Source organism: Cherax quadricarinatus, chromosome 72, assembly GCF_038502225.1.
Source record: "Cherax quadricarinatus isolate ZL_2023a chromosome 72, ASM3850222v1, whole genome shotgun sequence".
Taxonomy (NCBI): Eukaryota; Metazoa; Arthropoda; class Malacostraca; order Decapoda; family Parastacidae; genus Cherax; species Cherax quadricarinatus.
Window position 1 is genome coordinate 2181966 of NC_091363.1, and position 62816 is coordinate 2244781.

Genomic DNA, 62816 nt, shown 5'->3' on the forward strand with positions numbered 1-62816 from the left:
GTGGAAGAACAGAGGTCAAATCATTTATAGCAAGGAGAAAAAGTGTTGTGCTTAGAACACATCCCTGAGGGACACCTTCAGCTTGGACGAAGTCCGGGGAAAGAACATTATTGACTCGAACACGGAAATGTCTGTCAGTTAAAAAGTTCTTAAGGAAGGATGGTAGATTGCCTCGGAGGCCTAAGGAATGGGCCTGGGCCAAAATATTATACCTCCAAGTTGTGTCATATGCCTTCTCAAGGTCAAAAAATATGGCAATAACTGAGTGATTATTTGCAAAGGCATTACGAACATACGTATCCAAGCGTTGAAATTAACACAAAGTTCCACTAGATTGATGAAATCTAGAAGAGGTAAAGGGAGGTCGTGGTTTTCAGTGAGCCTCTGTCTCAGAATGTTGATTGCAGCGTCAGTAGGAACGTTGGTAAAGAGGGCTGTGACATCGAAGGAAGCCATGCTTTTGTTTTTGACATTCTGGTTGGAAATTCGGGAGAGGTCACCTGAGTGTTTGAGGTGGGCTTGACTGATGGTGCCCAGAAGCGCTGAAAGGTATTTGGCAAGGTGGCCGGCTAGTCTGTGTGGTGCACTCCCGAATTTCCAACCAGAATGTCAAAAACAAAAGCATGGCTTCCTTCGATGTCACAGCCCTCTTTACCAACGTTCCTACTGACGCTGCAATCAACATTCTGAGACAGAGGCTCACTGAAAACCACGACCTCCCTTTACCTCTTCTAGATTTCATCAATCTAGTGGAACTTTGTGTTAATTTCAACTTCTTCAAGTATCAGGACAACTGTTACAAACAATGCTTTGGGATGGCAATGGGCAGCCCGCTCAGTGCTGTGCTTGCCAACCTCTTCATGGAAAACCTGGAGACAGAGAAATTCAGCACCCTCATTCCCAACACCGTTACCTGGCTAAGATACGTTGATGATATATTGGTTTTCTATCCGAGACGTCTCAATATCCAGGCCCTTCTCAACAAGATCAATGCAGTTGAACCATCAATAAAGTTTACACTTGAACTCGAAAATGATGGCAAACTTCCTTTCCTGGACGTTCTACTGTGCAGATCTCCCGACAGTGACAAACTTCTCTTCAAAGTGTATAGAAAACCTACCAACAAGGACGATCTTGTACACTTTTATTCACACCAAGACACCCGCACTAAGAGAGGAGTCCTCATTGGCTTCTTCTTGAGAGCTCTTCGCATCTCCAGCCCTTGTTTTCTAGAAGAAGAATGCACTTACATAACACAAGCCTTTACACGTCTTCAGTTCCCATCTTTCTTCATCCGAGATTGCAGACTCAAGGCACAAGCTATCCTCAACAAACCGCCCATGGAACAGCCCCCTAAACAGTTCATAGTACTCCCATGTGGCGATGTTGCCACGAATACTCGCAGGGCACTTGCAATGAGTAACATCAACGTTTCCACCATAAACACATCATCTATCAAAGACCTCACTACGAAACGCAGCCCCACACCTCTAACTTCTACAGCAGGCGTCTACACTATCCCCTGTGGGTTCTGTCACAAGAAATATGTAGGCAAGACAGGCAGAGATCTTGCAGTCCGCCTGAATGAGCATCGAAATGCCTCTAACAGAGACGATGTAAGGTACGCATGTGTCCTCCACAGAGACTCCACGGGGCATTTGATGAACTGGAATGAGGCACAACTCGTTCTCACCGAACCAGACCTCAGACGCCGACGGTGCCTAGAAGCCTCACTAATCGCCGTCACCGACACTATAGAACGCAACACTGGAAACTACAAAATTTCAAAAACATTGGCATACATGATACTTAAGCAGCACCAACCCAACAACACAGGAGTCACATGATTTCATCGTCTACCCGTCCTCATCATAGGCAGAGGTTGTTTTTGATAAGGACCTGCCTCGCATGGGCCAGTAGGCCTTATACAGTGTTCCTCCATTCTTATGTTCTTGTGACATTCCTCAGGTCACATCTCACTCTCCGCCTATATATAATGTCTTTCTACCTCTGTATGTTAGAAGTGATCAAGGTCCCAGGACCGAAACGTTTTCTAATAAATATGTTATAATGTTTGCTTACGTGTCTTTCTAAACCAACTTGTCGGTATTTATTACCAAGGTTTATACCAGATCCATCAGTGTATATAACTTATTACTACCAGCTAGGTGAGAAATTTCTTCTTGAGCAGTTGCTCTAACAAGAGATTTAAGGAAGGGATTACTAGCAATGAGCTTCTTGGGAGGGACTTGTAGCTATGTGATATTAAATGAACACATCTTCCATTGAGGGGTGAAATGCTCTTGTTGCCTACAGTGATACAGTTCATGCAGGTTATAAAACTTAATACAATTGCACGTTTTCACAATCATTCTTCTGGCAAAGTTTACATTTAGTTCGATCTACATCATCTGGTGGTGGTGATTTAACCTCCATAGATACATGGATGCATTTGAGTGCGAGGAATATAGCAAACAATTCAGTTTGAAGAGTAGTAGCAGCGCGGTATGATTCTGGTTTAGCGCTTAGTTTTAATTATATGACCCTTATAGGTTTAGCGTTTCTTTTTTATTATAATAATTTGACTATAATAATAATGAAGGGTAGAGGCCCAGTTGTTGATGCTCTAATTTCGTTTTGAGATCCAATACTTAGCATGAGAGCAGCAGCACTAACAGCTGCATCAGTGGACTGGTAAACACAACCATCAACATACACAATTTGTGAAAGTGTGCTGTGTGGAGACAAAAGTGTAAGCGAGAAATTAAGCTTTGTGTTGCTATGTAAGGTCGTAACACCGGAAAAACTTGCATGTGGCAACATTGAGCTCCCCCCCCCCCGTCAGGGAGGGTAGAAGGTGCCTTGATTCCTGAGGGGGCTCTTGATCCAAGGAATTGAACCTGTCTTCCTTGAATCAATTATTATTATAATCAAAAGGAAGCCCTAAATCAAACCTGAATGCCTTCCCTAGGAATTTGGTGCTTCCCTATATATAGTAAAAATGTGTGCGTGTGCGTGGAGCGCCACTCTGTTGAATTACGAAATTCTCCCCCTTTCCTCAGTGATGAGACAACGTGAGAAAGTATACAATTGTTCCCGTGTTGTATGACTCCCTACACGTATAATTCCATCCCCTCCGTGAATGTTACAATGCCACACGACTTCCAAACCACACCTCTCCCCTTCCTGTGTGTGTTACACGGGAAGAAAAGTTAGCTATGAGGGAGCTGGGTGATGGTGAATGTTAAGCATGATGGGAAATAAGTCACTTTCCTGGGAAATGAGGAGCAAGGTTCTGTGGAATGATAAACAAGGTGATAGGGAATAATTCCGACAAACATCTTACTGGAAATATTTTACTCGGAGGGTCCTTGATGCTGGTGAGGGGCTCTTAATCTAGGGAATTGCATCTGTGCTCCACTTCCGAACTGAATTAAGCCTGAATGCCTTCCATGAGTACGCTAAGAGATAACACAGTAAATGTCAGGGGTCCAAGACTGTTCAACTGCCTCCCAGCATACATAAGGGGGATTACCAATACACTCCTGGCTGTCTTCAAGAGGGGGCTGGATAGGCACCTAAAGTCGGTACCTGACCAGCCGGGCTGTGGTTCGTACACATTATTATTATAATAAAAGAGAAGCGCTAAACCACATGGTCTATACAGCGGTTCGTACACAGGCCAGCAGTAACAGCCTGGTTGATAATGCCCTGATCCACCACGAAGCCTGGTTATGAACCGGGCTGCGGGGGCGTTGACCCTCGGAATGCCCTCCAGGTATCCCCCGACAGGCGCTGTATAATCCCTACGGGTTTAGCGCTCCCCCACGATTATTATAATCATCAAAGCGCTAAACTCATGAGGGTCGTACAACGCTGAAGAAATGATAAGTAATTTCCTGGTGAATAATAGGTAAAGATGTACTATTTTGCAAAGACATAAATAAATAAATAAAATAAATAAACGGGGATTGATCCCAAGTCCTGCGGTTTACCGCTTAGTTTTGATAATAATATTCCAAGTCCTGGGCAATGATAGGTATTTTCCCTGGTGAATAAGTCATGGAGAATGATAGATAAGGTCCTGAGGAATGACTGGTAAATCCCTGGGAAATAATAGGTAAGTTGCTAGGAAATAATAGGTAAGGTCTTGAGAATGTTAGGTGATTTCCTGTGTAGGATAGGTAAGTTCCCGGAACAGGTTATTTCCTGGTGGATGATAGGGATTAAGTTCCCAGGACTTAATCCCTGGAGATTAAGTCCTGGGAATAAGTGATTTCTTTGAGAATGGTAAGGCCCTGCAAATAGGTAATTACCTATTATTCCTGAGGATAGGTAAGGTTCAGGGAATTATTACTAAGATCATATGGATTTATGGGTAATTTCCTGGGAATGATATGTAATTTCCCGAGGAACGATAGGTAATTTCCTGAGAAATGATAGGCAAGATCTTGAGGAATAATGATAGGTAAGGTCGAGGGGATTGATAGGTGATTCCCTAGAGAATTATGAACAAGGTTCTGGGGAGTCGTTTTGGTCGTGAGGAATGGCAGAAAGTTGAGGATAACAGTGGAATGAGGCTTAATAACGGAGTGTTATGACCCCCTCAAAGGGCAAATGGGGTTGCCTTGATGCCAGGCCCAGGCCCAGGCCCAGGCCCAGTCCCTGGACCAATTATGTACCTCTGTAATCTTTTGACTACCGCCCACAGGATGGGTATGGGGTGCATAATAAACATATTAAACTAAAAATTAAACTAATTTGATGCCAGTGACAAGTTCCTGATCCATAAAAAGCGAGCCATCTCCCCATTGATGAAGCCTGATCCCCCCTTCCTCCCCTAATACAATATCTCAGGCATATATTATGTAACCCTTACAGATTAAAGTTTCTCTATGAATACAGTTAAGTAATTTGAGCTACTCATCCCTTTGATCAAACCTTATATCCCCATATGCTGTATGATCCCTATGGGTTTAGCATGTTCACATTAATAGTAATGTAATAATACGTAATAGCACCTACCTGTCAGTCAAGTGAGAAGAGCGAGGAAATTAACTCTGTCAGCACAAAACAAGCACTGTCGTGCTTCTGGGTGGCAGCGACCTTATATAGGTAGGGTGAGGGTAGACAGCCATGCTGTGGCTCTCTTGTGTAGTCTTGCTTTCTTGGATAATTGAGCTTTAAGGCTGTCGAATACACAAGGGCGGGGGAGTGACAGGGAAAGAGCACAACCACAATCATTAACGATACGTGTTATATTTACAATTTACATGTTTTCAACTGTGTAATTATGTGAAATGGAAGCCTGATTCTCCGCCTGGGGATTGAACCTAATGACCTCCCAGACGGGAGCTGCAAGTATGACCATTTACCACTCAAAATACATACAGTATTCCAACAATGCAGGGAAAACAACAATGGGGTAAAAACACTGAAAAGTGAACAGCAGGCAAGCGGGAACAATGGAATGTTAAATGCGACTAATACGGTCATTTTAAGTACAAGGCTCAACCTGAAAATGACCCTTGTAAACATTAATAACTAAGCTTCGTCAGTGCAAGATCCAAGACAAATATATCATGTGCAATGTAACCACAGCCCCCTGTATCACAGGTAACGCTACATGATTAATTGTACCCCAGAACCTCCAAGAGGCACAGGACCTGCACCTTAATTCACCTAAGAGTTACAACGGCAATTTAATTGAAATCTCCCTCTCTCTCGCCCATATATACATATATATATATATATATATATATATATATATATATATATATATATATATATATATATATATATATATATATATATATATATATATATATATATATATATATATATATATATATATATATATATATATATATATATATATATATATATATATATATATATATATATATATATATATATATATATATATATATATATATATATATATATATATATATATATATATATATATATATATATATATATATATATATATATATATATATATATATATATATATATATATATATATATATATATATATATATACACAGGAAGGAATACATATAAATGACCACATAGGGGATAGGAGCCATAGTAGGGAAACAAGTGTAGTCAAAGATAAGATAAAACCAATATTGCAAACTAGAAATACCGCAGGAAATAGCAAACAAGAGGACTCCAATAGCAATAGTGAGGATAAATTACCAAAAACAACTGGTGGGAGCTCCATTGTTGGTGCTAGGGAGGATAGAAGTAAGACAGGGAAACATGCACCAACAGGGAATACAGTCACAGAAACCCTAGGCAAGCGGAAACCAAGCCTGTGCACATACTATGCACTTGGTATCTGCTGGCATGGGAAATCTGGAAAAACAGATGGGACGTGCAACTATGACCACCCTAGAAAATGCCATGCCCATATGACAACAGGAAAATGCAAACTCCCTTCCTGTAAGCTTTTTCACCCTGAAATGTGTACCTCTTCAGTACAGGAAAGACTGTGCTATAACTTAAATTGCCAGGCATACCATCTAAAGGGGACAAAAAGATACAAAACATCCAGGCCATGGGAAAACCTGGGTAGCCACAGCCACTCAAGAGGGAGAGGTTTTTTAGTGCCAGGAAGGAAAAAAAACTGGCAGGAAATGGCAGAAATCGTACGCCAAATCCAGTCATTCCTGGAGTGGAACCACAGTCGATGGCCTCCACTCCAAACCAACAGATACAGATACTAATGCCGGAAAAAAAATCCCCCCCCAGTACCAACAATACCACCAGTCCGATAACATTCTTCTTTGCAAATATACAGGGTCTAAAGCCAGCAACAAACAACAAAATACCTTTCATCCGTGGACTGCTTGCAGAGGCAAAGGCAATGTTCGCGGCTTTCACTGAGACCCACATAAAGGATCACTTGGACAATGAAATATGGATCCCAGGTTACAACCTATACAGATGTGACAGAGTGAACAGGCAAAAGGGGGGGGTTGGCCTGTACATTGCAGAGTCACTTGTTTGCACAGAACTGCTTAATGCCTCAAATGACGTAGTGGAAGTTTTAGCAGTAAAGGTCGAGAACCAAAACCTAGTCATTGTGGTAGTCTACAAGCCTCCGGATGCAACATCCCAGCAATTCCAGGAACAGCTGTTAAAAATTGACCACTGTCTGGAAAATCTTCCAGCTCCTGCACCCAACATCTTGCTCCTGGGGGATTTCAACTTAAGGCACCTAAAATGGAGGAATATAGCAAATAATATTGTTGCAGTAATAACACCAGGAGGCAGCTCTGATGAAAACTCACACTCACACGAGCTTTTAAATCTCTGCACAAAATTCAATTTAAACCAGCAAATAATAGAGCCTACTAGACTGGAGAATACACTAGACCTCATATTCACTAACAATGATGATCTGATAAGAAATGTCACCATATCAAAAACAATATACTCAGATCACAACATAATTGAGGTTCAGACATGTATGCGAGGAGCCCCAGACCGACAAAATGAGACTAGTCACGAGGGAGCATTCACCAAATTCAACTTCAATAACAAAAACATAAAGTGGGACCAAGTAAACCAAGTCCTAACCGATATAAGCTGGGAAGATATACTAAGCAACACAGACCCAAACTTATGCCTAGAACAGATTAACTCGGTGGCACTCGATGTATGCACAAGGCTTATTCCTCTAAGAAAAAGGAGGAGTAGATGTAAAATAGAAAGAGACAGGCGCTCCCTTTACAGGCGACGGAAAAGAATAACAGAGCGGCTAAAAGAGGTCAATATATCTGAAATGCGCAGGGAGACACTGGTCAGAGAAATAGCAAGCATCGAACTTAAGCTAAAAGAATCCTTTAGGAGTCAGGAATCGCGGGAAGAACTAAAAGCTATAAATGAAATCGAAAGAAACCCAAAGTATTTCTTCTCCTATGCCAAATCAAAATCGAGAACAACGCCCAGTATTGGGCTCCTACTTAAACAAGATGGGTCCTACACAGATGACAGCAAGGAAATGAGTGAGCTACTCAAGTCCCAATATGACTCAGTTTTTAGCAAGCCGCTAACCAGACTTAGAGTCGAAGATCAAAATGAATTTTTTATGAGAGAGCCACAAAATTTGATTAACACAAGCCTATCCGATGTTATCCTGACGCCAAATGACTTCGAACAGGCGATAAATGACATGCCCATGCACTCTGCCCCAGGGCCAGACTCATGGAACTCTGTGTTCATCAAGAACTGCAAGAAGCCCCTATCACGAGCCTTTTCCATCCTATGGAGAGGGAGCATGGACACGGGGGTCGTCCCTCAGTTACTAAAAACAACAGACATAGCCCCACTCCACAAAGGGGGCAGTAAAGCAACAGCAAAGAACTACAGACCAATAGCACTAACATCCCATATCATAAAAATCTTTGAAAGGGTCCTAAGAAGCAAGATCACCACCCATCTAGAAACCCATCAGTTACACAACCCAGGGCAACATGGGTTTAGAACAGGTCGCTCCTGTCTGTCTCAGCTACTGGATCACTACGACAAGGTCCTAAATGCACTAGAAGACAAAAAGAATGCAGATGTAATATATACAGACTTTGCAAAAGCCTTCGACAAGTGTGACCATGGCGTAATAGCGCACAAAATGCGCGCTAAAGGAATAACAGGAAAAGTCGGTCGATGGATCTATAATTTCCTCACTAACAGAACACAGAGAGTAGTCGTCAACAGAGTAAAGTCCGAGGCAGCTACGGTGAAAAGCTCTGTTCCACAAGGCACAGTACTAGCTCCCATCTTGTTCCTCATCCTCATATCCGACATAGACAAGGATGTCAGCCACAGCACCGTGTCTTCCTTTGCGGATGACACCCGAATCTGCATGACAGTGTCTTCCATTGCAGACACTGCAAGGCTCCAGGCGGACATCAACCAAATCTTTCAGTGGGCTGCAGAAAACAATATGAAGTTCAACGATGAGAAATTTCAATTACTCAGATATGGTAAACATGAGGAAATTAAATCTTCATCAGAGTACAAAACAAATTCTGGCCACAAAATAGAGCGAAACACCAACGTCAAAGACCTGGGAGTGATTATGTCGGAGGATCTCACCTTCAAGGACCATAACATTGTATCAATCGCATCTGCTAGAAAAATGACAGGATGGATAATGAGAACCTTCAAAACTAGGGAGGCCAAGCCCATGATGACACTCTTCAGGTCACTTGTTCTATCTAGGCTGGAATATTGCTGCACTCTAACAGCACCTTTCAAGGCAGGTGAAATTGCCGACCTAGAAAATGTACAGAGAACTTTCACGGCGCGCATAACGGAGATAAAACACCTCAATTACTGGGAGCGCTTGAGGTTTCTAAACCTGTATTCCCTGGAACGCAGGAGGGAGAGATACATGATTATATACACCTGGAAAATCCTAGAGGGACTAGTACCGAACTTGCACACGAAAATCACTCACTACGAAAGCAAAAGACTTGGCAGACGATGCACCATTTCCCCAATGAAAAGCAGGGGTGTCACTAGCACGTTAAGAGACCATACAATAAGTGTCAGGGGCCCGAGACTGTTCAACTGCCTCCCAGCACACATAAGGGGGATTACCAACAGACCCCTGGCAGTCTTCAAGCTGGCACTGGACAAGCACCTAAAGTCAGTTCCTGATCAGCCGGGCTGTGGCTCGTACGTTGGTTTGCGTGCAGCCAGCAGCAACAGCCTGGTTGATCAGGCGCTGATCCACCAGGAGGCCTGGTCACAGACCGGGCCGCGGGGGTGTTGACCCCCGAAACTCTCTCCAGGTAAACTCCAGGTATATATTTTATTATCACACTGGCCGATTCCCACCAAGGCAGGGTGGCCCGAAAAAGAAAAACTTTCACCATCATTCACTCCATCACTGTCTTGCCAGAAGGGTGCTTTACACTACAGTTTTTAAACTGCAACATTAACACCCCTCCTTCAGAGTGCAGGCACTGTACTTCCCATCTCCAGGACTCAAGTCCGGCCTGCCGGTTTCCCTGAATCCCTTCATAAATGTTACTTTGCTCACACTCCAACAGCACGTCAAGTATTAAAAACCATTTGTCTCCATTCACTCCTATCAAACACGCTCACGCATGCCTGCTGGAAGTCCAAGCCCCTCGCACACAAAACCTCCTTTACCCCCTCCCTCCAACCTTTCCTAGGCCGACCCCTACCCCGCCTTCCTTCCACTACAGACTGATACACTCTTGAAGTCATTCTGTTTCGCTCCATTCTCTCTACATGTCCGAACCACCTCAACAACCCTTCCTCAGCCCTGTGGACAACAGTTTTGGTAATCCCGCACCTCCTCCTAACTTCCAAACTACGAATTCTCTGCATTATATTCACACCACACATTGCCCTCAGACATGACATCTCCACTGCCTCCAGCCTTCTCCTCGCTGCAACATTCATCACCCATGCTTCACACCCATATAAGAGCGTTGGTAAAACTATACTCTCATACATTCCCCTCTTTGCCTCCAAGGACAAAGTTCTTTGTCTCCACAGACTCCTAAGTGCACCACTCACTCTTTTTCCCTCATCAATTCTATGATTCACCTCATCTTTCATAGACCCATCTGCTGACACGTCCACTCCCAAATATCTGAATACGTTCACCTCCTCCATACTCTCTCCCTCCAATCTGATATTCAATCTTTCATCACCTAATCTTTTTGTTATCCTCATAACCTTACTCTTTCCTGTATTCACCTTTAATTTTCTTCTTTTGCACACCCTACCAAATTCATCCACCAATCTCTGCAACTTCTCTTCAGAATCTCCCAAGAGCACAGTGTCATCAGCAAAGAGCAGCTGTGACAACTCCCACTTTGTGTGTGATTCTTTATCTTTTAACTCCACGCCTCTTGCCAAGACCCTCGCATTTACTTCTCTTACAACCCCATCTATAAATATATTAAACAACCACGGTGACATCACACATCCTTGTCTAAGGCCTACTTTTACTGGGAAAAAATTTCCCTCTTTCCTACATACTCTAACTTGAGCCTCACTATCCTCGTAAAAACTCTTCACTGCTTTCAGTAACCTACCTCCTACACCATACACTTGCAACATCTGCCACATTGCCCCCCTATCCACCCTGTCATACGCCTTTTCCAAATCCATAAATGCCACAAAGACCTCTTTAGCCTTATCTAAATACTGTTCACTTATATGTTTCACTGAAATGTTGAGTGAATGCGTGGGGAGTTTTGAATCAAGTGTGAGAGTAATGGTGGTTGGGGATTTCAATGCTAAAGTGGGTAAAAATGTTATGGAGGGAGTAGTAGGTAAATTTGGGGTGCCAGGGGTAAATGTAAATGGGGAGCCTTTAATTGAGCTATGTGTAGAAAGAGATTTGGTAATAAGTAATACATATTTTATGAAAAAGAGGATAAATAAATATACAAGGAATGATGTAGCACATAATGAAAGTAGTTTGTTAGATTATCGGATCATTATTTAGTTGTAGCTACAGTTAGAGTAAGAGGTAGATGGGAAAAGAGGAAGGTGGCAACAACAAGTAAGAGGGAGGTGAAAGTGTATAAACTAAGGGAGGAGGAAGTTCGGGGGAGATATAAGCGACTGTTGGCAGAAAGGTGGGCTAGTGCAAAGATGAGTAGTGGGGGGGTTGAAGAGGGTTGGAATAGTTTTAAAAATGCAGTATTAGAATGTGGGGCAGAAGTTTGTGGTTATAGGAGGGTGGGGGCAGGTGGAAAGAGAAGTGATTGGTGGAATGATGAAGTAAAGGGTGTGATAAAAGAGAAAAAGTTAGCTTATGAGAGGTTTTTACAAAGCAGAAGTGTTATAAGAAAAGCAGAGTATATGGACAGTAAAAGAAAGGTGAAGAGAGTGGTGAGAGAGTGCAAAAGGAGAGCAGATGATAGAGTAGGAGAGGCACTGTCAAGAAATTTTAATGAAAATAAGAAAAAATTTTGGAGTGAGTTAAACAAGTTAAGAAAGCCTAGGGAAAGTATGGATTTGTCAGTTAAAAATAGAGTAGGGGAGTTAGTAGATGGGGAGAGGGAGGTATTAGGTAGATGGCGAGAATATTTTGAGGAACTTTTAAATGTTGAGGAAGAAAGGGAGGTGGTAATTTCATGCACTGGTCAGTGAGGTATACCATCTTTTAGGAGTGAAGAAGAGCAGAATGTAAGTGTGGGGGAGGTACATGAGGCATTATGTAAAATGAAAGGGGGTAAAGCAGCTGGAACTGATGGGATCATGACAGAAATGTTAAAAGCAGGGGGGGGATATAGTGTTAGAGTGGTTGGTACTTTTGTTTAATAAATGTATGAAAGAGGGGAAGGTACCTAGGGATTGGCGGAGAGCATGTATAATCCCTTTATATAAAGGGAAAGGGGAGTTGACGTGTCGGCGAATGGATTTATGAAGGATGAGGTTAATCATAGAATTGATGAGGGAAAAAAGGTAAGTGGTGCGTTGAGGTATATGTGGAGTCAAAAAACGTTATCTATGGAGGCAAAGAAGGGAATGTATGAAAGTATAGTAGTACCAACACTCTTATATGGGTGTGAAGTTGGGTGGTAACTGCAGCAGCGAGGAGACGGTTGGAGGCAGTGGAGATGTCCTGTTTAAGGGCAATGTGTGGTGTAAATATTATGCAGAAAATTCGGAGTGTGGAAATTAGGAAAAGGTGTGGAGTTAATAAAAGTATTAGTCAGAGGGCAGAAGAGGGGTTGTTGAGGTGGTTTGGTCATTTAGAGAGAATGGATCAAAGTAGAATGACATGGAAATCATATAAATCTATAGGGGAAGGAAGGCGGGGTAGGGGTCGTCCTCGAAAGGGTTGGAGAGAGGGGGTAAAGGAGGTTTTGTGGGCAAGGGGCTTGGACTTCCAGCAAGCGTGCGTGAGTGTGTTAGATAGGAGTGAATGGAGACTAATGGTACTTGGGACCTGACGATCTGTTGGAGTGTGAGCAGGGTAATATTTAGTGAAGGGATTCAGGGAAACCGGTTATTTTCATATAGTCGGACTTGAGTCCTGGAAATGGGAAGTACAATGCCTGCACTTTAAAGGAGGGGTTTGGGATATTGGCAGTTTGGAGGGATATGTTGTGTATCTTTATACGTATATGCTTCTAAACTGTTGTATTCTGAGCACCTCTGCAAAAACAGTGATAATGTGTGAGTGTGGCGAGTGTTGAATGATGATGAAAGTATTTTCTTTTTGGGGATTTTCTTTCTTTTTTGGGTCACCCTGCCTCGGTGGGAGACGGCTGACTTGTTGAAAAAAAAACAAAAAAAACAAAAACATGAAATACCAAAATAAAACAATGAAATAAAGTCTTTACAAAAATGTTTTGTTGATATTCAGTAGTAAAGTTCAACTTACGACCGGTTTCTCGGAACCGAACTCGGTCGTAAGTTGGATGGTAGGTGTATATGTAAACAATTGCAGACGGGCGATTCTAACTATGTATGCAAGACAGCCACCGGGGTGGGGGGGGATCTGTAGCTCAAGTACTTTCACACTTCTCAGTGCATCTTCAGGAGCTGTGCAACATTGCAAGAGAGCAACTAAAGCAGGGAGAGATCTTACAGGGTAGCATAGTGCAGCTGTGTCACCGTCCACGGTTTCCCTTATATTATATATCTTCATTATCTAGGTACCTGTTTACTGCTAGATGAAGAGAAGCAACAGTTGTGAATAGACTTACTCAGTCTCCCTCTATCTATTCATGACTGAACTTGAGTTCTACAGATGTGAGCTGAAGAAACTACTACTCTTCCACTATGAGGATAAAAATAAGCCCTATGCAATATTTTTTTATTTAAAAAATTAAATATACTAATGTATGTTAACTGTCATATCTTTCACAACCAAGTTGTAAAATCAAACTACATTCAGTATTCAAAATTCTGATGCACAATTTGACATGCAGTCCTTGGCTCAAAAATAAAAGTATTTGATTCAGTACTCCACAACAATGTTACAAAATTTTTAATATATCTATAATTTAAACATTCTTCTTATATACCAAACCCCTCATGGGGAGATGCCAGTGAGGAGCCCTTGATCCAAAAAAATGGAATCCTCCCCTTCCTTGGATCAAACCCAAATGTCTATCAGTCTCCATGCACTCTATGCCCATTATGGGTTTAGCAATTCCCGATTAAATCAAATCAAATCAAGTTTATTCTCAATAAAGATTACGATTTTTTTTTTGTGTTGATATACAGTACAAACTCGACACAGTAATGTATTTCTTTACATCCATACAAGAAAAATACAGTTAGGCTTCCAAAACATTGATAATATTGTGTAGGTCGATTCGTACAGTTTAAAAGACAGTGCATGAACGCTAATCTACAGTGCAGAACTGACCAAGTATTATTATTATTATAACAATCGGAACTAGAGAATTAACTAATATACAGTGGATAAATACATTTTGTTGTCACCCCTCAAAGTCACATTATTACATGAATAAAATATTGACAACACAGTAAAGTATAAAGACTGACCTAAAGAAGCTGTCAGTCTACTTATCCATTTTGATAAATACAGTTTAGTGCTTCTTTTGATCATAATAATAATAATAAATAATAACAACAATAGTAATAACAGTAGGCCATCACCTTCCCCGAGGCTTATATTCCAGAACAGCTGAACTATAGGTGAAAATGCGATGGGATGAGTGAACACCTTTTTTTGGAAAATTAGGTTGTTTCATGGCACCTAGAAAAAGCCAAATAACTTTTCTTTTAAATTCATAACTCATCTAAAATAATTATTGTACAATGATCTTGAAGGCACACAGATGTCATAGGCATATTAAAGCATGATATTACAGTATAATATAACCTAGCATTACCTAATAAAGTAAATGTGACTATTCCTTACCTTAAATTCTGGTTGTTGTTGCTTAGTTGGTTTGATGTTCGTGGAGATATGCATCAATATTCACTATGCTTATAAAGAAATCCATTATGGGAAAAGGTTCCAAGAAACAAAGGGCAATACGTATATAAAAAAAAAAAGACTTGGAAAACACTTTCTTAAATAATAGGCTCCTGAAAAATTGCTAAGCCCAAAGAAATTGCATTGACCAAACCTAATGAACCCCCATTCATATTACTGATACCATAAATAAGCTTAATGGCTTCTCAAATAAAGGGACAAACCTTCCCAGCAAAACTGCAAACTCTATTACTCAGGTTAGTGATTACTTCAGTGGCAGTTATCAAGACTCTACCTGCCCCCAATGACCCTTGCAGGTTTAGCACTTCTTTTTTCATTATAATAATAATAAAATAATACCTGCCCCCAACAAAATTTACTGAAGTAACATCAACAATAAATGCACTAATAACAGAGGAGGTAATAAAGCAAATATACTATCATTCATATATAGCCTTGTTTAATAAATTTCTTGAAACTAAAACTTTCCCCAAGATCCTTAAGTTACCTTGTGTTAGCCGGTGTGATAATAAAAAAAAAAAATAATAATAATAAAATAATACCTGCCCCCAACAAAATTTACTGAAGTAACATCAACAATAAATGCACTAATAACAGAGGAGGTAATAAAGCAAATATACTATCATTCATATATAGCCTTGTTTAATAAATTTCTTGAAACTAAAACTTTCCCCAAGATCCTTAAGTTACCTTGTGTTAGCCCAGTCCATAAAAAAAGGATACCTTACTGAAATTAACAGTTATTACCTGGAGTTTACCTGGAGTTTACCTGGAGAGAGTTCCGGGGGTCAACGCCCCCGCAGCCAGGTCTGTGACCAGGCCTCCTGGTGGATCAGAGCCTGATCAGCCAGGCTGTTACTGCTGGCTGCATGCAATCCAACGTACGAGCCACAACCCGGCTGGTCAGGTACCGACTTTAGGTGCTTGTCCAGTGCCAGCTTGAAGACTGCCAGGGGTCTATTGGTAATCCCCTTTATGTATGCTGGGAGGCAGTTGAACAGTCTCAGGCCCGACACTTATTGTATTGTCTCTTAACGTGCTAGTGACACCCCTGCTTTTCATTGGGGGGATGTTGCATCGTCTGCCAATATTTTCGTTGGGGGGATGTTGCATCGTCTGCCAATATCTAATTTACTATTACTGTCTAAAATTTTTGAAAGTTAATACATAAACGAATATATGCAGTGATTTCTACACAGAATATTCTCAACCCTGCCAGTTCAGTTTCAGGCCAGACGATGCAACATCCCCCAATGAAAAGCAGGGGCGCCACTAGAATGAGAAAAGACAACACAATAAGTGTCAGGGGTCCAAGACTGTTCAACTGCCTCCCAGCATACATAAGGGGGACTACCAATAGACCCCTGGCTGTCTTCAAGCAGGCACTGAACAGGCACCTAAAGTCGGTACCTGACCAGCCGGGCTGTGGCTTGTACATTGGATTGCGTGCAGCCAGCAGTAACAGCCTGGTTGATCAGGCCCTGTTCCACCATGAGGCCTGGTCACAGACCGGGCTGCAGGGGCGTTGACCCCTGGAACTCTCTCCAGGTAAGCTCCAGGTAAACAGCAAATATCTCAGACTCCTTCTTTAAAGTGCAGGCATTGTACTTCCTACCTCCAGGTTTCAAGTCCAGCTAACCAGTTTCCCTGAATCCCTTCACAAAATATTACCCTGCTCACACTCCAACAGCTCATCAAATCCCAAAACAATTTGTCTCCATTCTTATCTAACACACTCAAATATGTTTGCTGTATGTCCAAGCCTCTTGCACACAAAACCTTTTACCCCCTCCCTCCATCCCTTACTAGGATGACCCCTATGCCTCCTCCACTCACTAGATTTATACACTCTCCAAGTCATCCTAGTTTGCTCTATCTTCCCTAAATGACCAAACCACCTCGACAACCCCTCCTCAGCCCTCTAAAATACTTTTAGTAACTCCACACCTCCTAATTTCTGTACTACGAATTCTCTGCATAATATTTATGCCACACATTGCCCATTGACATGATATCTCCACTGCCTCTAGCCTCCTTCTCACTGTTACATTCACAACCCATGCTTTACATCCATTTAAAAGTGTTGGTACCACTATCCTCTCATAAATTCCCTTCTGTCTCCATGGATAACATTCTTTGTCTCCACAGATACCTAAATGCACCACCCACTTTCTTTTCCTTCATCAATTCTATGGTTTACCTAGTCCTTCATAAACTCATCTGCCGACAAGTCTACTCCTAAATTCTGAACATATTCACTTTTTCCATATTGTGTGTGTGTGTGTGTGTGTGTGTATAGATATAAAACTGTGTGTAAACACGAATAATCTTCTGATTGAAGAATTAAGACACTTATGCAACACATGGGAATCTTTATTGAAGAAACATTTCGCCACACAGTGGCTTCATTAGTCCAATACAAAGTAGAAATGGGTAAGGAGAAGTTTGAGGTAATCAGTTCCTCAACCTTACCCATTTCTACTTTGTATTGGGCTGATGAAGCCACTGTGTGGCAAAACGTTTCTTCAATAAAGATTCCCATGTGCTGCATAAGTGTCTCAATTCTTCAACTTGTCGGTTTTCAAAACCATTCATCAAATCTTCTGATTGAAGCACTTTAATATATTAACATTAACATCATTTTTATTAAGATTTATAACCACAGAAAGCATTAAAGCCTTAAATAGGAAGACCTCTGGAAGTATTCAGATGCTGAGTTAAAGATATTCATGTAATGCCATGTATCAAATGATACAAATAATAATATTAAAACCCATTAACTCTGGGGTTTTGAGAAAAAAATATTAACTACCTATGCTTTAATGAAAAATTTCCAAGTTAACCTATTATGTTATAAGAGAATCCCAAAACAACTTCCAGTTCTGTACATTCTTGGAGAGTGCATTGTGCTGCTCATTGTTTCCTATGAGTGAAGGACCTGCCCTTAGATCTTTTAATGTGGTGCTGTATTTATATTTTACCAGGTGGCTAAAATCTCTATTGGGTTATTATATGGCTAAGATCATTGTCAAAATAAATTTTCATATTTATAGTGACAGGAAATACAACCATCACCACCAGTTTTGTAGATTTACAAACCCTAGCAACATTTATAGATACAACTGAATGCACAAGCAGAAATGAAGATGACCTTCCCCACCAAGATAAAAGCTAATATACACCCTACCACCTGGAAGACCAGAGTTTCACTCTGTTGCTACTCTACTGGTATATAATGAAGTCAAAAAGTCCCATATAAGAACTTTAACAGCGTGAAAAATGAACCAAACGTACTATCAGTCAGATAAAGAAAGCTTACCAGCAAAATTAATTGTATAACTGGTGACTGCAAGCATTTTAATATAAATGATATATCACATTACATTAATGTTTTGCTTATTTGCTCAAAACAGAATTATTTTCAAAAGTATTTGGGTAAACTGCAAATATAAAGCTATTTTTCCCCCTTCAATATGAATTCTGAATTTCTTTTGATAACCTGTATCTGTTTTGGTTATTTTAATGATCTATTTTATAATAATCACAAAGGACCTTTTCCATATCTGTCATATCCCTGTCATATCTCCTTAACTTTACCTCAAAAGGTAAATTAACTATCTAATTTACCATTACCTGTACTTCCTAAGTTGTTTTTATTTACCTTTTATGTACACTTTTGACCTGAATAAACATAAAGCATAATGTGAAAATATGACATTTATACAGTATATATGAAATGTAGGCTGACATAAAAAATTATTTTCCCTCAAATATAGGGCAAAAAACTCCATACAAATCTATCATTACCCTAGCATTCTGAAAGTATATTTATTTATTTAGAATTAATTTTCCTAATGCACCCAATATTTAACTTGTTAGACAATATGGTATGATAATTTGATAGGTTAATTATGAGGATGCCTCATGTACTCTCCATTTTGACCTTGTATTCAGTTGTAACTAAAACTATACTATCACAGGCTCTTATAAGTTATAAATGAGCCAAGTTTACTAAAAGTAATTCTTCAATTTTCAAATATCAATTAAAACATTCATATACCAAATACATTCCAAAAGCACTCATCATCAACGTTACAAACAGTATTCATTTTAAGATTTGCAGATTCGTAAAAATATACAGTATTTTAAAAATAAAAATATGTTCTATATTTACTGGCATTTATAATGCCTTAAAAATGAGAGCTGTAAAAATATTTAGACTTATGATTAATATAATAAAATAACATATACATACTGTATTCCTATGGCTTTTTGCTTGGCCTTTGTAAGTTAATTTTTATTGACATTAATCATACAACTCCATAAACAGTTGAACCTTAATTAACACAGTAGTTGTTCCTGGAGGTATTAGCAGGAATTAAAAAAATAGTGATTGGATTAAAAAAAAGTGACTAAACTGATAAAGACTGAAAAATATAGGTTACGCTCCTAGATGGTAAAATGTAAGATATATTTTTTAACAGTGTATTAATTAGTGTGTTTCCTTTGAATCATCAAACAATTTGCCTTCTCCTGAATTACCATATAATTGTAGTAATGACAAGGTAAAAAAAAAAAAGAGAATAATTAATTATTACAATCATAGTGAAGCAACAAACTCTACATAGGGGTCATACAGCACCTAGGGAATTGGAAAGAAACCAGAACATAAATGTGAGAGTGCTCTCACATTTCTAAGGCTCTACGATAATTATTGCTTATGATGTTGGATATATTAATCGGTAGGATGAGAAAAGTTAAATCTAACATTTTACAAAGGTTCCCACAGGATTTTGCAAGGAAAAAATTAAGAATTTCTGCCGTGAGGCAGAGAGACAAGGAGTCGACAAGGGTGGTGGTGTATTGATGCTTGTGTATTGATGCTGGGGAAGAGTTCTTGAGCCAAGGATTTGGCACTAGCCTACCTTTTTATCAAATCACACCATGATTTAGTTGATAGCTCACTCAGGTCCCATACCAAGTGTCCGTGGTTCGACCCTCAGCACGGTTGGAAATGTTGGCAATGTTTCCTTACACCTGCTATCCCTGTTCACCTAACAATAAGCAGGTACCTGGGTGTTAGTCAACTGTTGTGAGTTGCATCCTGAGGAACAAGATTAAAGGGCCCCAATAGAAATAAGAAGTCCCCGATGACAATGACGCACTGAATTAACTGGGTTATCCTGGAGGGCTAATCTTCCGAGTTAAAAATCCAAACAAATCTTATTTTATCTTAAATCTTACCTACCATTCTCCTGACAGTGAATTTGTTTCCTTTCTTGAGTTACCCTACCTTGATGAGGAACTGGCGTTAAAATGTGACAGCACTGTACAACTTACGGGTTTAATGTTTATTTTGTAATACATTATACTGTAATAGTAATAATATTACATTTGAGGAAGCACTAAAGCCATAGGGATAATACATTATCCAGGGAATGGCAAGTAATCATATTTTATCCAATGCAAGAGAGGGAAGCTCCAGTTCCTCGGGTCAAGAACCTATGACCGGGATATTGTGGAAAAAATAATTAGTCAGTGTTCAATAGGACTATTCTAGGTTAAGTGAATATATCGCCTACCCCCAAACAAAATTCAGTATATACTGGTATGCATCAAGGCATTTTTTAGGCTTTCAAACATTGTGCAATGTCAGGATAGACATTGTTCACCAGGCAATAATGTAAATCATGGGTTTATCTCACAGCTTAACAATATAAGCTTGAAGAGTCACATCCAATATGGCTGACAAATGTTTATCAGCCGACTCGAGTCATTTAACTGCAAAACTTCAACAGGTCCCTACACTGTTTACAATGGAAATATTTACCTACAAATCTAAGCCAGGAGCCTATAACTATTAGTGTCCAGGGCCTACAAAGATTATTCCTGGTCTGCCTTGAACTAAAAAGTGAGAAACTCACGTTAACTCATTTCATCTCCTCTAGAGATTATAATGCAAGCTAACAGTCCAGTAGATATACAAAACAATCGTGCACTTTATGATAACAACATGATACTGAGTGGATGTATTTTTTAGTTTGTAAGATTTGAATAAGTGAAACCAATTTCTCAACCCATTCAGCTGTGACAGCAATTTTTGAAGATGGCTGTCATATGCCATTTGGTCGAAGAAAACATGCCAAATAAGCCAGGGATTATACATATTTTGGTAACACTGATGTACAACAGTGCTCCAGGAGAGCTTACCTAAGTGGGGTTACCAACAGACCTCCTGGCTGTCTTCAAGACAGAGCTGGACAGGCACCTAAAGTCAGTACCTGATAGTATGTTGGTTTACGTGTGGCCAGCAGTAACAGCCTGGTTGATTAGGCCCTGATCCACCACGTGGCCTGGTCATGGGCCGGGCTGCAGGGGCACTGACCCCTCCCCCTCCCGGAACACTCTCCAGGTAGCTGTTTACTTGTTGCCTACCATGTGTCAAGCAAAATACTGTATGTATATTGCATTTTTTTATATACATATTTTTCTCCTGTTAACTTCATATGTGATATCAGTGGAATTATCAATAAAACAGAAATAATAAAAGTGAAATAAGAGTAACCTGAAGTCAAAAGTAATAGATAACTTCAGATATACATAAACAATTGTTCACGATATTCAAATTACTGTATGTGAAAAATAGTCACTGTAGGAGTGTTGAAAAATGGATGTAGCAATGCGGTGAAACATATTTTAGGATGCTGTCAAACCAAGATTGTAATCTATACTGTCCATGGGTTAAATTGTGAAAACACCCAATTTCAATGATGGTGGACACATTGCCCTGAGTTTTTAAAAACCTGAATTGCTTCGTTACCAAAATCAGATGAAATGCCAGGGACACGGTCATAGGACACTAATAATTTGAACTTGCTGCGGATAGTGATTAATGCCTTTGAATACTAAGAAATAGCGGTACTGGAGTTTCCTGCACTAGTAGTATCATCATTATTATTGTTTTATTCGTTATCATCATGACTGGCATAGTGTCATCAACTTGGAGTTGCGTGCAGCCAACATTAAAAAAAAAAAAATAATGGTTACCACGCATACACAGATTGAAAACCAGAGTGGTTCCAATATTCTCACACCTAATGGTCCATAAAACACTTACAGTTTTATGCTTTTATCACAAAATGCATGGCCCTTCTGAAATTATGCATATCTCTGCCAGACTAAAAAGAGGCCTACCACTTCATGGTAATACAGAACCCACATTCTAAATTATATTCTTGCAAGAACATAAGTTGCCATAACCGAGAGAGGGGTAATGAATTGGCACATTTTGAATCTACCTATTTCAGTCTTGACCACAATGAATGTATCTTTTGTTACTGTACTGACAAAACTGCAGTGATAAACACGTATCAATTAAGGTTCGACTGTACAACATAAAAATATAGGCTTTGCTATCATTATTCTTTGGTATATGAGTAACTCACATTGCTCCCTAATGACATATTTTCTTATACAAAGTTCTTGAGCAGCTCTCATCTCCATGTGCAATCTTCAACTTGGAACCATTTAATCATATTTACTGAGATGGTATGCAATGAAGGCGCTCAAACGCTGCCTTCTCCAGTGCTTCTCGATGATTAGGGTGAGCTATCTTGATGAGCTCATAAGCCCTCTGACGCAAGTTCTTACCAAATAAATAAGCAATGCCAAATTCTGTGACCAAGTAGTGTATATGAGCTCGTGTCGTCACCACACCTCCTCCTGCAATGACACAACACACCCAGTTAACCAAAGTATTGGAAAATTTTCACACGCTGTTGAACACCAGTAAAAATAAATCACATTATCAGACTCTGTTGGATTATTCTAGGTTAATTCTTCAAAATTTAACACCTCTGTGTCTATAATTATGATGTGATTAATGCAAATATTATAAAAACTTAAAAACAGTAGTCTGTAAAAATGTAAATTTAAACTCTATAAAACATAACATTACATTTCAAATGCCTTTTCTTCCTACAAATCATATTAAAATAATTTCTGACCCTGAAAAGTTTGGCTGCAAGATTTTTGGAGTTTTATGTTGTAAAGAAAAATCAAACAAAAAAACAGCTTCACGATGGTTTTACTAAAATAATATCAAGATAACTATCAATTAATAAGTGAAATAAACAAGTTCTCCATGAATACGGCTGTATCAATCCTGACAAGAATTCCGTTTTATTTTTTCCACTATAGTATTGACAAGTATAATTATGATTAAATAAATGGTTGTCTACATCTAGGTTGAAAATACATACAGTGGACTGTCTTGAAAATTTGTGATAGTTTCTATTGATAAACCTAAAACCTTACTCACTGGGTGTGAATTATATGCTGCATCAAACTGAAAAACTAAGGCATATTTCATACAAGGTAGGCACTTGCATCAGGCACTTCTTCAAAGAAGCACTGGTAAATAAAAACATTTAGATTTACTGTTATTAATTATATTTTTAAATGAAGTTAAAATTACACACAAAATCAAAGCATGTACTGAAGCTTCTCTAGTAGAAACTTCCCATATGATTTAAAAATAATTTTATCATTGGATGAACAAACATTATTTACAGAGACTTAGGAAATCATGTGTTATGGATAATAGAAATATACAAGAAAAATTAGGATGCATCTATGGAACACACCTTGCCTGAGGAATGGTACAATCTTAGACTCGCCCCTAGAGGTGACAGAAGGCATAGCCAGGATGGGTTTTCCCAGTCCATCTCTGCTCACTGCTGCCCCTCTAATGAAATCCACCTGTCCACCAACACCTACAGAAGTGAAAAATATAAGTTATATGTAACTACAATATGTGCAGGTATAACAACAAATATGTACATAGACTAAGTTGTCTTAGAAGGTTGCAAGCATTCATGTGTACTCCCCTTTTCTAAAATTTATATATCACCTCCAGGATAAATCTGTTACTTGGCAGCATCACTCTTCAAGAAGCTAAGGTCAGGAGTTTCTACGGACTGCTTGTGGGGTTGTTGTCTCCCAAACACAGGCCATGGACGAAAAACCTAATATGTTTTAAGCTTTAAATGATGCATATGCATGCTAGTAGCTTTCTTTTCTGCTTAACAGTATTTTATTACATGTAAACTACATTTTTATTCTTCACAAAGAAATACAATTTGTTTGTTATATCTCCTCATTCGTCAAGTTTTCAGTGCCTTTTTACTCAACAAATTTTGTGTCTTTTCCCATTTAAAATTAATAAACATTACAAAATACTTCTGTAATAATGTAATGAACATAATCAGACACATGTAATCTCAAAACAAAAACTAGGGACATTATCAGTAAAATAAGATCTACTAAACTACTTCAATGGTCACAGAAATTAAACAAGAAATCAATGGGTAGATTGCATTTATCTAAATTCCTAAAAGCTTTTGATAGAGTTCTGCCTGAAAACTATCCAATATAGGAGAAACTGACTCAAAAGAGAGTCTATTACAGGTGAATCAAAAGGGGAGAAGGGCAGTTAAGAAATCAACATGTTCAATTAAAAAGAGAAATAAAAAAGGAATAAGAAAAGGAAAAAAGAGATTATAGGTTAAAGTCGTATGAGATTCGAGGATTAACCCAAAAGGTAAAGATAGGCTATTACTGTACAGTGGTTGAGATTCTGATTAAAACAAAAATATGAAGAGATAGAGAAAATGTCTCGCCATGGGATAATGTCATTAGGAGGCTCTAATGAGGACCAGTGCTTGCCCTGATAGTTTCAAATTTATATAGATGATAATACATTTGAAGATGATGCAAATATCATATACAATTATTATTATATATTATCACACTGGCCGATTCCCACCAAGGCAGGGTGGCCCGAAAAAGAAAAACTTTTACCATCATTCACTCCATCACTGTCTTGCCAGAAGGGTGCTTTACACTACAGTTTTTAAACTGCAACATTAACACCCCTCCTTCAGAGTGCAGGCACTCAAGTGCAGGACTCAAGTCCGGCCTGCCGGTTTCCCTGAACCCCTTCATAAATGTTACTTTGCTCACACTCCAACAGTACGTCAAGTATTAAAAACCATTTGTCTCCATTCACTCCTATCAAACACGCTCACTCATGCCTGCTGGAAGTCCAAGCCCCTCGCACACAAAACCTCCTTTACCCCCTCCCTCCAACCTTTCCTAGGCCGACCCCTACCCCGCCTTCCTTCCACTACAGACTGATACACTCTTGAAGTCACTCCGTTTCGCTCCATTCTCTCTACATGTCCGAACCACCTCAACAACCCTTCCTCAGCCCTCTGGACAACAGTTTTGGTAATCCTGCACCTCCTCCTAACTTCCAAACTAAGAATTCTCTGCATTATATTCACACCACACATTGCCCTCAGACATGACATCTCCACTGCCTCCAGCCTTCTCCTCGCTGCAACATTCATCACCCATGCTTCACACCCATATAAGAGCGTTGGTAAAACTATACTCTCATACATTCCCCTCTTTGCCTCCAAGGACAAAGTTCTTTGTCTCCACAGACTCCTATATATATAAAATATATAAAATATATAAAAAATATATAAAATAAAAATGAATAATCTGTAGAACCTTCGGATATGATGAGCAAATGACCTGACAACCAGATAACAGAATTTAACACAGATAAGTGCCACTTAATTAAGAAGGAAAAAAGCAAAAACAATCTTCATGAATAGACATGATTAAATATTTGAAGCACTTTAAAGAAAAAGACTTTTGGAGTAATAGATAAAATATTGTCACTTGAAGCTCATAAAAGTATTCATATGACTCCTTGGCAGACTTCAAAATATCCATTAGATATGAGATGGTAAAATGCTACAAAAAAAAATTAGCATACATTTAACTAAATGTGCAATATGTAATAGAAGAAGTTTAGTATTCACAGCAGATTCGAGCTCTGACCTGAATACATCATTGTGCCAATGGAATCTGACACAACCTGCCCAGTCAGGTCCACTTCAATGCACGAGTTGATTGCTGTCACTTTTGGGTTTTGGGCAATGATGGGAATGTTGTTAACAAATGACACATCACACATTACTGGAGGGGATAAAAAAAAATAAAAATTACTATAACCTAAAATATATCAATTCCATGACGGCATAATACGAAATGTCTTTTCCATTTCACACTGTATTTCAGTATATGGCATATCAGTTTTATTCATTCATATTTGTTGAAAATAGCAATCTATAAAATAACAAACACTGTAACCAATAACAGCACCATGAACAATATTTACAAAAAATGGTAAACTCTGCACTTGTTTATTGTGAAGGGCACACCAACTTACCAACAAATGGATTGTTGTCAACAAAATCAAACACTCTACGTGTTCCCACTATGAAACTACCAACAATTTTTCCTGGATGGTATTTCTTGTGTGTGTTGGTGATACAGCCATCCTCGACAAGGTCAACCACGCCATCACTGAACATCTCAGAGTGTATACCAAGGTCTTTGTGACCCTTAAGCGAAGACAAAACTGCATCAGGAATGTTGCCTATACCTGCAAGAGATAACAGCATTGAAAATATAATAAATACATTAAAAAAATTCAGTGTTTTAAAAACATACAATATCTAAACTAGAATCCCAGTAAATAAATACACTGAAAGTAAATAAAATATGAGATAATACTAAATAATGTATCTTCACATCAAAGAAGAACAAATGAGAAAAACAAATACGTACTACATCTAGTATTTACTACGAAAAGAGGGGGAATTCCTTTCTGTTAGAATCGAGTTGAAAACTCGCTGAATATCTATTGTGCAGTTCTAGCTCTTTTTTGTGCTTATAATATTTTAAAAACACTACTGTCAAGTGGAGATAAAGTATATTGCAAAGCATGGCCTGCAGGAGAAACAAATACATACAAGACTGACCAGACTACAATGCAGGAAGGTATATTGATCAGGATGTGCTGTAAATAACTTAAATGGAGCAAAATACTGCAAGACAGATGTAAATTACAATATAGGAGGAGCTTTTCAGCATCTATGAAGAAGAAATATACCTTAACTAATGAAAAGCATGAAACAATAAGAATGGTTAAACAATGGCATAAGTTAACAGGTACTTTGAAAGATACACTATATGCTGAGAAATCTAGATTACAACGTTTCCTCCAGTGCTGGACTTTATAAAGTATAACTGATAAAATGTTGTAATAAAGGTTTCACTGTATATTTACTGTCTCACAACAGGCATGGTTGAACAATAGGCTCTGAAAATCCACACACAAAAATGACAAAATCTGTAAACAATACAGAAAGCCTAACTCTATACCCAATATATTCAACAGGCTTATTCCTCTATAATTCTTATGGTTCCTTATACCACTGTCCCTTTATACAAAGAAACTATGCATTCTCTTTGCCAATTCTTAGGTGCCTTCCCTTTTTTCATGGATGTATTGAATAAATACACCCACTACAAAGCTATATCCCCACTTCTGAACATGCCTGTCTGAATCCCATCTGTTCGTGCTACTTTACTCATTTTCTTCCTACCCATAGCCTCAAGCACTTCTAAATTCACCACTGGCTCTTCCTTACCCTTATGTTATTCCTCCCTGCCCAATGTATGGAATCACTTCCTCCCTTTCTTTATCAACAGTTAACAGCTCATCAACATATTCTCTCCATCTTCCCCATTTAATATGCTCCCTCTTTCGTTTTTAACTGCCAAGTCCATTTACCTCCCAGGCCTTCTCAACTTAGTAACCTTACCCTCTCTGAAAATGTTTCATATTTCCAGCAAAGTTTGCTTATGAAGCCTCACCCATTCTTTCGTATATGCAAAATATATGATATACTGTACAACATATTTATATAGCAAATACCCATTTGCAAAGTGGCACCATTCTCCACCAGTTCCTCTGCTATGAGTCGTCCTATCTCATTCTCGACATCTGATCTTTCTTTGGGTTCATGCTCTGGCAAGTTTTCTATACCATCCACCATGGCATCGAAGTGACTCTTGTGGATCACACCATCACCAAATGTGCGAGGCATACAAGGATTCACCTGAAGTACACCAAACACCATTTGTTAACAGGAAATAGTGAAAGATTTCATTATCCAGAAACATTAAATACTGTAAAATCGAGATTTTACATTACATAACATTACATAACAGAATGAGATTATTACCACAAAAAATGTTTAGAAGAAATCTACATAAAAAAAGTACAGGTGTAGGAATTAACTGGAATTTTACGTGAATACCACAAATTGGAACAAAATATGTTGTGCAGAGCATAAAATTTATAAATGGCAATGTTATGCTTGGGTTATCGACTTGAAAAATGTTTGTGTGTAGGAGGAAGCGCTTTAACATGATCATCCTGAACATATTGGGCTCATGAGTGATGTACATGCTGATTTGGATACTTATGTAATTTATTTGCATAAACTAAATTTAAAGAAATGGGGAAAAAATAGTTGAAAAACAAAAGCCTAGTGTTGCCTGATCAATATACCACAGGGGTTTAGATTTTTTTGTGAAATGATGATAATAATAATAATAATTACCTGTCCAATGATGTGTTTAGCATGTTGCACAGCAGCTCGTGCACAGTCCACACTTGTACCCAGAGAACAAAAGCCATGTTTATCTGGGGGTGACACCTGCAAAATATGAGTGCAAAATAAATAACCTACATACATGACTGAAAGTATGCATAGTTCCTTTCTATATGGTAAAGGGGAACAAAAGAGTTTAAAAATTAATGGAGAATAAACCTGTTGTATATGTCGGATAAAGTGTATGGTAAAATTATTATTGAAAGAGTTAGGATTGCAGAGGAACAAGGAGGATTTTAGGAAGGGTAAGGGATAGTGTGGTAGACCAAGTATTCACACTTAAGCATAGAAGTGCAAAATATCTAGATGAAGGTAAAGAACTAGTCGTCATATTTATGGATTTAGAATAGGCATATGACAGGGTGGATAGGGGAGCAATGTAACAGAAGTTGTGAATGCATGGAACAGGCAGTCAAGAGTTTCATGGAAAGCGAAGCTCTGAAGGGGACTACTTTCCAGTAAAAATATGTATTGGATAGGAATATATGATCTCACCCTGGTTATTTAACATATTTATAGACGGGGTTATAAAAGTGAATGCTGGGTAATGAGAGGTGATGGATTTAATAATGATGAATCCGATTCAAGGTGAGAATTGTCACAGTTTCTCTTTTCAGAGATTGTAAAGAGAAGGCTGGTGAATGAATATGGGAGGACATGTAAAAGATGGAAATTAAAAGTAAACAAAGAAAAGAGTAAGTGATGAGAAGAACAATAAGTCTAGGCAATAAAAAATTGGCGAACGGAAACAGCTATCAAAACTTTGGGGCCCAGTCCCTGGACCCATTACGTACCTCTGTAATCTTTTGACTACCACCCACAGGATGGGTATGGGGTGCATAATAAACATATTAAACTAAATGGAATGGAAGGAGAATGGAGAAAGTGTAATCTAAGTATGTAATCTAAAACAACAATTATAACCTAATCCACTTCTGACCAACGATGGCATCGATTAACGATAAATCCGACTAGCGCTAAAAAACTCGACCAACACTATTTGTTCTGTCAGACGCGTCCACTTCTGGCCAGTGTTTACAAGCCAGCCAGCCACCGCGGTCGCTTCCAAGCATACAATCGGAACATTTCATGTTATCACAGCCTTTTTAGTGATTGCACCTGCAAAATAAGTCACCATGGGCCCCAAGAAATCTTCTAGTGGCAACCCTACAGCAAAAAGGGTGAGAATTACTATGGATATGAAGAAAGAGATCATTGCTAAGTATGAAAGTGGAGTGCGTGTCTCCGAGTTGGCCAGGATGTACACAAAACCCCAATCAACCATCGCTACTACTGTGGCCAAGAAAACGGCAATCAAGGAAGCTGTTCTTGCCAAAGGTGCAACTATGTTTTCGAAACTGAGATTGCAAGTACTCGAAGATGTTGAGAGACTGTTATTGGTGTGGATAAACGAAAAACAGATAGCAGGAGATAGCATCTCTCAAGCGATCATATGTGAAAAGGCTAGGAAGTTGCATGACGATTTAATGAAAAAAATGCCAGCAACTAGTGGTGATGTGAGTGAATTTAAGGCCAGCAAAGGTTGGTTTGAGAGATTTAAAGGGAAGGGAAGTAACCCCGGAAAAGGACTTGCCACCTCAAGTCCTAATGGAAGGGGATTCCCCTTCTAAACACTAAGACCATCAACACTCTCCCCTCCTCCCATCCCAACAATCATCACCAGATCTTCAATAAAGGTAAGTGTCATGTAACTGTGCATGTCTTCTTCAGTTTGTGTGTATTAAAATTAATATTTCATGTGGTAAAAACAATTTTTTTTTCATACTTTGGGGTGTCCTACACGGATTAATTTGATTTCCATTATTTCTTATGGGGAAAATTAACTTGACTAACGATAATTTTGACTAACGATGAGCTACCAGGAACGGATTAATAGCGTTAGTCGAGGGTCCACTGTATATAATTACAACTTATTGTATGTCCCTAAGGACATACAATAAGATGTAATTGTATATTTTTTAGCTTCTTGCTTAAATTTTCTTATGATTTCTGCAAAATAATTATTAATGTTAGATTCCATCTGCTTAGAATTCGTTGGTTAGATTATCATTAATTGCTGATAGGCATTTTAGGGAGTAAATATGGTCAATGAAACAGCAGAAAATGTTGAAAATTGATTCTATAATAATAATAATAATAATAATAATAATAATAATAATAATAATAATAATAATAATAAATAATAATAATAATAATAATAATAATAATAATAATAATAATATCTTTATTTCTACAAGTACATGTACAAGGTATACAGACCATAGCTGACATCGATGACATACTACTATATAGAGAGCCCCTTGTTATGATGAGCATTTCGAGCAAATTAGGTCATTTTGTCCCAGGATGCGACCAACACCAGTCCACTAACACCCAGGTACCCATTTTACTGTTGGGTGAACACAGACAACCGGTGTAAGGAAACACGCCCAATGTTTTCACCCCTGCGGGAATCCAACCCGAACCCTCAGCGTGTGAAGCGAGAGCTTTTGTCACTAGGCCACTGGCCTGGTGGCAAAAGCTCTCGCCACACACCAAAGCTCGACCATCTCCCATTGAGGCAGGGCGACCCAAAAAAGAAACACCATCATTCACACAATCACTGTCTTTGAGAAAGTGCACAGTTAAGACAGCAAATATCCCCCCCCCCCTTTAAAGTGCAGGCATTGTACTTCCCACCTCCAGGACTCAAGTCCGGCTAACTGATTTCCCTGACTCCCTTCACAAAATATTGCCATGCTCACATTCTAAGAGTTTAAGTCCCAAAAACAAAATTCATCTCCACTCACTCATAACATGCTCACACATGCTCGCTGTATGTCCAAGCCCCTTGCACACAAAACTTCTTTTACCCCCTCCCTCCATCCTGTCCTAGGACAACCCATAACCCTCCTTCCCTCCACTACAGATTTATACACCCTCCAAGTCATCCTATTTTGCTCCACCCTCTCTAAATGACCAAACCACCTCAACAACCCCTTCCCCTCAGCCCTCTCAATAATACTTTTAGTAATTCCACATCTCTTAATTTCCACACTAAAAATTCTCTGCATAATATTTTCGTCACACATTGCCCTTAAACACGATATCTGCACTGTTTCCAGCCTCCTTCTCAATGCAATATTTACAACCAATGCTTCACACCCATAGAAAAGGGTTATATACCACACAAAAAGAGCTCAGTAGCAGGCGCAGAATGTGATTTCAACCTCGTATAGCACAGCTTGGTAGATGTGCAGTATAATTATTATTATAATCATGGGAGGGCACTAAACCCATAGGATTATACAGCCCACATGGGGGGGGTGAATGGAAGGTATTCAGGCTCAATTCAGGGAAATGGAGTACAGATCCAATTAACTAGATCAAGAGCCCCTCACCAGCATCAAGGAACTTCCCCTGAGGGGTAGATGTGCAGTAGGGTAAGGAGTTGGTAGTCCATCACACTCAGTGCCCCTAACAAAATGCACCAGATCTTGACTGAGTATTCCACTTCTTACCATGACCATGAATATTTACCACGAAGGATGTATGTAGGTGGCCACATTTACCTGTACAAGCGCAACATCAATAGCAATGATTTTTCGATGGAACAACAGTGGAATCTCCGAGAGGAATATAGGCACGAAGTCCCCTCGACCATCATTCACAGCCTGGCGGCAATTAGAGCCTATGAAAAAGGAGTTGCTCCTAAAGATGCCTGTGGAAAGAATTATGTATTGTAAATACACAATACATACTATTTATAAAATGCTGCTACCCAGCACTTTATAAATACTATACACAAAAACTGAGGTTGATACATAAGTATTCAGTTTTAAGAGCTAGTTTTAATAATAATAATAATAATAATAATAATAATAATAATAATAATAATAATAATAATAATAATAATAATAATAATAACAGTAATATTAATAATAATAATAATAGTCATCCAATCAAAATTACAGGATATACTTCCAATAAGAAAATTGTTATCTAGAATATACTTCATTACACCAACTAACAATAGCAATTATTATAATAACATCAACATGAGACATAAGACAAGAATGCCACTGAACTAACCTTCACAGTCTGGCTGAGTGTACAGCGCTGGGCCCTCAGTGTGAATATGACAGACAGTGACATCTTCTAGCTGGTTTGCTTTGCCATGTCTCGTCATTGCTTCCACCAGCTTGATGGGAGTGGCAGCTGCTCCATGCACGAATACAACATCTCCTGTGACCAAAAGATAAATCTGAGTGTTACTTCCTCAGTACAATGGAACTAACATACATGTATATACTATATACATGTATATGCATATATATATATCTATATATATATATATCTATATATATATATATAAATATATATATATATATATATATATATATATATATATATATATATATATATATATATATAAATATATATATATATATATATATATATATATATATATATATATATATATATATATATATATATATATATATATATATATATATATATATATACATGTATATACATATATACAGTGGTCCCTCGTTTTTCGTAATTAATCCGTTCCTGGAGCCGTTACTACAAACGAAATTTACAATTTACGAATCAATTTTCCCCATAAGAAATAATGTAAATACAATTAATCCGTTCCTGACACCCAGAAGTATTAAAACCAAAAAAATTTTAACATGAAATATACATGTAGTACATAAACAATACAATGGGAAATGATGACTGAAACATTAACAGCATAACACTTACCTTTATTGGAGATTCTTCTTAGTGTATGGGAGACTGGAGAAGAAGAGAGAGTGGATTGTTTATAGTTTGGAAGGGGAATCCCCTTCCATCAACACCTCAGGTACCATTTGCTTTTCTGGGGTTGCTTCTCTTCTCTGTTTCTTAATGCCACTAGGACCACCTTGAGAGTCACTGGAGTCCTGTCTCACAAAATAACTGTGGAGAGAGCTCTGTTTCTGGCGTCTCTTTAACACTTCCCTAAAATGGCCCAAGACTTCGTCACTGTACATGTTGCCAACCTGGCTTGCAACAACCTTGTTAGGGTGATGTTTCTCCATAAAGCTTTCCATCTTACCCCACATAGTAAAAATCTCTTTAATTTCTGAAGAAGGCACCTTCTTCCATCTCTCTTCCTCCTCTGCAGCAAGATTCTGAGCTGCGATGTGTTGCTCTTCCTGCTGAAGCTCTTGCAGCTCCTCAGTGGTGAGCTCTTCATTGTGGTCTTCCACCAATTCTTCCACATCCTCCAAACTCACATCCAACCCCATGGAACTCCCCAGTGCCACAATTGATTTTACAACAGACATAGGCTCATTAGGGTCAGTCCCAAATCCTTCAAAATCCCTCTTGTCGACACAATCTGGCCACAATTTTCTCCAGGCAGAATTCAAAGTCCTGGTAGTCACTCCCTCCCAAGCCATACCTATAAGGGTTATGCAGTGGAGGATGCTGAAGTGTTCTCTCCAAAATTCCCTTAGGGTCAAGTGAGTGTCTGTGATCACAGTCAAGCACCTGTGAAACATTGCTTTTGTGTAGAGTTTTTTAAAGTTTTCAATAACCTGCTGGTCCATGGGTTGGAGGAGAGGAGTGGTATTCGGGGGCAAGAACTTTACTGTGATGAACCCAAACTCCTCGAAAATTAGGTCATCCAAGTTAGGAGGATGAGCAGGTGCATTGTCCATTACTAGCAGGCACTTGAGATCCAATTTCTTTTCCAGGAGATACTCCTTCACACTAGGGCCAAACACTTCATTGAACAACTCAACGAAAATTTCCCTCGTGACCCATGCCTTACTATTAGATTTCCAAAACACACACAATTTACTCTTCATAACATTGTTTTTCCTGAACACTCTGGGATTTTCAGAATGGTACACTAGTAATGGCTTCACTTTGAAATCCCCACTAGCATTAGCACAGAACATTAGCGTCAGCCTGTCTTTCATAGGCTTGTGTCTTGGCATTGCCTTTTCCTCTTGTGTAATGAAGGTCCTCTTTGGCATTTTCTTCCAAAAGAGGCCTGTTTCGACACAATTGAACACTTGTTCAGGTTTCAGTCCTTCAGCCTCTATGTACTCCTGGAATTCATGCACATATTTTTCAGCCGCCTTGTGGTCCAAACTGGCAGCCTCACCATGCCTTACTACACTGTGTATGCCAGTACGGTTCTTAAATCTCTCAAACCAGCCTTTGCTGGCCTTAAATTCACTCACTTCACCACTATTTGCAGGCAATTTCTTTACCAAATCTTCATGCAACTGCCTAACCTTTTCACAAATAATCGAAGTCATAAGAGTATCTCCTGCTAATTGTTTCTCATTTGTCCACACCAATAATAACTTCTCAACCTCTTCCAGTACTGGTGATCTCATTTTTGTCAGCATAGTTACTCCCTTTGCAACAACAGCATCCTTTATTTCCTTTTTCTTGGCCACTACGGAACATAAGGTTGTGTAGGGTTTCTTATACATCCTGGACAGTTCGGCCACACTTGTACCACTTTCATATTGTTCAATGATGGTTTTCTTAAATTCAATCGTATTTCTCACCTTCTTTACCACAGGCTTGGCACTAGGAGCTTTCTTTGGAGCCATGGTAGCTTATTTAGTACTTGCAAGCACTAAAATAAATGGAATATTATGAAATATTTCGCTGGAGCACGTGAGGGGACCTTCGCTCACTGGTAAACAATGCCAGACTGGCTGTCGCCCCGGCTCACGCCGTGGGTACGCGTCCCGGACAAACTACGACTCACGAGTCAACCTATGAAAAGCGAGTCCATGTTCATACGAAAATACCCCTATGATTGGCGAATTTTACGATTGCCGCGAACTACGAAAAGCGGGGGACCACTGTACATATATGTCATGCCGAATATGTAAAACTGGTCAATTAGCAAGAACTCATTTAAAATTAAGTCCTTTCCGAAATTTTCTCTTATACGTTTAAAGATATATTTTTTTCATTAATGTTAATGTAAAAATTTTTAATTTTGCACCAAAAGAATCTTAGAAAACTTGTCTAACCTTATTATAACAACAACAATTTATTTTAGCCTAACCCAACTATATATATTTTAGATTTGTTTACAACAATTTAATACTAAACAAACACAGTGAAATATATTTTTTTCGTTAGGTTCAGAATGATTTTGGTGAAATTATTGTATACACAAATTTTCGCTTGTCCTATATGGCAAGATGAGCGTTGCTATTTAAGCCAAGATCGCAAGTTCTGCCTATTCGGCACGACATACATACATACATACATACATAATATATATATATATATATATATATATATATATATATATATACATATATATATATATATATATATATATATATATATATATATATATATATATATATATATATATATATATATATATATATATATATTTTTTTTTTTTTTTTTATCACACTGGCCGATTCCCACCAAGGCAGGGTGGCCCGAAAAAGAAAAACTTTCACCATCATTCACTCCATCACTGTCTTGCCAGAAGGGTGCTTTACACTACAGTTTTTAAACTGCAACATTAACACCCCTCCTTCAGAGTGCAGGCACTGTACTTCCCATCTCCAGGACTCAAGTCCGGCCTGCCGGTTTCCCTGAACCCCTTCATAGATGTTACTTTGCTCACACTCCAACAGCACGTCAAGTATTAAAAACCATTTGTCTCCATTCACTCCTATCAAACACGCTCACGCATGCCTGCTGGAAGTCCAAGCCCCTCACACACAAACCCTCCTTTACCCCCTCCCTCCAACCTCTCCTAGGCCGACCCCTACCCCGCCTTCCTTCCACTACAGACTGATACACTCTTGAAGTTATTCTGTTTCACTCCATTCTCTCCACATGTCCGAACCACCTCAACAACCCTTCCTCAGCCCTCTGGACAACAGTTTTGGTAATCCCGCACCTCCTCCTAACTTCCAAACTACGAATTCTCTGCATTATATTCACACCACACATTGCTCTCAGACATGACATCTCCACTGCCTCCAGCCTTCTCCTTGCTGCAACATTCATCACCCATGCTTCACACTCATATAAGAGCGTTAGTAAAACTATACTCTCATACATTCCCCTCTTTGCCTCCAAGGACAAAGTTCTTTGTCTCCACAGACTCCTAAGTGCACCACTCACCCTTTTCCCCTCATCAATTCTATGATTCACCTCATCTTTCATAGACCCATCCGCTGACACGTCCACTCCCAAATATCTGAATACATTCACCTCCTCCATACTCTCTCCCTCCAATCTGATATCCAATCTTTCATCACCTAATCTTTTTGTTATCCTCATAACCTTTACTTTAATCCACATAATTCTTGAATTTACACATTCATATTCTCTTTTCTCCTTCCATAACTGATCATTCAACATTACTGCTACCCCTTCCTTTGCTCTAACTCTCTCAGATACTCCAGATTTAATCCCATTTATTTCCCCCCACCGAAACTCCCCTACCCCCTTCAGCTTTGTTTCGCTTAGGGCCAGGACATCCAACTTCTTTTCATTCATAACATCAGCAATCATCTGTTTCTTGTCATCCGCACTACATCCACGCACATTTAAGCATCCCAGTTTTATAAAGTTTTTCTTCTTCTCTTTTTTAGTAAATGTCTACAGGAGAAGGGGTTACTAGCCCATTGCTCCCGGCATTTTAGTCGGCTCATACGACACGCATGGCTTACGGAGGAAAGATTCTTTTCCACTTCCCCATGGACAATAGAAGAAATAAAAAGGAACAAGAGCTATTTAGAAAAAGGAGAAAAACCTAGATGTATGTATATATATATATATGCATGTGCGTGTCTGTGAAGTGTGACCAAAGTGTAAGTAGGAGTAGCAAGATATCCCTGTTATCTAGCGTGTTTATGAGACAGAAAAAGAAACCAGCAATCCTACCATCATGCAAAACAGTTACAGGTTTCTGTTTCACAGTCATCTGGCAGGACGGTAGTACTTCCCTGGGTGGTTGCTGTCTACCAACCTACTACCTATATATATATATATATTTATTATTTTTTTTTATTATCACACCGGCCGATTCCCACCAAGGCAGGGTGGCCCGAAAAAGAAAAACTTTCACCATCATTCACTCCATCACTGTCTTGCCAGAAGGGTGCTTTACACTACAGTTTTTAAACTGCAACATTAACACCCCTCCTTCAGAGTGCAGGCACTGTACTTCCCATCTCCAGGACTCAAGTCCGGCCTGCCGGTTTCCCTGAATCCCTTCATAAATGTTACTTTGCTCACACTCCAACAGCACGTCAAGTATTAAAAACCATTTGTGTCCATTCACTCCTATCAAACACGCTCACGCATGCCTGCTGGAAGTCCAAGCCCCTCGCACACAAAACCTCCTTTACCCCCTCCCTCCAACCCTTCCTAGGCCGACCCCTACCCCGCCTTCCTTCCACTACAGACTGATACACTCTTGAAGTCATTCTGTTTCGCTCCATTCTCTCTACATGTCCGAACCACCTCAACAACCCTTCCTCAGCCCTCTGGACAACAGTTTTGGTAATCCCGCACCTCCTCCTAACTTCCAAACTACGAATTCTCTGCATTATATTCACACCACACATTGCCCTCAGACATGACATCTCCACTGCCTCCAGCCTTCTCCTCGCTGCAACATTCATCACCCACGCTTCACACCCATATAAGAGCGTTGGTAAAACTATACTCTCATACATTCCCCTCTTTGCCTCCAAGGACAAAGTTCTTTGTCTCCACAGACTCCTAAGTGCACCACTCACTCTTTTTCCCTCATCAATTCTATGATTCACCTCATCTTTCATAGACCCATCCGCTGACACGTCCACTCCCAAATATCTGAATACGTTCACCTCCTCCATACTCTCTCCCTCCAATCTGATATTCAATCTTTCATCACCTAATCTTTTTGTTATCCTCATAACCTTACTCTTTCCTGTATTCACCTTTAATTTTCTTCTTTTGCACACCCTACCAAATTCATCCACCAATCTCTGCAACTTCTCTTCAGAATCTCCCAAGAGCACAGTGTCATCAGCAAAGAGCAGCTGTGACAACTCCCACTTTGTGTGTGATTCTTTATCTTTTAACTCCACGCCTCTTGCCAAGACCCTCGCATTTACTTCTCTTACAACCCCATCTATAAATATATTAAACAACCACGGTGACATCACACATCCTTGTCTAAGGCCTACTTTTACTGGGAAAAAATTTCCCTCTTTCCTACATACTCTAACTTGAGCCTCACTATCCTCGTAAAAACTCTTCACTGCTTTCAGTAACCTACCTCCTACACCATACACTTGCAACATCTGCCACATTGCCCCCCTATCCACCCTGTCATACGCCTTTTCCAAATCCATAAATGCCACAAAGACCTCTTTAGCCTTATCTAAATACTGTTCACTTATATGTTTCACTGTAAACACCTGGTCCACACACCCCCTACCTTTCCTAAAGCCTCCTTGTTCATCTGCTATCCTATTCTCCGTCTTACTCTTAATTCTTTCAATTATAACTCTACCATACACTTTACCAGGTACACTCAACAGACTTATCCCCCTATAATTTTTGCACTCTCTTTTATCCCCTTTGCCTTTATACAAAGGAACTATGCATGCTCTCTGCCAATCCCTAGGTACCTTACCCTCTTCCATACATTTATTAAATAATTGCACCAACCACTCCAAAACTATATCCCCACCTGCTTTTAACATTTCTATCTTTATCCCATCAATCCCGGCTGCCTTACCCCCTTTCATTTTACCTACTGCCTCACGAACTTCCCCCACACTCACAACTGGCTCTTCCTCACTCCTACAAGATGTTATTCCTCCTTGCCCTATACACGAAATCACAGCTTCCCTATCTTCATCAACATTTAACAATTCCTCAAAATATTCCTTCCATCTTCCCAATACCTCTAACTCTCCATTTAATAACTCTCCTCTCCTATTTTTAACTGACAAATCCATTTGTTCTCTAGGCTTTCTTAACTTGTTAATCTCACTCCAAAACTTTTTCTTATTTTCAACAAAATTTGTTGATAACATCTCACCCACTCTCTCATTTGCTCTCTTTTTACATTGCTTCACCACTCTCTTAACTTCTCTCTTTTTCTCCATATACTCTTCCCTCCTTGCATCACTTCTACTTTGTAAAAACTTCTCATATGCTAACTTTTTCTCCCTTACTACTCTCTTTACATCATCATTCCACCAATCGCTCCTCTTCCCTCCTGCACCCACTTTCCTGTAACCACAAACTTCTGCTGAACACTCTAACACTACATTTTTAAACCTACCCCATACCTCTTCGACCCCATTGCCTATGCTCTCATTTGCCCATCTATCCTCCAATAGCTGTTTGTATCTTACCCTAACTGCCTCCTCTTTTAGTTTATAAACCTTCACCTCTCTCTTCCCTGATGCTTCTATTCTCCTTGTATCCCATCTACCTTTTACTCTCAGTGTAGCTACAACTAGAAAGTGATCTGATATATCTGTGGCCCCTCTATAAACATGTACATCCTGAAGTCTACTCAACAGTCTTTTATCTACCAATACATAATCCAACAAACTACTGTCATATATATATATATATATATATACAGTGGACCCCCGCATAACGATGGCATCACATAGCGATTATTTCGCATACCGCTTACTTTAATTGCAAAAATTTTGCCTCACATACCGCTTAAAAACCCGCTTACCGATTTTCTTCCGAGACGCGCTCACATGTTCCGCCGGTGGCATTGTTTACCAGCCAGCCTCCGCGGTAACATCCAAGCATACAATCGGAATATTTCGTATTATTACAGTGTTTTCGGTGCTTTTTCTGGAAAATAAGTGACCATGGGCCCCAAGAAAGCTTCTAGTGCCAACCCTACAGCAATAAGGGTGAGAATTACAATAGAGATGAAGAAAAAGATCATTGATAAGTATGAAAGTGGAGTGCATGTCTCCGAGCTGGCCAGGTTGTATAATAAACCCCAATCAACCATCGCTACTATTGGTGGTACAGCTGCTGCTGCTGCTGCACTGTCAGCTGCTGCTGCTGCTGTAGCACCGTTGTTGGTGTGGCTTATTGAGAATACCAAGAAACAATTAACCCCAGAGGATTTGCCACCCAGGATAACCCAAAAAAGTCAGTGTCATCGAAGACTGTCTAACTTATTTCCATTGGGGTCCTTAATCTTATCTCCCAGGATGCAACCCACACAAGTCGACTAACACCCAGGTGAACAGGGAAAAATGCCTGGAACTAGTGCTCATATTGGTGAATTTAAAGCCAGCAAAGGTTGGTTTGAGAGATTTAAGAATCGTAGTGGCATACACAGTGTGATAAGGCCTGTTCTGGAAGAAAATGCCAAACAGGACCTACAGTACTCAGGAGGAAAAGGCACTCCCAGGACACAGTGTCTCATCAGTCATTGCTGCATCTTCAATAAAGGTAAGTGTCATTTATTCTTCATTTAGTAGACTAGAACATGCACAATATATACTGTGCATGTACTACTCTACTATTGTGCATGTATCCTTCTCTTTGTGTGTGGGAAAATGTATATTTCATGTGGTAAAATTTTTTTTTTCATACTTTTGGGTGTCTTGCACGGATTAATTTTATTTCCATTATTTCTTATGGGGAAAATTCATTCACATAACGATTATTTCGCATAACAATTACCCCTCTTGCACGGATTAAAATCGTTAACCGGGGGTCCACTGTATGTATATATATGTATATATATATGTATATATATGTATATATATATATGTATGTATATGTATATATATATATATATGTATATATATATATATATATATATATATATATATATATATATATATATATATATATATATATATATATATATATATATATATATATACATATATATATAGATATATATATATATATATATATATATATATATATATATATATATATATATATATATATATATATATATATATAAGGTAGTAGGTTGGTAGACAGCAACCACCCAGGGAAGTACTACCGTCCTGCCAGATGACTGTGAAACAAAAACCTGTAACTGTTTTGCATGATGGTAGGATTGCTGGTTTCTTTTTCTGTCTCATAAACACGCTAAGATAACAGGGATATCTTGCTACTCCTACTTACACTTTGGTCACACTTCACAGACACGCACATGCATATATATATATACATACATCTAGGTTTTTCTCCTTTTTCTAAATAGCTCTTGTTCTTTTTTATTTCTTCTATTGTCCATGGGGAAGTGGAAAAGAATCTTTCCTCCGTAAGCCATGCGTGTCGTATGAGGCGACTAAAATGCCGGGAGCAATGGGCTAGTAACCCCTTCTCCTGTATACAATTACTAAAAAAGAGAAGAAGAAAAACTTTATAAAACTGGGTTGCTTAAATGTGCGTGGATGTAGTGCGGATGACAAGAAACAGATGATTGCTGATGTTATGAATGAAAAGAAGTTGGATGTCCTGGCCCTAAGCGAAACAAAGCTGAAGGGGGTAGGAGAGTTTCAGTGGGGGGAAATAAATGGGATTAAATCTGGAGTATCTGAGAGAGTTAGAGCAAAGGAAGGGGTAGCAGTAATGTTAAATGATCAGTTATGGAAGGAGAAAAGAGAATATGAATGTGTAAATTCAAGAATTATGTGGATTAAAGTAAAGGTTGGATGCGAGAAGTGGGTCATAATAAGCGTGTATGCACCTGGAGAAGAGAGGAATGCAGAGGAGAGAGAGAGATTTTGGGAGATGTTAAGTGAATGTATAGGAGCCTTTGAACCAAGTGAGAGAGTAATTGTGGTAGGGGACTTGAATGCTAAAGTAGGAGAAACTTTTAGAGAGGGTGTGGTAGGTAAGTTTGGGGTGCCAGGTGTAAATGATAATGGGAGCCCTTTGATTGAACTTTGTATAGAAAGGGGTTTAGTTATAGGTAATACATATTTTAAGAAAAAGAGGATAAATAAGTATACACGATATGATGTAGGGCGAAATGACAGTAGTTTGTTGGATTATGTATTGGTAGATAAAAGACTGTTGAGTAGACTTCAGGATGTACATGTTTATAGAGGGGCCACAGATATATCAGATCACTTTCTAGTTGTAGCTACACTGAGAGTAAAAGGTAGATGGGATACAAGGAGAATAGAAGCATCAGGGAAGAGAGAGGTGAAGGTTTATAAACTAAAAGAGGAGGCAGTTAGGGTAAGATATAAACAGCTATTGGAGGATAGATGGGCTAATGAGAGCATAGGCAATGGGGTCGAAGAGGTATGGGGTAGGTTTAAAAATGTAGTGTTAGAGTGTTCAGCAGAAGTTTGTGGTTACAGGAAAGTGGGTGCAGGAGGGAAGAGGAGCGATTGGTGGAATGATGATGTAAAGAGAGTAGTAAGGGAGAAAAAGTTAGCATATGAGAAGTTTTTACAAAGTAGAAGTGATGCAAGGAGGGAAGAGTATATGGAGAAAAAGAGAGAAGTTAAGAGAGTGGTGAAGCAATGTAAAAAGAGAGCAAATGAGAGAGTGGGTGAGATGTTATCAACAAATTTTGTTGAAAATAAGAAAAAGTTTTGGAGTGAGATTAACAAGTTAAGAAAGCCTAGAGAACAAATGGATTTGTCAGTTAAAAATAGGAGAGGAGAGTTATTAAATGGAGAGTTAGAGGTATTGGGAAGATGGAAGGAATATTTTGAGGAATTGTTAAATGTTGATGAAGATAGGGAAGCTGTGATTTCGTGTATAGAGCAAGGAGGAATAACATCTTGTAGGAGTGAGGAAGAGCCAGTTGTGAGTGTGGGGGAAGTTCGTGAGGCAGTAGGTAAAATGAAAGGGGGTAAGGCAGCCGGGATTGATGGGATAAAGATAGAAATGTTAAAAGCAGGTGGGGATATAGTTTTGGAGTGGTTGGTGCAATTATTTAATAAATGTATGGAAGAGGGTAAGGTACCTAGGGATTGGCAGAGAGCATGCATAGTTCCTTTGTATAAAGGCAAAGGGGATAAAAGAGAGTGCAAAAATTATAGGGGGATAAGTCTGTTGAGTGTACCTGGTAAAGTGTATGGTAGAGTTATAATTGAAAGAATTAAGAGTAAGACGGAGAATAGGATAGCAGATGAACAAGGAGGCTTTAGGAAAGGTAGGGGGTGTGTGGACCAGGTGTTTACAGTGAAACATATAAGTGAACAGTATTTAGATAAGGCTAAAGAGGTCTTTGTGGCATTTATGGATTTGGAAAAGGCGTATGACAGGGTGGATAGGGGGGCAATGTGGCAGATGTTGCAAGTGTATGGTGTAGGAGGTAGGTTACTGAAAGCAGTGAAGAGTTTTTACGAGGATAGTGAGGCTCAAGTTAGAGTATGTAGGAAAGAGGGAAATTTTTTCCCAGTAAAAGTAGGCCTTAGACAAGGATGTGTGATGTCACCGTGGTTGTTTAATATATTTATAGATGGGGTTGTAAGAGAAGTAAATGCGAGGGTCTTGGCAAGAGGCGTGGAGTTAAAAGATAAAGAATCACACACAAAGTGGGAGTTGTCACAGCTGCTCTTTGCTGATGACACTGTGCTCTTGGGAGATTCTGAAGAGAAGTTGCAGAGATTGGTGGATGAATTTGGTAGGGTGTGCAAAAGAAGAAAATTAAAGGTGAATACAGGAAAGAGTAAGGTTATGAGGATAACAAAAAGATTAGGTGATGAAAGATTGAATATCAGATTGGAGGGAGAGAGTATGGAGGAGGTGAACGTATTCAGATATTTGGGAGTGGACGTGTCAGCGGATGGGTCTATGAAAGATGAGGTGAATCATAGAATTGATGAGGGAAAAAGAGTGAGTGGTGCACTTAGGAGTCTGTGGAGACAAAGAACTTTGTCCTTGGAGGCAAAGAGGGGAATGTATGAGAGTATAGTTTTACCAACGCTCTTATATGGGTGTGAAGCGTGGGTGATGAATGTTGCAGCGAGGAGAAGGCTGGAGGCAGTGGAGATGTCATGTCTGAGGGCAATGTGTGGTGTGAATATAATGCAGAGAATTCGTAGTTTGGAAGTTAGGAGGAGGTGCGGGATTACCAAAACTGTTGTCCAGAGGGCTGAGGAAGGGTTGTTGAGGTGGTTCGGACATGTAGAGAGAATGGAGCGAAACAGAATGACTTCAAGAGTGTATCAGTCTGTAGTGGAAGGAAGGCGGGGTAGGGGTCGGCCTAGGAAGGGTTGGAGGGAGGGGGTAAAGGAGGTTTTGTGTGCGAGGGGCTTGGACTTCCAGCAGGCATGCGTGAGCGTGTTTGATAGGAGTGAATGGAGACAAATGGTTTTTAATACTTGACGTGCTGTTGGAGTGTGAGCAAAGTAACATTTATGAAGGGATTCAGGGAAACCGGCAGGCCGGACTTGAGTCCTGGAGATGGGAAGTACAGTGCCTGCACTCTGAAGGAGGGGTGTTAATGTTGCAGTTTAAAAACTGTAGTGTAAAGCACCCTTCTGGCAAGACAGTGATGGAGTGAATGATGGTGAAAGTTTTTCTTTTTCGGGCCACCCTGCCTTGGTGGGAATCGGCCGGTGTGATAATAAAATAATATATATAAAGTTTTTCTTCTCTTATATATATATATATATATATATATATATATATAAATAGCACACAAAATGCGCGCTAAAGGAATAACAGGAAAAGTCGGTCGATGGATCTAAAATTTCCTCACTAACAGAACACAGAGAGTAGTCGTCAACAGAGTAAAGTCCGAGGCAGCTACGGTGAAAAGCTCTGTTCCACAAGGCACAGTACTAGCTCCCATCTTGTTCCTCATCCTCATATCCGACATAGACAAGGATGTCAGCCACAGCACCGTGTCTTCCTTTGCAGATGACACCCGAATCTGCATGACAGTGTCTTCCATTGCAGACACTGCAAGGCTCCAGGCGGACATCAACCAAATCTTTCAGTGGGCTGCAGAAAACAATATGAAGTTCAACGATGAGAAATTTCAATTACTCAGATATGGTAAACATGAGGAAATTAAATCTTCATCAGAGTACAAAACAAATTCTGGCCACAAAATAGAGCGAAACACCAACGTCAAAGACCTGGGAGTGATCATGTCGGAGGATCTCACCTTCAAGGACCATAACATTGTATCAATCGCATCTGCTAGAAAAATGACAGGATGGATAATGAGAACCTTCAAAACTAGGGAGGCCAAGCCCATGATGACACTCTTCAGGTCACTTGTTCTATCTAGGCTGGAATATTGCTGCACTCTAACAGCACCTTTCAAGGCAGGTGAAATTGCCGACCTAGAAAATGTACAGAGAACTTTCACGGCGCGCATAACGGAGATAAAACACCTCAATTACTGGGAGCGCTTGAGGTTTCTAAACCTGTATTCCCTGGAACGCAGGAGGGAGAGATACATGATTATATACACCTTGAAAATCCTAGAGGGACTAGTACCGAACTTGCACACGAAAATCACTCACTACGAAAGCAAAAGACTTGGCAGACGATGCACCATCCCCCCAATGAAAAGCAGGGGTGTCACTAGCACGTTAAGAGACCATACAATAAGTGTCAGGGGCCCGAGACTGTTCAACTGCCTCCCAGCACACATAAGGGGGATTACCAACAGACCCCTGGCAGTCTTCAAGCTGGCACTGGACAAGCACCTAAAGTCAGTTCCTGATCAGCCGGGCTGTGGCTCGTACGTTGGTTTGCGTGCAGCCAGCAGCAACAGCCTGGTCGATCAGGCGCTGATCCACCAGGAGGCCTGGTCACAGACCGGGCCGCGGGGGCATTGACCCCCGAAACTCTCTCCAGGTAAACTCCAGGTATACCTCACTTCCGGTCAGGCTTGGGGGGCTAGGAGTACGGAGATCCTCCTAGATTGCTCTACCAGCTTTCCTATCCTCTTCCATAGCATCAAACGAGTTGATAAGACAAATTCTTCCTGATAACCTCAGTGACTCAGCAAGAATACAGGACCCTAGCTATGCCAGTACCATCTTGCTGCTCCAGCACCAAACCCTACCTGGAGTTTACCTGGAGAGAGTTTCGGGGGTCAACGCCCCCGCGGCCCGGTCTGTGACCAGGCCTCCTGGTGGATCAGCGCCTGATCAACCAGGCTGTTGCTGCTGGCTGCACGCAAACCAACGTACGAGCCACAGCCCGGCTGATCAGGAACTGACTTTAGGTGCTTGTCCAGTGCCAGCTTGAAGACTGCCAGGGGTCTGTTGGTAATCCCCCTTATGTGTGCTGGGAGGCAGTTGAACAGTCTCGGTCCCCTGACACTTATTGAATGGTCTCTTAACGTGCTAGTGACACCCCTGCTTTTCATTGGGGGGATGGTGCATCGTCTGCCAAGTCTTTTGCTTTCGTAGTGAGTGATTTTCGTGTGCAAGTTCGGTACTAGTCCCTCTAGGATTTTCCAGGTGTATATAATCATGTATCTCTCCCTCCTGCGTTCCAGGGAATACAGGTTTAGAAACCTCAAGCGCTCCCAGTAATTGAGGTGTTTTATCTCCGTTATGCGCGCCGTGAAAGTTCTCTGTACATTTTCTAGGTCGGCAATTTCACCTGCCTTGAAAGGTGCTGTTAGAGTGCAGCAATATTCCAGCCTAGATAGAACAAGTGACCTGAAGAGTGTCATCATGGGCTTGGCCTCCCTAGTTTTGAAGGTTCTCATTATCCATCCTGTCATTTTTCTAGCAGATGCGATTGATACAATGTTATGGTCCTTGAAGGTGAGATCCTCCGACATAATCACTCCCAGGTCTTTGACGTTGGTGTTTCGCTCTATTTTGTGGCCAGAATTTGTTTTGTACTCTGATGAAGATTTAATTTCCTCATGTTTACCATATCTGAGTAATTGAAATTTCTCATCGTTGAACTTCATATTGTTTTCTGCAGCCCACTGAAAGATTTGGTTGATGTCCGCCTGGAGCCTTGCAGTGTCTGCAATGGAAGACACTGTCATGCAGATTCGGGTGTCATCTGCAAAGGAAGACACGGTGCTGTGGCTGACATCCTTGTCTATGTCGGATATGAGGATGAGGAACAAGATGGGAGCTAGTACTGTGCCTTGTGGAACAGAGCTTTTCACCGTAGCTGCCTCGGACTTTACTCTGTTGACGACTACTCTCTGTGTTCTGTTAGTGAGGAAATTATAGATCCATCGACCAACTTTTCCTGTTATTCCTTTAGCGCGCATTTTGTGCGCTATTACGCCATGGTCACACTTGTCGAAGGCTTTTGCAAAGTCTGTATATATTACATCTGCATTCTTTTTGTCTTCTAGTGCATTTAGGACCTTGTCGTAGTGATCCAGTAGTTGATACAGACAGGAGCGACCTGTTCTAAACCCATGTTGCCCTGGGTTGTGTAACTGATGGGTTTCTAGATGGGTGGTGATCTTGCTTCTTAGGACCCTTTCAAAGATTTTTATGATATGGGATGTTAGTGCTATTGGTCTGTAGTTCTTTGCTGTTGCTTTACTGCCCCCTTTGTGGAGTGGGGCTATGTCTGTTGTTTTTAGTAACTGAGGGACGACCCCCGTGTCCATGCTCCCTCTCCATAGGATGGAAAAGGCTCGTGATAGGGGCTTCTTGCAGTTCTTGATGAACACAGAGTTCCATGAGTCTGGCCCTGGGGCAGAGTGCATGGGCATGTCATTTATCGCCTGTTCGAAGTCATTTGGCGTCAGGATAACATCGGATAGGCTTGTGTTAATCAAATTTTGTGGCTCTCTCATAAAAAATTCATTTTGATCTTCGACTCTCAGTCTGGTTAGCGGCTTGCTAAAAACTGAGTCATATTGGGACTTGAGTAGCTCACTCATTTCCTTGCTGTCATCTGTGTAGGACCCATCTTGTTTAAGTAGGGGCCCAATACTGGACGTTGTTCTCGATTTTGATTTGGCATAGGAGAAGAAATACTTTGGGTTTCTTTCGATTTCATTTATGGCTTTTAGTTCTTCCCGCGATTCCTGACTCCTAAAGGATTCTTTTAGCTTAAGTTCGATGCTTGCTATTTCTCTGACCAGTGTCTCCCTGCGCATTTCTGATATATTGACCTCTTTTAGCCGCTCTGTTATTCTTTTCCGTCGCCTGTAAAGGGAGCGCCTGTCTCTTTCTATTTTACATCTACTCCTCCTTTTTCTTAGAGGAATAAGCCTTGTGCATACATCGAGTGCCACCGAGTTAATCTGTTCTAGGCATAAGTTTGGGTCTGTGTTGCTTAGTATATCTTCCCAGCTTATATCGGTTAGGACTTGGTTTACTTGGTCCCACTTTATGTTTTTGTTATTGAAGTTGAATTTGGTGAATGCTCCCTCGTGACTAGTCTCATTTTGTCGGTCTGGGGCTCCACGCATACATGTCTGAACCTCAATTATGTTGTGATCTGAGTATATTGTTTTTGATATGGTGACATTTCTTATCAGATCATCATTGTTAGTGAAGATGAGGTCTAGTGTATTCTCCAGTCTAGTAGGCTCTATTATTTGCTGGTTTAAATTGAATTTTGTGCAGAGATTTAAAAGCTCGTGTGAGTGTGAGTTTTCATCAGAGCTGCCTCCTGGTGTTATTACTGCAACAATATTATTTGCTATATTCCTCCATTTTAGGTGCCTTAAGTTGAAATCCCCCAGGAGCAAGATGTTGGGTGCAGGAGCTGGAAGATTTTCCAGACAGTGGTCAATTTTTAACAGCTGTTCCTGGAATTGCTGGGATGTTGCATCCGGAGGCTTGTAGACTACCACAATGACTAGGTTTTGGTTCTCGACCTTTACTGCTAAAACTTCCACTACGTCATTTGAGGCATTAAGCAGTTCTGTGCAAACAAGTGACTCTAGTGCAGCACTGACTCACAGTCAAGCTGGGATGGCCCGATCGCTGAAAAGATGCTTGCGAACATGCTCAGAGCTGCAACATCAGATAGGGAGATTGCCCGTCTCCAGGCTGTGAGTGCACATCTCTCTGGGGACTTCCTCCAAATAGATCCCATATCGGCAATGGGAACGCGACTCGACCCTAAGACCCTCCGTATTGCAGTGGCTCTGCGCCTTGCTGCCCCAGTTCACACAGAATATATGTGTATTTGCGGTGAAGCGCAAGCGGACCAATACGGTCTACACGGTCTTAACTGTTCCAAAAGCAAGGGCTGGCATGCAAGACACAATGAGGTCAACAACATCATAAAGAGAACCCTTGCTACAGCTGGATGCCCAGCCGAGAGGAAGCCCCGATCACTAGCAGCCAACAATACCCACAACCCAGCAAACCACCCCGACGGGATCACCATCTATCCTTGGAAGAATGGCAAGCTCTTAGCATGGGACTATACCTGTGTGTCCACACTGGCTGACACCTACATCCATCACAGTGTTGGGCAACAGGGAGGAGCTGCTGACCACAGGGAGGAGTACAAGATCAGCAAGTACAGGGATATAAGCCAACAGTATCAATTTGTCCCAGTGGGATCAGAGACCTTGGGATCATGGTGGAAAAAATGCCACAGGTTTCCTCAAAGAATTGGGTTCCAGACACAACGACACCACCAGGGACCCAAGGGCAGCCACTTTCATGTTCCTGTGCCTCAGCATAGCCATCCAGAGGGGAAATGCTTGCTGCATACTTGGCTCGCGTCCGGCTTCGGAGGAGCTGGAGGTAATTCTTGATCTTTAATACATTGTACCATTGTATTCATGTTTGTGTTTTTCTGCAAATGTATTCTGTTTATTAATAAATGTTCATATACATGCATATATATACATGCATATATATATATATATATATATATATATATATATATATATATATATATATATATATATATAATAGGCAGAACTTGCGATCTTGGCTTAAATAGCAACGCTCATCTTGCCATATATATATATATATAACCTAACGAAAAAAATATATTTCACTGTATGTATGTATTAATACTGGGTGTCCCAGAAATCTCGACAAATAGATATGATAAGTAAAAATTGCAATGCTTTTGGTGGCTTCTTTTAATCACGAAACGAGTATTTTAATAATTTGTTTCGCCCACAATGTAGAAAAGCGAAAACAACGACAAGGGCTATCAGTTACACTTCCAGCATTTTTTAATCGTTGCCTGGGCTAATGTTATGACAATTAAGCAAAGCCGAGCTAATGGCAAAGAAAGACTCATAACCTCTGTCATGAGGATAATACAGGCCCCTGAACATTCCACGCTTGCGTGCTGTCCATGCAACCTTCCATTATATTTCCCTGAGGCGCTTGTCTCCGTCTCTCTCTCACTTCTTCCAACTCAACCTGTTTCAACCTCTTGTGCCTGCATATCTTCTTTATAGTTACTCTGTGCTTAGTTTTCTCTGTCTAGTCTAGCCGTTATTATTAATTATATTTCTCTTTTGTCATCACCCTTCTCTCGTAACCCTCCTTTCCCCATCAGTCCACACATAATCTTTCCATCATTTAGTAATTATAATTAACTAAATGTTTACTGTCCGTGATTGCTTCCTTCTCAATCCTTCCATCAACCCCTTTCACCTTACCGGCCCCCTATACACTACCTGGAGATGGTTTTGGGGTGATCAATGTCCTTACCCCCGCAGCCCAGTCCTAGACCAGGTCTCACAATTAAGTAAAGGCAAAAACCAAATCAAATGAAAATCCCTATTAAATGTACTATATCAACCAGCATCATTCTTCCTACTAACTACCAATGTAGTGATAGCATAAACGCCCATTATTAAGTAAAAATGAGAATCCATAGGCCCTCAAAGCTAAGACTACTATAGTTGATCTTTAATTAAACTGAAAGAGACTCAGGAGAGGAGGCATGTATATCAGTCAACTCACGCTATATTGTTACATCAAAGGTATTCACTACCGACAAGTTGATGAACAAGACACATGTATCTTTAGCAGTAAGAAGTTTTGTCTGCACAACATTCTCTACCAATATAAAACAGACGAATGAGGATGGAGACATTCTGGAGAAAGAGGAGAGGTTCAGCAGTTGAAAATATCGTCATATGGGCGGGACTCACTTGTGTTCAACTTCACAAGAAACTCACGTCATGAATTAGCATCACGTTCTATTTCAATTACATAACAGCACATAGATTAAGTTACACTCGATTATGTCGTCAGGTCAGGTCACGTTTGGTTTGCTTTGCTTAGGTTGGGTCAAGTCAGGGTAGGTCAGGTAATAACGGTTCTGCTAATGTAATACAGCACTATTAACACAAAAAAGTTAAAATTCAATACAGCTGCTATGAGACAGTTACTATTTTTATTAAAAAAGTTGCTAAACCTGTATGTTTCATACAACGCTGAAGTGTGACAAGATAAACCTTACAATGTCCATCTTCCACAAGTGAACGCTCCTCTGTCAATCTCTGTGCATCGAAAGAGGAAACGTGAAGCAGCGATAAGACTTAGCCAGCTGTCCTAGCTGCCTGCAGGTATGAGCTAAAAATACAAGTATGGGTGTTGCCACCTGCATCTACAGAGGTTACCAAAGGTGTGGGTGTTGTATGACTTCCCTCCCTCACCTGGTGAAAGTACATTATTCCTGTAATGAACTTTATCACGCTAATGAAGTTAGTACTTACACTCCTATAGACGCTCCGATGACAAACATATTTCAAGAGTATCAAAACCTAACTGTGTGTGTCCCATGAATATTATTATGCCCGAAATGCTCTGCATACAAGGGACTTTTGGCATGTACACTCAACTATTATATTCCTTTGTACAACCATGTATCACGTCAAAATAAATTTTATTATTATTATTATTATTATTATTATTATTATTATTATTATTATTATTATTATTATTATTATTATTATTATTATTATTATTGTTATTATTATTTATTATTATTATTATTATTATTATTATTATTATTATTATTATTATTATTATTATTATTATTAAAACACTAGCCCAAGTCCTTTTGACTTTTAGAGCAGTGTCTTTCACCCTCTAAATCTGTAATGCCTTCTGCTCTGAAATTTAGTTTTGATCAGGTTTTTGCAGTCTCAATCTTGCACTGTCTCCACCTGTCCCTCCTCTGAAAGACCAGGTTTAAACTGGATCTTGCTGTATGTCATTGTGGTTTTCCAATGATCAGTCGTATCAAAATTATAAATGTATTATTATTCCATTTAAAACAAACGCTAAGCCCGTACGGGTCACACAGAATAAGCGCTTTGCTTAAGAAATATACAGAATATCACCGAAAACGTTATTCAAACTTGTATTATACATACTGAATATTGTTTTCAACGTATGAGGACACTGTCGTCAAGTTGATGATAATGTTTAACAATGCTCAAACTTATGATTCATCAGATGTGCACCAACTGCTGATCAACATATAATAAGCTTATAATACACTACATTACCAACTGTGCAACTTACATGAGTATGTTCTTTTGTATGCACTTTAATTTTTATGTACAATATTGGTAGTTAATTTACGCGAAATATTACATTGTTGTTTTAGTGTTACTAGACTGTATCACATTGAGATCTGACATGTTACACTGCAAATTATTACTGGCATTGCTTAACAGCAGAACAGAGCTCACAGTCGGGTTTATATGCTTGGTTGGAATATTGTATCACTTAGAATATTGGTTGGAATATTGCATCACTTAGAATATTGGTTGGAATATTGCATCACTTAGAATATTGGTTGGAATATTGCATCACTTAGAATATTGGTTGGAATATTGTATCACTTAGAATATTGGTTGGAATATTGCATCACTTAGAATATTGGTTGGAATATTGCATCACTTAGAATATTGGTTGGAATATTGCATCACTTAGAAGATTGGTTGGAATATTGCATCACTTAGAATATTGGTTATTGCATCATTAGCATCACTTAGAAGATTGGTTGGAATATTGCATCACTTAGAATATTGGTTGGCATATTGCATCACTTAGAATATTGGTTGGAATATTGCATCACTTAGAAAAAGACTTCTGACCTTCACCAAGCAGTAACCAAGAGTGCAGAATCCCTGTGAGATTTCCACCCCTAAATTACCTTCATTTGCTGCATAAAATCTGAAATCTACTGACTCCTGTATTCTCTATATTAAAAACACAGGTAGGCACTGTTTCAAATGGATTATAAAACTGGAACTAACTACCAAATAAATCATATACACTATATCACGTAACAACAACGACACTTCCTTGGACCATGGTATATTACCTCTTTCCAAATCCCAATCCCTCACTTTCCCACAAAGAATCGTATTATATAACAATTAGCTATGGACGATGCGGCTCGTGCAACTGGTAGTATCATTGTGGTCAAACACTGACGACGACTTATAGAAACTGGAACATACATGAACAACTGAACATACATGAACAACCTTCCAAACTGAACTGGTTTCTGTAGTTCTTGTGCTCAAATGTGTCCATGTTCCTACTATCTCAAGATTATAATTTAATTAAAAGTAGTTCTCTATTTTTCATACATGCTCTTAAATCCACGTGTAAACTGTGACCTGCTCTTGTCAGCAGTCAGCAAACACAGTACTGATGAATGGTTTGAAAAACCGACAAGTTGAAGATTGAGACACTTATGCAACATATGGGAATCTTTATTCAGGAAACGTTTCGCCACACAGTACCTTCATCAGCCCATTACAAAGCAGAAGGTGTAAGGAGAGGAGGAGTTTGAGGTAATCAGTCCCTTAGATGGACTGAACACATCGACTCCAGGCTGAGGGACTGATTACCTCAAACTCCTCCTCTCCTTACACCTTCTGCTTTGTAACGGACTGATGAAGCCACTGTGTGGCGAAACGTTTCCTGAATAAAGATTCCCATATGTTGCATAAGTGTCTCAAATCTTCAAACACAGTACTGTAAATTATACGCAATGGAGTCAGATTATATTACATAATTACACCTGTGGATTCCATTGCACATATGTCTTTAAAGCATGATAGAATTGATGACTTGGCAAAATCGTGCCTTCAAGAAGGGAACTGATTACAACCCTGGGCTGTCCATTAGTAGTTTGAGGGCAATAGTGCGAAACCCCCCAAAATTTCCAGGGCCCCCAATAAAAGTAACAATAACAATATGGCTGCTTCAGAGCAAGTCTCGTCCCCATCCCCCCAACCGGAACAGAAATTCTGGCTTCGCCGGTTTAAAGGTATCCTGGTCTATCAGTTTATGTTGGTTAAAGAATTGAGACTCTTATGCAACACATGGGAATCTTTATTGAAGAAACGTTTCGCCACGCAGTGGCTCCATCAGTCCAATACAAAGTAGAAATGGGTAAGGAGAGAAGTTTGAGGTAATCAGTCCCTCAACCTGGAATCAATGTGTTCAGTCCACCACTCTGAACACATCGATTCCAGGTTGAGGGACTGATTACCTCAAACTTCTCCTCTCCTTACCCATTTCTACTTTGTATTGGACTGATGAAGCCACTGTGTGGCGAAACGTTTCTTCAATCAAGATTCCCATGTGTTGCATAAGTGTCTCAATTCTTCAACTTGTCGGTTTTCTAAACCATTCATCATATGTTGGTTAAGCTGTATTGCACAGGCACTGTCAGACCTCAGCTGCGGTCTGAGGTTATGATTAGTACAATTATTTTCAGTTTGTTAGCTGCTAACCTTCACAATCTCACATTATAAAGGTGAAGTATCAACTGGTATAACACAGGTTATATAAAAACGAGTTAACTTTAATCTCTATATTCAGGACTGTTCTTCACTAGTGATGTTAGTTAGTTAGTTTAATATGTTTATTATGCACCCCATACCCATCCTGTGGGCGGTAGTCAAAAGATTACAGAGGTACATAATTGGTCCAGGGACTGGACTCCAAAGTTTTGATAGCTGAGCAAGTTACAGAGGTAATGAACTCACAATTTACAAAGGTAATGAACTCACAATTTACAAAGGTAATGAACTCCAGGTAGGTCTGGAGTTTACCTGGAGAGAGTTCCGGGGGTCAACGCCCCCGCGGCCCGGTGTGACCAGGCCTCCTGGTGGATCAGAGCCTGATCAACCAGGCTGTTGCTGCTGGCTGCACGCAAACCAACGTACGAGCCACAGCCCGGCTGATCAGGAACTGACTTTAGGTGCTTGTCCAGTGCCAGCTTGAAGACTGCCAGGGGTCTGTTGGTAATCCCCCTTATGTGTGCTGGGAGGCAGTTGAACAGTCTCGGGCCCCTGACACTTATTGTATGGTCTCTTAACGTGCTAGTGACACCCCTGCTTTTCATTGGGGGGATGGTGCATCGTCTGCCAAGTCTTTTGCTTTCGTAGTGAGTGACGTGTGCAAGTTCGGTACTAGTCCCTCTAGGATTTTCCAGGTGTATATAATCATGTATCTCTCCCTCATGCGTTCCAGGGAATACAGGTTTAGGAACCTCAAGCGCTCCCAATAATTGAGGTGTTTTATCTCCGTTATGCGCGCCGTGAAAGTTCTCTGTACATTTTCTAGGTCGGCAATTTCACCTGCCTTGAAAGGTGCTGTTACTGTGCAGCAATATTCCAGCCTAGTTAGAACAAGTGACCTGAAGAGTGTCATCATGGGCTTGGCCTCCCTAGTTTTGAAGGTTCTCATTATCCATCCTGTCATTTTTCTAGCAGATGCGATTGATACAATGTTATGGTCCTTGAAGGTGAGATCCTCCGACATGATCACTCCCAGGTCTTTGACGTTGGTGTTTCGCTCTATTTTGTGGCCAGAATTTGTTTTGTACTCTGATGAAGATTTAATTTCCTCATGTTTACCATATCTGAGTAATTGAAATTTCTCATCGTTGAACTTCATATTGTTTTCTGCAGCCCACTGAAAGATTTGGTTGATGTCCGCCTGGTCACAACCATGACTAGTGATGTACGAGTGAAATGTTATAACTTCTGTAAGACTATAAATACTAGAGTGAAAGAATCTTGAAGCTATTGCAACCTACTCAAGCTTTTTCTTTAAAAAAAAATGACGTATATTGTACCTTTACCTTTGATTTGCTGAAGCCGATTTTAACGTAGCCTAACCTAATTTAACTTAGTTACATAAGTTCAGTCTTACCATGAAGACCCATGAAATAAGTCATGACTACGTGTAACATACTTGGTATGCATTACTATATACATTTTTATTATGCATGCTTGTATATGTACGTGTGTTGTATGTGTATGTTGTATGTGTATGTATGTTGTATGTGTATGTATGTTGTATGTGTATGTATGTTGTATGTGTATGTTGTATGTGTATGTATGTTGTATGTGTATGCTGTATGTGTATGTATGTTGTATGTGTATGTATGTTGTGTGTGTTGTATATGTATGTTGTATATGTATGTTGTATGTGTATGTATGTTGTATATGTGTATGTATGTTGTATATGTATGTTGTATGTGTATGTTGTATATGTATGTGTATGTTGTATGTGTATGTTGTATATGTATGTGTATGTTGTATGTGTATGTTGTATGTGTATGTTGTATGTGTATGTATGTTGTATATGTATGTGTATGTATGTTGTATGTGTATGTATGTTGTATATGTATGTGTATGTATGTTGTATGTGTATGTATGCATTTGTATGTGTATGTATATGTATGTATGTATGTATGTATATTGTATGTAGTCACCTTGTTGTGGTTGCAGGGGTTCGAGTCACAGCTCCTGGCCCCTTCTTCACTGGATATGTATGTGTATGTATGTATGTTGTATGTGTATGTATGTATGTTGTATGTGTATGTATGTATGTATGTTGTATGTGTATGTATGTATGTATATTACAGTAGAGTATCCATGTAGATAATAAGAGCAATATTACTGGTGATGAACTTTCATGTTTAATGTAAATTATAAGTAATACGGTAGGTGAGCGATCAGTTTGTTGTCTTAAGATGAGAAGATCAGCCACTAACCAGACTTAATGACAGACACGGCTTCCTCGGCTGTCTTCCATGCAGGTGCCCGTTTCAGTGGATGAAACGGCTCGTGAGAGTAAGTGTAATACAGCCTCACGTTGCTTGCACAACCCCATGATGTATTATAAATCTGCTTTGATAGCCACCTCACCACGTGCCCGGACCTTGATGCCATTATTTTGTACACCTCACTACTTCTCCCGGCTCTAGAATGGTGAAGTATTCAGAGGTTAAAGAAGGTTGTGGCAGTGTAACGTGGCGTGACTCTCCCCCGCACCAGCTGGATCACCACTGGCAATGTTACCTCGGTCGATCAACAAGCCGGAGTTCGCAACTTTGCCAACCGTATGACACTCTCGTATATTCACATAAATGCTTAAAATAATCAACTTTCGCGGACTTGTGAAAATGAAACAGCGTTAGTGTAGTTTAATATGTTTATTATGCATCCCATACTATCCTGTGGGCGGTAGTTAAATGATTACAGAGGAACATAATGGATTCAGGGACTGGGCCCCAAAGTTTTGATAAGCAAGTTACAGCGTTAACGAAGTATTCACATGTTTATATCTGGTTACTGTTGTAATGAGTTGTTAATGCACACATGAGTTCGGATATAAGGAAGCAATGGTGGTGGTAGTTTTAACCGTGGTGAAGGTGTAGGTGTAAGGTGAGGGGAGGTGTGAGCGCGCGCAACCTGTTCCAAAGATGACTCCCCTCAGACGAGGCTCCTAGGTGCCACAGAGAGCTCTGGATTCAGGGAATTGGACCTGACTTTCCTTTCCTTGGATCGAATGTGATTGCCTCCCATTCTCGCAGACATTGTATGACCTCTAAGTGTTAAGCGCTTCCCCATGAATTTAAGATAACTAGACGTATTTTGGCCGCTGAGCGATCCAAGGTGTCCCTGTATTTAATAAGCCCAGCCGCCTACAGCTCGGTGTACGAAAAGGAATAGTACAGAGTGGTGAAAAAATCTAATGCGGTACAATATAAAAATGCGTATGTATGTATGTATGTATATATGTAATTCAGCACCTAGCCCCGTTCCTTCAACTGCCGGTACTGGACTCACTCTCAGGATTTGAGTCCTGTCGTACCTCTTCTTAAAGCTATGTATGGATTCTGCCTCTACCACTCCACTGTTTAGTTGTTCCATTTTCTGACCACTCTGTGGCTGAAGAAATACTTCATAACATCCCTGTGACTCATCTGTGTTTTAAATCTCCAGCAGCGACCTTGTGTACTTGTTTCCTGCCTCTCGAACAGTTTGTCCCTATCCACCGTATCAATTCCTCTCAGTATTTCATGTTATGATATAACTCTTAGTGTTCTTTCCAATAATGTCACCAGGTTTAGCTCCCTTAATCTCTCCTCATAGCACATACCTCATATCGCCAGGACTACTCTTGTAAATATCTGCAGTTTCTCCTGATTCTTCATGTTTGATCAGATGTGGTTCCAAACTGGTGCTGCATACACCAGTACGTGCCTGATATATGTCATACACCAGTACGTGCCTGATATATGTCATACACCAGTACGTGCCTGATATATGTCATACACCAGTACGTGCCTGATATATGTCATACACCAGTACGTGCCTGACATATGTCATACACCAGTACGTGCCTGATATATGTCATACACCAGTACGTGCCTGACATATGTCATACACCAGTACGTGCCTGATATATGTCATACACCAGTACGTGCCTGATATATTTTATATACCAGTACGTGCCTGATATATGTTATACACCAGTACGTGCCTGATATATGTTATATACCAGTACGTGTCTGATATATGTTATATACCAGTACGTGCCTGATATATGTTATACAACAGTACGTGCCTGATATATGTTATACACCAGTACGTGCCTGATATATGTTATACACCAGTACGTGCCTGATATATGTTATACAACAGTACATGCCTGATATATGTTATACAACAGTACATGCCTGATATATGTCATACACCAGTACGTGCCTGATATGTTATACAACAGTACATGCCTGATATATGCCATACACCAGTACGTGCCTGATATATGTTATACAACAGTACATGCCTGATATATGTCATACACCAGTACGTGCCTGATATATGTTATACAACAGTACATGCCTGATATATGTTATACACCAGTACGTGCCTGATATATGTCATACACCAGTACGTGCCTGATATATGTTTTACACCAGTACGTGCCTGATATATGTTATACACCAGTACGTGCCTGATATATGTTATACACTAGTACGTGCCTGATATATGTTATACAACAGTACATGCCTGATATATGCCATACACCAGTACGTGACTGATATATGTTATACACTAGTACGTGCCTGATATATGTTATACACAAGTACGTGCCTGATATATGTTATACACCAGTACGTGCGTGATATATGTTATACAACAGTACGTGCCTGATATATGTTATATACCAGTACGTGCCTGATATATGTTATACAACAGTACGTGCGTGATATATGTTATACAACAGTACGTGCGTGATATATGTTATACAACAGTACGTGCCTGATATATGTTATATACCAGTACGTGCCTGATATATGTTATACAACAGTACGTGCGTGATATATGTTATACAACAGTACGTGCGTGATATATGTTATACAACAGTACGTGCCTGATATATGTTATACACCAGTACGTGCCTGATATATGTTATACACCAGTACGTGCCTGATATATGTTATACAACAGTACGTGCCTGATATATGTTATACACCAGTACGTGCCTGATATATGTTATACACCAGTACGTGCCTGATATATGTTATACACCAGTACGTGCCTGATATATGTTATACACCAGTACGTGCCTGATATATGTTATACACCAGTACGTGCCTGATATATGTCATACACCAGTACGTGCCTGATATATGTCATACACCAGTACGTGCCTGATATATGTTATACACCAGTACGTGCCTGATATATGTTATACACCAGTACGTGCCTGATATATGTTATACACCAGTACGTGCCTGATATATGTCATACACCAGTACGTGCCTGATATATGTCATACACCAGTACGTGCCTGATATATGTTATACACCAGTACGTGCCTGATATATGTCATACACCAGTACGTGCCTGATATATGTCATACACCAGTACGTGCGTGACATGTCATACACCAGTATGTGCCTGACGTGCCATATACAGTGTCGTGAATGACTCCTTACTTAGCTTCCTGAAAGGTAATCTTAGGTTTGCCAGACGTGCGTTTGATGCAGCTGTTATTTGGTTGATGTGCGCCTCAGGTGATATGTTCGGTACAGTGCTCACCTCGAGGTCCTTCCACACACACACACACACACACACACACACACACACACACACACACACACACACACACACACACACACACACACACACACACACTGAGGTGTCCCTGTTTGCAGATGACGTGAAGTTGATGAGAAGAATTCACTCGATCGAAGACCAGGCAGAACTACAAAGGGATCTGGACAGGCTGCAGACCTGGTCCAGCAATTGGCTCCTGGAGTTCAATCCCACCAAGTGCAAAGTCATGAAGATTGGGGAAGGGCAAAGAAGACCGCAGACGGAGTACAGTCTAGGGGGCCAGAGACTACAAACCTCACTCAAGAAAAAAGATCTTGGGGTGAGTATAACACCAGGCACATCTCCTGAAGCGCACATCAACCAAATAACTGCTGCAGCATATGGGCGCCTAGCAAACCTCAGAACAGCATTCCGACATCTTAATAAGGAATCATTCAGGACCCTGTACACCGTGTACGTTAGGCCCATATTGGAGTATGCGGCACCAGTTCGGAACCCACACCTAGCCAAGCACGTAAAGAAACTAGAGAAAGTGCAAAGGTTTGCAACAAGACTAGTCCCAGAGCTAAGAGGTATGTCCTACGAGGAGAGGTTAAGGGAAATCAACCTGACGACACTGGAGGACAGGAGAGATAGGGGGGGACATGATAACGACATACAAAATACTGAGAGGAATTGACAAGGTGGACAAAGACAGGATGTTCCAGAGATTGGACACAGTAACAAGGGGACACAGTTGGAAGCTGAAGACACAGATGAATCACAGGGATGTTAGGAAGTATTTCTTCAACCACAGAGTAGTCAGTAAGTGGAATAGTTTGGGATGCGATGTAGTGGAGGCAGGATCCATACATAGCTTTAAGCAGAGGTATGATAAAGCTCACGGCTCAGGGAGAGTGACCTAGTAGCGATCAGTGAAGAGGCGGGGCCAGGAGCTCGGACTCGACCCCCGCAACCTCAACTAGGTGAGAACTAGGTGAGTACACACACACACACACACACACACACACACACACACACACACACACACACACACACACACACACACACACTCTGAGGTGTCCCTGTTTGCAGATGACGTGAAGTTGATGAGAAGAATTCACTCGATCGAAGACCAGGCAGAACTACAAAGGGATCTGGACAGGCTGCAGACCTGGTCCAGCAATTGGCTCCTGGAGTTCAATCCCACCAAGTGCAAAGTCATGAAGATTGGGGAAGGGCAAAGAAGACCGCAGACGGAGTACAGTCTAGGGGGCCAGAGACTACAAACCTCACTCAAGGAAAAAGATCTTGGGGTGAGTATAACACCAGGCACATCTCCTGAAGCGCACATCAACCAAATAACTGCTGCAGCATATGGGCGCCTAGCAAACCTCAGAACAGCATTCCGACATCTTAATAAGGAATCATTCAGAACCCTGTACACCGTGTACGTTAGGCCCATATTGGAGTATGCGGCACCAGTTCGGAACCCACACCTAGCCAAGCACGTAAAGAAACTAGAGAAAGTGCAAAGGTTTGCAACAAGACTAGTCCCAGAGCTAAGAGGTATGTCCTACGAGGAGAGGTTAAGGGAAATCAACCTGACGACACTGGAGGACAGGAGAGATAGGAGGACATGATAACGACATACAAAATACTGAGAGGAATTGACAAGGTGGACAAAGACAGGATGTTCCAGAGATTGGACACAGTAACAAGGGGACACAGTTGGAAGCTGAAGACACAGATGAATCACAGGGATGTTAGGAAGTATTTCTTCAACCACAGAGTAGTCAGTAAGTGGAATAGTTTGGGAAGCGATGTAGTGGAGGCAGCATCCATACATAGGCTTTAAGCGAGAGTATGATAAAGCTCACGGCTCAGGGAGAGTGACCTAGTAGCGATCAGTGAAGAGGCGGGGCCAGGAGCT

The 62816-nt window shown here is 40.1% G+C and overlaps 2 protein-coding genes across 3 annotated transcripts in view; both read right to left on the reverse strand.

Annotated features, from left to right (window-relative positions):
* Positions 1-5543, reverse strand: part of LOC128701262 (uncharacterized) — a 16533-nt gene extending 10990 nt beyond the window's left edge. Inside the window, exon 1 of one of the 2 annotated variants that reach the window (XM_053794889.2) lies at positions 5026-5543. The gene's annotated coding sequence lies outside the window, so the exon portion shown is untranslated. Of the gene's footprint in view, positions 1-5021 lie in introns of both variants that reach the window. The other variant, XM_053794890.2, reaches the window with a different exon arrangement.
* Positions 5544-19138: 13595 nt separating this feature from the next.
* LOC128701263 (4-hydroxybutyrate coenzyme A transferase) lies at positions 19139-57836 on the reverse strand. The gene is made up of 9 exons (XM_053794891.2): positions 57547-57836; positions 32680-32832; positions 32160-32308; positions 28537-28632; positions 27846-28029; positions 26292-26507; positions 25901-26038; positions 23632-23760; positions 19139-22708 (listed from the first exon to the last, which is right to left on the reverse strand). The coding sequence occupies exons 1-9, from the start codon at positions 57722-57724 to the stop codon at positions 22524-22526; spliced, it is 1428 nt and encodes a 475-aa protein (XP_053650866.1). The 5' UTR covers positions 57725-57836; the 3' UTR covers positions 19139-22523.
* Positions 57837-62816: the final 4980 nt, after the last annotated feature.

What these genes read in the sequence shown, in the direction of transcription:
- LOC128701263 (XM_053794891.2), bottom strand. Translation starts at nt 57,724, where the DNA reads ATGGCATCAAGGTCCGGGCACGTGGTGAGGTGGCTATCAAAGCAGATT. An exon ending in TGGTGCCACTTTGCAAATGG is followed by an intron (nt 26,508 to 27,845) that starts GTATTTGCTATA and finishes TATCTCTTGCAG; the next exon opens with GTATAGGCAACATTCCTGAT. An exon ending in TGTACCATTCCTCAGGCAAG is followed by an intron (nt 22,709 to 23,631) that starts GTGTGTTCCATA and finishes GTGTCATTGCAG; the next exon opens with GAGGAGGTGTGGTGACGACA.